This window comes from Moschus berezovskii, chromosome 14, assembly GCF_049115385.1.
Source record: "Moschus berezovskii isolate FMDL1 chromosome 14, NW_MosBer_1.0, whole genome shotgun sequence".
Classification (NCBI taxonomy): Eukaryota; Metazoa; Chordata; class Mammalia; order Artiodactyla; family Moschidae; genus Moschus; species Moschus berezovskii.
Genome location: NC_142473.1, coordinates 57,489,844 through 57,550,791, shown reverse-complemented (window position 1 = coordinate 57,550,791; position 60,948 = coordinate 57,489,844). Strand labels below are relative to the sequence as shown.

Here is a 60,948-nt window from a genome sequence, read left to right as displayed (position 1 = left end):
CTTCACTCTTGACAATCCATGGTAACTTGTCTGAGCTCTAGTTTGATAAAGAACCTGAGGTTTAGAAATCTGCCCATGGTTATACAGCCAGCAAACGGTGAGGCCAGACTAACACAACGTGCAGGATCAGGACAAGATTTTCTTCTGAAGGAACTAAAAAATGAGGTTTGCGGAAACTAAGATTTCCCACAGGGCTGAAAAGTGATGAAGACAGCAAATAACTTGTCCATCTCAGACTATGGGTATGCTATTTTAACAATATAAACTGAAAACCAGCCTTCTTCCTGTTAAGAGTTTGAATAATTGCATACACTGTTGCTGTCCTGTCAAACAACAGATTCATCAGACATTCAGTTTGAAGCACTGTTTTAAAACAACTTCTCAAATTTATTTAACTTATGTGAATAACAAGGTAGTTTTTTGTTGTTTTTTTTTACAAAAAGAAAAAAAACAGCCAGTACTTACTACTTACCAAGACTCAAAGATGGCTCAGAGGGTAGGCAGCGTACTGGGCACAGTGATCACAGGATTTGCATTATCCTTGCAAAGACAGAACTCCACCAGCACCAGAGTTTTCCAATTCGAAATGTGATTTTATTTGAGATCCCAATGTAATTTTTTAAAAAAACGACTGGATTGTTGCTTTTTTAATTTTCCATTTCTAGTTAGAAAAATGACTAGAGGCAATGACAAAAATAACCATTTAAAAGAGATTCCTCTCCAGAAATTTTTTTGTAAAGGTTTAAGTTCAGCCTTTCCAGCCTTCTCTCTGTCCTTTTACGTTTTAAAAAGAAAACGGTTTGGAATATGTCAACCTTTACTCAGCTTGCTCACTAAGCCTCTGTCTTCTCAAGTTGTAGACATATCGCCGGACTCATCTCCCAAACCTCTGGTTTTAATCAAGTCCACGGGGTGCCTGGCTGGAGGGGCCTGGGTGACAGTTGCTTAAAGAAGCTCCTGTTAATTCAAGGTCAGTCACAAACCTAATCTTAAACAGTAGATGGCTGACTGCATCACTTACGACACACACCAGGCGAAGCTGGAAGGAGCAAGAGGGCAAGTCAGACATCCCTCCTCTGTTAGTCATGAATCAGGCCAGCAGCTGAGCCTGTGTTCCTTTCCTTTCCTCGGAGCTCACTGTGGAAGGTCATTGCCACACCACCTCCATCCCCCAAGCTCACTGTCCAGCCATACAGGAAGTTGCTTCCAAGTTTTCACTGGAATAAATGATTTTCCACGAATAAAAAATGAAAATGTTTAGATGTACCAATGACTTGGCTCTCTCCATCTCTTCTTGGGGAACCTCTACTTTTAAGCACGTGGGGAGTTAAAATTACAGAGGAGCAACACTTGACAGATAAGGTGCTTTACCTCTTCCTCATTACCTTTCTGGAAAACTGCTGTTTCTAACATTCAGGTTCCTTGAAAAGGAGAAATTTTACTTAACTGTTGTACACCGTGTGTAAGAAAGGACTTCTCTTTTTAGCCTTCATTTTACTGTGTGGGTTTCCCTCTCTAGGTTTTGAGAGTGGGAAAGGGAGAGCAGAGAGGAGACAAAAATCACAAACAGCAATATACAGCACACCCTATGTCAGCAACATGACAAGTCCTCTAATATCATCAGTGCTGACTCTAAGTAATTTCTGGTGGGGTTGAATACATCATTACTTTCTATTTGTGCTCTGCCTCAGGCTTTTCCCTAACCACTAATTGCAAGTAAAGGTCTAGAGAGTAAGAGCTTTTGTGAAAGGGCTAGAACACAAGTAACATGCTGGTCTGTGGCCAGGTGTCAGTGTACTTTATAATGGAGGAAAAGAGGATGACAGGCAGACTTTTGCTTCAGCCTTAGTCCAAAATTTAAAAGACTTACAGAAAATACTTCACACAGAAGGGTGGTAGTGGGGAAGGGAGGGTGGGGGAATGACAGACACACCCAGTAAAATTCAGGGATAAAAAAATACCTGCACAAGTCCGTGGAATACAAAACAAGGAGGATCACTTCCTGAGCCATACACGGATGGGTAAGGGCAAAGATGGGGAGGACGCAGTGGATCAGCCACTAATGGCTTCAGTGATAATTCAGCAACCTGTTCCAATTTATTTTCAGAGTGAAATCTTCTCCTGGACAGGTCAAAATTGTGCTTCAAAAAATGTCATTAGAATGTAACAGCTTTTCAAATATTCTTTTGCCTCTTGCGTCCTGGTAATTTCCTTTTTGTTGAAAACCAGAAGCCGTATAAACCTTACAGGGTGGAAGAACAGTCTTTTGACACAGGTGAGGCGAGGCGCTGGATGAACTTACACAGTAAGTGACAGTCTGTACGTCCTGGGCTTGTCCCTTGACCGCAGCACATCTCTGACCTAACAGAGATGGCAGTTCACTTTCTCTGGAAGAAGCCAGTAATGGCCACTTGTCTATTGGCTTTGCCCATAGCAGCAGTTCCCTTCTTTGGGCCCTTTCGTTCCTCTTTGGGTTCCTTTTTCACAGCCATGGCAGGAGGCCTATGGACAGAGGAAGTCTTCATCTTAAGCTCTTCTTCACTATCTGTGCAGGATTCGCTCTCGTAGACTTTCTCAGTCACTGGTAGAACGAGGGGAAAAACAGGATATGAGTGGACTGAGTCATTTAGAGCACTGCTCTCACGAGAGAATAAGCTGTCTGGTTCACTCCAATCCCCTCAGTCCCACTGAGTGAGGGAGGTGTGCTCACCGATCACCGCAGCTTAATACTGCTGGGAGATCAGATCCCACCTCAGGTAGGAGGCAGTATCTTGAGCTCACAACCTCGAGCTGTGGCTCAAAATCAACATTACCCTTTATTCTGTCATTGCTGTGTCCCATGACTTTAAGTGGGCCCGTATCATTTGATTGCCCAAATCCTGCATTTGGGCCTTGGTCTGTGCTAGCTAACTGCCTGAACTCTGTATCAGAACTGTCTGCTTCTGATCTCAAACACCTGCTCCCACCTCCACGCTTTCACTGACTTCTTCAATCTCACCTCCCTGACCCACAGTGCTGCCGTTTCCATCTCTGATTTTCCTGCTCTTATCTCGGTTCGACCTGCTAGTCCCCGTCCTGTCTAGCTAGGCTCACTGCCATGGTACCTCCTGGCTAGCCCTGCCCTGATGTCACTGAGGGTCCGCATGTCCTAAGTACAGAGAACTGGAGATTAGTTAGTTCCTCCCTTGTTCAGTTCTTGGTTCTCAGTGACCCGAGATTTAGTAGTGGTCTACATCATGAAGATACTCTCTCAGGCAAACTCAATCAGATGACAAACTTGATAGTTTTAAGGAAAGACGATAATAAAATGAGAAAGTTACCAGTGCTTTTACTCCTAGTTGGCCAAGGGCATATTTTTCCTTTTCTCCTACCAAAAAATCCACTGAATTCTTCCCACAGAAAACTTTTAAAAAATTTACAGGAGTGAGGAGTCACTATAAGAAAGCCCTACAGGGCACAGGCACAGACAATGGCTTCCAACAATGATGTTCCAGAACCAACGAGGTTCTTCAGTACTACTGCAGTGTACACGGCAACCACAAGAAACAGTACAATGCCACCCTCCTGTGACTTTAGAGAGAGGCAGCAGCTGTACCCAACATCATCTAAACCCTTTCTCAGCAAATGAAGAACAACGGAGAGCACCTTTTCTTAGTGGAACAGAGTAATCTAATATGCATAATAAATATTCAAAAGAGCAAAGTGAAAGGTATTTTTTTCCCATTAAAGAACAGTAATAGTTTTAAGCTCTCAATTATTGATCATTTCTTTCAAATAAAATATGTCTGTCAAACTGTTCTAGAGGCAAAGACTTTGGAATCAAATACACCTGTGTTCTAATACCAAGTCTATCACTTACCTAACCTCAAATTTTAATGTGTATCAGAATTACTTGAAGCCTTGTTTAAGCATGGTTGACTGGGCTTTATTTCCGGAGTTTTTAGATTCAGTAGGTCTGGGGCAGATTTGAGAATTTGCTTTTCTAAACATGTTCCCAGGTGATGCTGATAGGCCGCTGGTCTGGGGACCACACCTTGAGAATCACTGTTTGTTGCTTCCCTGTAAAAGGTCATTTGCTGCCTCAGAGAAAGTACAAATACATCCAGTAATCTTTGGCAAGCTCTCTTTAATGCTATATTTTCCCCTCACAATTGGCCATACTGGAGATCAACTGGGTCTAGCAGTGGAGTATTCCTTCACCTTATCCATCTATTCTTATTAAGGCTGCATAATTAACAGTCATCCTCCCACCCCCACCCCGCAAGAGTTCCTAGGATTTATCATTATTTTCAAGAGCCTAGAATTCACTTTGGCTGACTCCTGCCAACTTGGAGGCTAAATACACACTAAAAAGTTTTAAATATATATTGAGCATTCTTGGTGGCCTTAAGGCTTCCCAGACCAGAGGCACTAGCATCTCCCATGAACTTATTAGAACACAGAATCTCAAGTCCTACCCCCAGGGCCTACTTGAATCAGAATTTGAAATGTGGCAAGATCTCCAAGTAATGTATATACTCGCAAAATGTAAGAAATGTTGCTCTCAGATTACTTAGAGAACTTCCATGGTAGGCCTATAGTGCAACAATTATGATTGTAGAACATCATCCCCATCCTGATGCCAAAGTACTACATAACTGTTGGAACAAAATTATGAGCTGTTATTTACTCAATATCTCAAATCAGGCAAGTCTGAAGAGCCATCTACACATACAGAAAAGACAGGACTTACTACAAAACTTGCTCCTCCATAAGCTATATTCTGTATTAAACTGGTGGCATGTCCATAATATTAAACTTCAGCATCAATCAGCTCATTATTTCATGACTAACCACTGGCTGTCTCATTGCCAATTCTGTGCAATCCATTGCTTAAAGGAGTTAAAAATCAGTCAGGGCAGCATCAACAGAATTTCTTAAGCAGAACACTTGGTATAGCCCTTAAGAGCTAAAAGGAGCATTTCTATATTCAAAGCTGTAGCTACTTCAAATTACAGAACAAAGGAGATTTCAACTTAAAAATACAGGACCTTTATTTTAGCTGAACAACATGCCACTTTTCTGGGCTGCCATAAAAAAAAAAGGCCCAGATTGTGGGGGTAACAGAATTCTTTTCCACTCAACTGTTTTGCTCTTATAAATCTACCCTGTCCAGAAGTCTACCCCACACATATCTCAGGGGCCCAACTCCCCAGTCCCTGCAATGAACTTACAGAGGGGAAAGATCAGCTTTTTAAATCTACAGAATAACTGCTATCCAGCACAGGACAGGACAAGCCCCCTGAGTTGACGTTTGGAACAGTCTGAGCACAGAGAGGAAAGCAGAACTCTTTTGTTGGTTACAGGAGCCAAGATTCATTAAGTTGAGCTTGGAATAAAAACTTTTCAAAAAAAATGTGCTATGTGAGCACAGTTTTCATTGTTGCATCCAAGGCTCTTAACAGTCCTGTCTGGAGACAGGAGTACAAAAAAGTTCACATCCCATACCTGGCCAAAACTGGAGAACTGTGTTTTGAACAAAGCAATATGTAATTAGCCACAAATTCCCAATGAACTCTTATAAAGGTATTTTGATGCTTTTCTTTTGGGGTAGCAGGAGGAAAAAACTAGCACTGATGCTTCTGCTCTCTTAAATTTAAAATGAATTTAAAAATTCAATAATAAATACATAAATTACCACTAACAGTCAAACCAAGAGACTTGAAATTCATGACTAGAAGACTGAAAGCAAAAACAAATAAAACAAGACCAAAGTCCAGAATTCATAGGCTCACAAGAAAGTTGGCACTGCAAAGACAAAAATTTCCTGTGTAAGCAATTTTACTCCCCAAGCATATGCGGCAATGAAAATGGCAGAGGCCTTTTCAGATGAGTGAGGTAGGGAACCCGGAGAGGCTCAAGATTGATGAGATGTCTTCACTAGTTTTAACAACTACACTGTTTGGAAAAGCTGATTCTTCATAGTCAATTAAATCTTTTTAAGACAAAAATGTGAACCAGAAAAGGAAAATCAAGAAAGGGAAAAAAATACTTCTCTACAAGAGCTGAGGTGTGGCAGGTGACACAGGAAAAAAGAAATGACACTTAAGGGCCATCTCACTAACAAGAGGTTAAAGAGCCTAAACCCACAACTCTTCACAAACACAAAAGATAGCACCAGGATTTGAACATTTCATCAGGACTCAAGTGATGACTCAAAGCCCAAATTCTATTTTCCCTCTAGATCTCTGTAAAAGGAACATGCTTTTATCTAACATGACTTACAAAACAGGAAACACACAGGAAGTGATATAGAAGTCATACCCCTTAAAGAACAAATGGGACAAAAGACAAAGAAGACTCCTGACACTCTCTTCAGAGTCTAATCATCTGCAGGAGCCTCTTTTCCACAGTTCAAATGTATAAAATAAATGTTCAAAACAACCCCACTTGTTTCTCAGTGTCTTTGATAATACTTAAAATTGGTATTGTGGTTTTCATCTTGAAAGTGTTTTTTTTTTAATCTATTACTTCATGTGAATCTTCACAACAATCTCACATGTAGGCAAAATGGCTATTTCCCCCTCCATGTCACAGATCAAGAAACTCCCCAACTAGAGTTGCTGCAACTTTTATCCGAGATCTCAAGTGTATGAACCAGACAGGAAGCAGGTACTCTAGCTGCAGCGTTCCCCGTATCAGCCACTCAGTGTGGGCCACGGCCGAGCAGCACGGCATCACCTGGGGACGAGGCACCCTGCTCTGCAAGGGATGCAGGTGCTCTCTACGGTCAGGACTTTGTCCCTGGAGCCAACATGTTTTCTTACCCATGCAGCCCTCCTCATCTGTAAAGGTTCTAGATTTTAGCACACGTTTTCGTTTTCTCTTGTTTTCTCCATCGGAGCCCTAAAAGGTCACAGGAAGATCAGAGGATACAATATTAAACTAACCAACCAAGCTGTAGAGAAGAATAACAAAAACTTTTTGATCTTTTAACAATCACCGCCCAATATTTTATGAGGATAAAAAGTTAAACAAGGTATCTGCAAATTTCCCTTTAGGGGACCAGCCCAACCACAGACAAGTTATGCTCATTGATACCTCATTGTGAGAAAAGCAGCAGCATGCTGAGCAAAGAATTGTGTTCATTCAGTCAACAAACTTTTGTTGGAAAGAGTAGGCACCATGGTTAAAAAGATCAATAGGACAATGGCCTTAGTTGGAGGAGAGAGACAAGGAAAACAGACCACTACGGTAAGGGCTTTAATGGAAGGCCACAGCAGATACTGGAAGTGCCCAGGAAAAGCCCCTAGACTGCAGGTCTCCAAGGCATCCACCCTTGCGGTGGATACCTGCTAGTTCAGCCTCAACACTGCAGCATCACAACTGTCTAATTTAGTATCAAAAAGGTTCTGCTTATACCAGCTTCTTTTTCTCTCCACTGGTCTTTCACTCCATTCTCTTTTAAGTGAATGAGGAATTTAGTGCAAAATTTAAATGACAGTCAATGAATTAAGGAAAACTAATAATCATAAAGAAAGAAAAAAAAACCCATCTTTCTCAATCCTCCATTATTTACACTCAAAGATGCAGACAAGACCAGCTGAAGATTACTGAAAACTGCATCTCCCCATTTGCAGCCCTTTTCCAGAAGAGCAACAAACACACATAAGTTGTTTGTTCTACTCTTTCACAAACTCTGCTACACTTAACTGTGCACAATGCCAGCAGAAGTTGGACACACAGCTGCTCTGAAACTGGAAGTCATGAAAAACTAAAGAGCCCCCAGGACTGACCTCGGCTGCATTCCTGAGATGATGCCCTATGGCTAAACTTGCCCTTCCTGTGAGAGAAGAAGGAATGCATATTCTGTACCACCTACAGGAGAGCAGGATGAGACAGGAGCCAGCTACTGCCACATGTGAAGTGCAGAGCAGAGAACTAAGGCAGCAGAGTGGCTTCATCCTTGGGCAATAAAGGACACAGCCCAGTAAAGTTTTACCTTGACAGGAGGAGGCTCCGGCTCAGTCTTCAGTACTGGTTCAGGAGAAGGAGAAGGAGGAGGTGGGGATGGTGACTCAGCTTCATAAGCTCCAGGAGAGTCGGGTATGACTGAAATAAGGGAACAAGCTTAGATAAGAGAACTACGGCAGTGTCTGGGACAATGCCCTCTCCACTGGTTCTCTACACTTCCATGTCCAGCAAAGGGCATTTTGCAAGCAGTAATTCATGACAACCAAGGACTCTGCAGTTATATATCTATCTATTAATATATAGATAAGTAGACAGATATCTTTAAAATACACATTTTATCAATTTTCATACAAAGAGAATCAAAGAATCAAAAATTTTTAGAGCTGACATCATAAAGCAATTATAGTCCAATTAAAAAAATTATTAGAGCTGGAATGTACCTTAGAGATCATCTTAGCTGGCTTCTAATTTTATAGATAAGTCAGGGTATGCAGTTGTTTTAAAAATATCCACTGCTATTATCTACCATGTGTAGTCTATTTCACTGACATTACTTCACTTTCTCCTCACAACAAACCTAAGAGACAAATGCTATCATTCATACATTAGAGTTGGGTAGACAGAGGTTCTGAGAGGTTGATTAGCTTGCCAGGGGCCCCGAGCTTGCAACTGAGGCAGCAGGTTTTAAACCCCAGTCAGTCTGATTCCACAGCCTGATTATTTCAACTATCCCATGCTGCTTACCACTCAGGGACAGACATTTTCTTAAGATCAAGTTAAGTGGAGAGAGTCTTCAGATTATACCAAGTGTGAGCACCTTTCAACTGAAGAGCTACAACTCCATTACAACTACATTCGAAACACACCAACACATCCATCATTCCTTATGCTTATGTCACTAAAAGCATACTGAAGGAGAACACTTGGGTTAATAATAAAGACTAAGGCAGACCAATATGGGTCCTAGAATATGAATGTGGGCAAGTTTTCAAAAAATCTCTTTGAACTTCTATTGTATGCAATAAATAATAGTAACAATGATTTTGTGACTGTTGATTTAAGGATTATTTGCAATCACCTGAGATGTCTGTTAGACTTAAATTTTCCAGCTGACATTGAACAGCATAAACCATGGGGTTGTGGAATCATCTTTGAAACAATGATCACAATTATAGCCCTAACAACTAAGACTTGCTCATTAATATGATCAGCAGGAAAAGAATATTTTAAGGAGAGAAATATCGCTATCGAAGTGGTACCACCTGAAAAGAGAGCACCACCAATGGGATCCCATCATTTTGAACAGTTCCAGAAATAGTGGTCTTAGTTTAAGGCCCATAAGAAGGGAAGTGAAAATCCTCAGCTGACCTATTGCTTAATCACCGCAAAGAAACTGCTGGTCAAGGGACTGGGGAGCTGCTTAGCCTCACCTGCTCCCTGAATCTCCTGGCTGTATTCAAATTCTTAGCACAAGTCTTGGATCTGAAATTCTCCCAATTCATTAGGTCAGTGTTAAAAATTATGACAGTGGAGAGTTCAAGGCCAAATGACCTAAAGAGGTGAAGTAGAACAACAGCCAGAAAGAAACAATAAATTACACACTTCAAGTATGAAAAGGGCCCCCAAACTTTATAAACTCTAGGAAATAGAAACATAAAAGCAAAGTGGTACAGCTATTAACCAGCACTGTGAGGCTGGAACATGACAGGAGCTTGAGCAAGAAAAAGTCCAGTCAAACCCCCAGAACCAAGCATCCATTTTCCTGAAGGTACAGCTATTAAGAAAGCTGTGAAGCAATGAGCTACAGGGGTAGGAGAGAAGTTTATGCAGTGAGGACGCCAAAGAAAAGGAATTTTGAGTACTCAGTCATAAATTTACGAGTTCTTATTCTGTTTCCAGTTCTGCAATCGCTTGACTTAACCAAGGAAAACACATAATCCCAGCGGCACCCTCTAAGACCCCTCTCACTGCATGTGTGGAGCTGTTTAGAGTCCCCCTTCAGACTCTAAGCTCCATACAGGCAGAGGCACCACCATTTCCCTGGCACTGAATACACAGTAACATTTTTAATAAAAGAATCATTTTCTGAACTGTAATTGGGATGAGGAGCTTCTAAGTCAAGGAAGATTCAGCATATGCCTCCCTCTCCCTTCCACACACCCTCACTGAAAAACATAACAATAATAAAGAAAAGAAATGTAACCCCCTCATAATAGGGAAGAGAATATCACAGGAGCCAAGAGCTCTTAAGAAATAAGAAATTTCAATAAACCCTTGGAAGATGGAAGGCGGATGAAAATGTTGACAAGAGAAGCATCAGTCAATTAGGTGAGTCTGATAGGAGAGGTTACTATTAATATATTACACTTGTACTTTATCTGATTTTTGAAATTGTATATATGTATTACTTAGTGTAAAATTTTTAAATTACAATATTTTAAGAAAGGATAGGGAAAACAACTAGAATTTTATGGGCTTACAAACATTAATCATTCATTTTTATAATAACCCCACAAAAATCACTATTACTATTTGTTTTATACAACCAAGGTTCAAAGAGATTTAAAAAAAAAACAACCTGCCCACATTCATATGCTAGAATCCATGTCTGTCTGCCTTAGTCTTACCAAGACGACCGTACTCCTTCAACATATTTTTTAGTCACATAAGCTATGGAATGATGGATGCATTGGTGTGTTTTATTATTATTTTTAATTTTAATTGGAGGCTAATTATCATTGGTGTGTTTTAAATATATTTGTAACTGATTTTGCAGCTCTTCAGATGAAAGGTACTCAAGTAGTGAAACATCACTTATCCCAGGAAAGCACCCTTCACTGGGGCAGAATGAGAAATGTGGTAAAGATAATTGCAGGGATCAAGCAATGTAAACACTGTTTACCAGCTTTCTGGAAGAGATGGGTAATTAGAATTCCTGGAAACCATTCATAGCTTCCTAGGAAATTTTTTAAACTACTTATCTTAACCTTCAAAAAGGGGGTGGGGGTGGGTCATTTGCTTACCATTCTCTATAAACAATTTGCAAGGACTGAAACGGTAGCAAAGACTGAAACATACCAGTTAAAACTACTTTTTCCTAGCAATGTAGATATTACTCTTCATGTTATTTCTTTCTGGGTCTGGCCTTTCTTTACTTTACAAAGAGAGCACACAGAACTGCCAACGGTGCTTATGATTCTGCCACGGAGAAAGAGAAAGGAATACTTTCTCGGGTATATAGTTAAGAATATGAAGTTGAAGGGAATTTTCCGAGAGAAGGTACTTTCAAGTATATTATTACCATTAAACACTTACTGAATTTCAACAGGAAAAGTGGGGTGAATATTAAGAAAACTGATTATATGTTAAGCATTGTCCTGGCACTTTTAAAATAGCATTTTATTTGATGTTCATAAAAGGCCTATTTTATGTGATAACATCCTATCTCCTATCTTAGAGAAGAGAAAACAAGGAACTGAAGAAGTTAAGTAACCTGCACAAAGTCAGTCAGTAGTGGAGGTAAGATTTTTAAACCCAGGTCTGTCTGACTTCAAAGTCTCTGCCATTTGCTAACTGCCAGCTGAAGACAGCATACTGAACTAACAGCACATATTCAGCAGAACAGAAATAAAGCAATAGTAGGTTAGAGACTGTATGAAGGTTTAAAGTAAAATCCCATTGGCTCTGAGACAAAGAAGAAATTTAGGAATAAATGGCAATAGTTTATAAATTTAGCCAGATGCCAAAAATTATCTTTCCCAGATAAAACAATCTGAGCGCCTCTGCTCTATATCATGTTATTATAGGCTGTCCACCTCTCTCACATTTCTTCTCCCTTCCAGACTAAATAACCCCACTCTTATTTCTAGTCACTGAAGAGTATCATTTTTGTGAGCTAAGGATCAGAACTACAGAGGATTTCAGAAGTATGTAAAGAGTGTTCAATCAATCACATTATTACAGCTGACTCCTTCACTAATACTAGAGTATCTAGTTTATTTTTTAATGTATATTAAGGCTGATGATTTCATCCAGAATCTTTCTCAAGTTCTTTTCCTGGCTGGAATTAGGGATGACTGCTCCAGTTAGCACACATTCCTAAGTTATTTTCCTGTGTGTCTGCAGAGTTGCCTCTATTTCCTCAACTCTTAACCAATCAGAATGTTCCTTGATGGTTGTTTCATCTACACACTTCGAAATCTTCCTTTCTGTGGTCTTGGTTAAAGCATTTTGATAAATGACATGGAATGAGGACTCAGCATCCCACCAGGACGCTCACAACACCATACCCCTATCTGTTTCACAGTCAACGAAAACCCTAAGTCCAGGGAGGAGTCAGAGGTGCAGCTCTGCCACAGACACAGTCAACCTGCTTGTACAGTTTCTTAGGTCTGTTCATTTCCTTTGTGTGACTGTAATCTATAATTTTTCAACTCACTCGAGTTAAAACCCCCCCAGTTTGGGTTGCCTCTGTTACCACTTTCAGTGCTTCGTATAGCAGTTTCTGGTAAGACTGGAGTTTAACAAGTTTTGCTTTGCCCTTCAACAGCATAGCAGGTTTCTTTTTTTGCATTCATTTTTCTTTAATCTCTTAAAGAATCTCTCAGTTTGTTTGCTTTCATCTACCTTTATATGATGCTGAATCCCTTCGGATGAGAGTTCTGGCCATTTCCTAAAATGCTTTATATGCCATGAATTCATGGAGAATCAATCATAGCAGCTCAAGCCTTTCACCACCAGTTCTCAGAGCAGGCTTTTCAGAGTTGAAGTCATATAGCATATCAGTCCAACCCAGGAATCTTTCTCTTGGTCTTTTTTTTTTTTTTTTTAATTTACTTGGCTGTACTGGGTCTTAGTTGTGGCACTAAGGGATCATCATTGCCATGTGCACGAAGAATCTTAGTTGCATGTAGGATCTAGTTCCCGGACCAGGGATTGAACCTGGGCCCCATGCACTGGGAATGCAGTCTTAACCACTGGACCATCAGAGAAATCCCTCCCTTTTCTATATATTCTCATTTACACCATTTGGGAAGAATACTTGAATTGGCTCTTAGACTACTTGATATTCTCTTAAAAGGCACATTAATTTTCCAGGCGAGATTCTTGCCCTTTTACAACAGTGTCTACAACTTAAAACTAGGAGGGTCCACAGTGTCATTCCTTTTCAACAACAATGCACATTCATCTTAGTGTGGTTTTACTTATGTGGTACAAAACAGCACCATTACCCCTGATGCCTACGATCTCACTTTTTATAAGACACACATGAAGGTACCCAAAGGAAGAGCTCCATTTTATTTTGTAAAAAAGAAAATGTCCTTGATAATAAACATAATAATAATAATCCTTATTCTCCTCCTCTTTGTGTCTGCTACTTTCACAAATTACCAGAAGATTATGGTTCGTATTAAAAGGTTAAATTTGGTTTTGAACAGAAAACACTGTGTCTCTCAGTGCTAGGATTAATATTGTCACTGCAACCCATAACAAGCAACTTTTTAGCTTCTTGAGCTAAAGTCATCACAAGAAGAACTGACCCTTCTGTGGACCGAATATTTGTATTCCCTCAAAATTTATATGTTGAAGCCTAAATCCTCAATAGTAGCAGGAAGGGGACCTTTGGGAGATAAAACGAGGACAGGATCGTAATTAATGAGATTAGAGACACAAAGAAGATGATTTCTTTCTCTACCATGGAGAACACAGCAAGGAGGTATTCTTCTACAAATGAGGAAGAGAGCCTCTCCCAGGAACTGAATCAGCTTGTGCCTTGATTTTGAACTTCTCAGCCTTCAGAACTGTAAGGAATAAAGTCCTGAGGTTTATGCCTCCCAGTCTATGGTATTATAATAGCAGCTCAATTTGACTGAGACAATCCCACTAGCCAAAAATTAAAATTTTAAATTAAAATTAAAAAAATGAGCAATGCCCACCTTCATCTTCACTGCTATCAGACTCAGGAAGTTTGATTCTTCTCCTCTTTTTCTTTATGTTTTCAGTTTCTTTTGTCTCATCATCAGATAACTCTGCTTGCTTCCTCCTGTTGCCGTTCGGGAATAATTTAAGCATGTTACACAAAATAAAAATATAAGTATTCATATGCTCCTATCAGCCTTGCTTCATAATTCATGAACTTAATTCCAGAGGATAGAAAATAAAAGTCATAAAAGACCCAAAGGATACTCCGCTAACTGACCACACACAACCAAGTCACTTCAGAATAAAAACTTCCTCTAGCTCTCTAAAGACCACTGTAAGCTACTTACCAGATTATTGAAAATTTCTCTAAATTCCTTACTTCCCCTACTTTTGATTCAGTCATTCAACAAGCATTAAATAAATAGCTAGTACTTACATAAAGACTTTTTGCTAAACACCCAGATGCAAAGATAAAAAAAGTACCACTGTCCTCAAGAAGCTCTGGCAGGAAAACAGATACAAATACCACTGACTATAAAATACAATATGATAAATTTTTCTGAACAAATAAATGTTAAGTGACATGAGTCTTACTTTAAAACTTCAAAATCTAAACAGTTTATCAGACAGAAAAGGGAGACATAATTTTAAAAAGAAAGAACAATATGAACAAAGGCACAGGCAGAACATTAAGGTGATTCTAACTCTAAAATCACTGTGGATAGTGACTGCAGCCATGAAATTAAAAGACATTTGCTCCTTGGAAGAAAAGCTATGACAAACCTACAAAGCATATTAAAAAGCAGAGACATCACTTTGCTGACAAATGTCCATATAGTCAAAGCTATGGTTTTTTCCAGTAGTCACATATGGATGTGAGAGTTGGACAATAAAGAAGGCTGAGTGCCAAAGAATTGATGCTTTTGAACTGTGGTGCTGGAGGACTCTTTAGAGTATCTTGGACTGCAAGGAGACCAAACCAGTCAATCCTAAAGGAAATCAACCCTGAATATTCATTGGAAGGACTGATGCAGAAGCTGAAGCTCCAATACTTTGGCCACCTGATGCAAAAAGCCAACTCGCTGGAAAAGACTGATACTGGGAAAGACTGAGGGCAGGAGGAGAAGGAGATGACAGAGGATGAGATGGTTGGATGGCATCACCGACTCAATGGACAAGAGTCTGAGCAAACTCCAGAAGACAGTGAAGGAATGGGAAGCCTGGTGTGCTGCAGTCCATGACGTTGCACAGTCAGACAGGACTTAGCAACTGAACAGCAACAATGACATAATAAAAAAACCTAAATCCATCTTGACATTATTTAGCTCTTCTATCTGGATACTCCACCACACTATTCATTCAATCAACAATAATTTATCAAGGGCCTACTGTGTGTTACAGACACAAATAAGGACGAGACATAGTTTTTACCTTCAACCATATTTCTTATATAACAAATATCAATACTTTTTTTTACCTTAAGCTAGAAAAAGAATAAACCCAAAGTAGAAGGAAATAATAAAGAGCAGAAATCAATGAAATAGAAAACTTTAAACGTTAAAAGTTATTTTTCAAGAAAACTAATAAAATCAGTAAGACTTTTATAAGATTGATAAAAAGTATATATTACCAGTATTAGGAATCAAAGAAGTCTGTAGCAATACGTACAGATTCTATAGATATTCAAAGAATAAAGTTATATATATTAAGAACTATTTTAACTTAGATGAAATAAATTCTTTTAAAAACACATTCAAAACTGACCACAAAAGAATAAAGATATACTTGAATAGTTCTATTTAAAGAAATCAAATTCATAATAAAAATTTTCCCACAAAGAAAACTCCAAGCCTGGATCCACTGGTGAATTTTATCAAATTTTTAAGGAAAAAACAATATACATATCTTACATAAACTCTTTTGGAAAACAGAGGAAGAAGAAACTCCTCTTAACCAATCACATGAAATGAGCATAACTTTGATACTGAAATCTGGTAAAGACATTACCAGCAAAGATTATACCCCCATAAACATAGATGCAAAAAATTCTTGACATTAACAAATCAAATCCAGCAATATATAAAAAGGATAATACATCATGACCAAGTGGGGTTTATCTCAAGAATGCAAGGTTGGTTTAAAATTCGAGAACCAGTTGGTGTAATTCACCACATTAACAGAAACACCATACATTTACCTCAATAAATGTAGGAAAAGTATCTGTCAAAATTCAACACTCATTTTATAAAACATCAAACTAGGAACAGAAAAGAACTTCCTGAATCTGGTAAAGTTCACGTATTAAAATGCCAACTCTTTGCGACCCCATGGACTGTATAGCCCATGAAATTCCCCAGGCCAGAATACTGGAGTGGGTAGCCTTTCCCTTCTCCAGGGGATCTTCCCAACCCAGGGATCGAACCCAGGTCTCCCGCGTTGCAGATGGGAGCTGAACCACAAGGGAAGACCATGTGTTAAAAACATACGGTTAACATCCCACTTGGTGGTGAAATACTGAATGTGATCCTGGCGATAACCATCAATAAGTGTCGTACTCATGGTAGGAGGAATTTTAATCCATCCATATCACACGTTCTGAGAAGGTGAGGCCCACTGGACAGAGCTCTGACCCTCTGCAACTTCAGCATTTTATGTTTTCTAATAGGGCAGCCGCAACCTTGCCACAAAAGTCAAGTATTTCTGGGCCTATCAGTGCTGACAGTGTCCTTTAGAATTTCTTTCAACAGACCAGTCCCTACCAACTATGAGGTAGTGTCTCAAATTCCTGGATTCATTTTTAACAGCTTGTGTGATTTTTATTTTCTTTTCTAATTACATTTTACCACTTGAAAAATAAACTCATTGATACAAAAAGAAAACAAAGAACTTTTTCTCTTAAATTTCACTGGAAACAGTAACCCCTCATTTGGCAATCTAAGGTGAAAAACAGACACAGAGACATATACTCAGGCACACTTATGCCACGTCCACAAATATAACATGAACTAAAGGAGAAAAGACAATCAATTTAGATCAATGGGGCCAAAAAAAACTGGCTTTGGGCTCTACATCATCCAAACTGGTTGACTCAAGTTCTGCTTCACTAGATAATCTATGGACCATCTCTCTTCATTTTGGTTATACAGCTGTATCCCTAAGGCATTAAGTAGGATTTAGTACTCAACTGAAAACTGCCTGCCTGTCAATAAGCCCAAACAGACCTTTTCACCCCCAGCAGAGACACTCTTCCCTCACAAGCAACAAGATTTTCCTACCTTTTTTTTTCTTTCTGTTGCATCTTAACAGGCTCTGCTTTTTTGCTAGATTTCTTCAGGCCCACAGGGGCTGCCAGCCTTGGTTCAGTGACAGACAGTGGAGGTTGCTCCACTTTTTTTTCTTCTTTCATTTCTTGTTCTGAATCCAAATTGACTTTAAGTTTATCTATAAATAAAGTATAGCAGATGATATATAACCCCGTTGTGCAATATTAATTTATCATTCCTTTGACAGTTTACTAAGTGCCAGGTAATATATTAGTAACATGGGCTAAAGGGATGAAAAACAGTCCCCATCCTAACAGAGCTCATGGTCTAGTCAAGAGAACATTTCTCTTTTCCACCTACCACTCTAGTTGAAACTGTTTTCATTTCTGCCTCCTGCTAATCCCTCATTATATCATAGCCCCCAGGCCAAATGATAGTAAAAGTAGGACTTAGAAAAAAATGAATACAAATTTATGAAGTACCAACATTCTCATTTGTTAGATGAGGAAATTAAGAGTCAGAGGGATTAAAGATGTTTCCCAAGAGTATGCAGCTTATGAATTATGACAGTAGAAAAGCATCTCCTTTTTATACTCAAAAAAATATGAAACACCTCTTTAAGCAAAGAAAGATAACAGATGACGACTTTCTAATTTGTCACCAATGCTGCAATTTTTAAAAATATATAAAACATTAAGGTGTTTGTTACTGAGACAGAATTCATATATCATAAAATTTACCCTTATAAACTGTACAATTCAGTGCTTAATTCCAACACCACTATCCAATTTTAGAACATTTCATCACCTCTAAAAGAAATCCTGTACTCCACAAACCATCCCTGAACAACCACTAATAGACTTTCTGTCTCTATAGGTTTGCCTCTTCTGAACCTTTTGTATAAATGGAATCATATAACATGTGGCCTTTTGTGTTCAGCTTCTTTTATTTTGCCATTTTCAAGGTTCTTCTATTTTGTAGCATGTATCAGTACTGCATTGCTTTTATAGATGAAAAATATTCCATCTGTCACATATTGTTTATCCATTCATAAGATGATAGATCTTAGCATGATATGTTTTCACAGAAGGAGGAAGCCCTCCTTATGCGCTGTGTGTACATGTGCTCAGTCATGTCCGACTCTGTGCAACCCCATGGACTATAGCCCGCCATGCTCCTCTGTCCATGGGATTTTCCAGGCAAGAATAATGGAATGGGCTTCCATTTCCTCCTCAAAGGAATCTTCCTGACCCAGGGATCAAACCCGCATCTCTCGTATCTCCTGCACTGGCCTTATGCATTGGGCCTGAAATAATACAATCATGCTTTCCCAGTAACCTGAAAGTAGCAAATTTTCATTATTTTTTTTCATAATATAAACATATTTTCTGACAGCTTTTATGGAAAATAAAAAAACTATCACCCCAATCCATCCCCTAACTACCATTTTGACCATCACAGAAAAGCAGATTTCTGACTAATTTTGCTTGCATAGGCATGTAACAAAAATGCTTCCCACAAAATCTTTGTAAAGCATTATGCTCCAAGAAGTGTGCCATAATTACCCTTCAACTCCTGCATTCTTCCTGGTATTCTGGCCACATACCCTCAGGGGATGTGTATTTGATATGAGAAGTACGGAAATATGTGATTATTGGTTCTTTTTATTTGAAAGAATTCTCACCCAAATATATATTTTTAAATAAAGGAGATTTGCTTTCTCAAAATGTAAATATTTATAAATGGCCATTACTACCTGGGCCCTCCTAATTCAAACCGAGGTCTAGTTCAATCTGCAAAAATAAGAAAGGCAATAATTTGTTTTTGTAGCCCCTTAGGAAAAAGAATGGTCATACCAGGCAAACTGACAAAGCATCCAAGATATTAACACTATACTGTTTAACCAAGCAACTTACCTTTTACTTTAATCACTCATTTTCAAGAACCCTATGAAACAAATATTTAATTCTCTTTCCAAGGCAGGAAGTAAAATCAGAAATAAGTAAACTATCCTTCAGGAGATCTCAACCAAACCCAGCTCACCCATAAAATCCACTGTTTCAGTTGGTTATGTTCATCAATACACAGGTTTGTGGACTGCAAATTTATGTCAGGATGTAGGAAAACCACATAGTAGTGTGTTAGATGGGTAAAAACTGTACAAGGTGGCCTTCACCTCAGATAAAAGGTTATTATATTAACATTCACATATTAGTCAAAGGAACGTAAGAACATGCTTACTCATAGCAGCTTTTCCAAAAAAATTGCTTATGACATTCCCCTTCCCTGGTGCCTTGGGGCCTACCGAAGATGCCTGAAAACAAAGCAAAAGAAAACACACATGAATTTTTTTCTGTGTTTAGGCTGTTCTTCAAGAAACAGTCAAAAATGTCAATAGTACAACACGCTGTCGTGATCATAGAGCCTCTATATTATCATGCCAAAATGTGTACAGATGCTAGGTATAAGAACAAAGCCAGACCACACAGCGTTTGGTATTCATCTCCAAAGCTCAGTTTCTCATAGTTTTTATAAAATTATTATCCATGAATGTGTCTAAACATCTTTTTATTCTATTTAAAGACTACTTGCTTTGACAGAATTAAAACAGATCAGAGGCAGTATGGTACAAAATGGGGAAAAACCTCCAGAACATTACATTTGTAATCATCATAAGTGGAACTGAATTCTGGTTCCACCACTTAACAGCAATATGACATCCAAATTACTTAAGATGATCTCTCCCTCACAGAACAGAAAATGAGGATTTAAACAAAGATCAAACTATCAGCCCAAGAATTAAATGATTTACACCAAAGTAGAAAAAACTAGAACTAAATATCAGAACCTTATATAATTAAACTACAACCACTGGAATTATTAAATGCTTTTCTAGTTACCCATTCTGAGTCGTAAGAGCACATTTTTATAGAAGACTTACATTCGTTACTTCTTTAGCCTCTGTTTTGGTTTCCTTATTGGCATCTTGGGCTTTAGAAGCAGCTTTAGAAGCAAACATGCCCATGATTCCTTTGGGCTGCTGGGAACTCTGTTTGGGGATAGGTGGGCCAAGACCATTGGTGGTCAACTCATTACTTGCTTGTGTCTCAGGTGCTACCGTAAGATCTGACTGCTCAAACTTTTCAGAAGATGAGGATTCAGCAGCTCTAGGGACTGCAGCTGCACACTGGATGGCACTGAACCTGAGGATAGAAATGTTACATTAAATTAACTGTCAATATCAAACCTTATTTTCAAACTCTTGCTTCTTCTACACAATACTTTCTAGCCCTAATACTATAAAATTAGGAAATTTAAAAACTAAAATGGATTTTAGAAATAAGTTTGTGCAACAAGTACCGAAGAGAAGTGAGTGAAGTCCTAGATTATACCTCTTGTTGGTACTAAAACTAAGACTGAAAACAGGTGTCTTCTACCAAACTGTATGGGCAATTTTGCTTTTTCGAAAAAAGCATCCTAATTCAAAATAGTAAGAGTATACCAAACAATAAGAAAATATTAGTAATTTCACCAACTTTGGTAAACCAAACGGTTATCTCTTATTTTTAAAGACGTCTACCTTATAGGGCTAGATATACCATAAATATTGACTGAATCAAAATTAAAGCTTTAAATATTAACAAATTTCCTGGCAACTCTCCTGACCAGAATGGATCATGCTTTAGAACACGGAATAAGCTGGGAACAGAGCCACTAGCTCCTGTAACCTGTGGTCCTTTATAGTCGTTTGTTAATAATTTATAATAATCTCAACTAACAGCACCAGAGAAGTATGCCCATAGCCAAGTGAAAAATTTGGCACAATTTGCATGCCATATTAAAGGGAACATTCATCTCTTTATTTGTAATCATTGTAGATGTGCCTGTTTCACAAAAATCCATAATATAGTGTTCTATGTTGTAAATGGGTAACTGATCCATCCTTCTCAAATGGTTGTACTTAAAGCAAAGTTTTCCAACATTTCCTGACAAAGAACAACATTTTATTTCCCTCAGTCTTTTGCTTATTGAGGATAGGTGAGAGCTCCTTGAGGGTGAGTGTATTATTCATCTTTTGTATTTCAGGTTCCTAGTACAAGACCTGGCACATACAAATACAGATTCAAAGAGAGATTATTTAAGACACTCAAAGTGAGTCTTCTGGCTTCTCTCCCTTCTTCAGTGTATCATCTCAACTTGGGATGGGCGAAGATGAAGGTTAAGAAACTACGTGATGATAGCAATTACCTTAGAGATCAACCAGGCAAAACTTTGAGATTAACCGGCCTAAGGAAAAAAACCTGGATAAAATCATTTAATTTTTGAAGTAACTTTAGGCTGAACAGCCCCAAGCTAGAGTTCACAGCTCCAAAAACCTTCCACTGATTTATTACAGTCTACACAGAAAAACCTCACATTAACACAAATATTTTGTGCATCAGAGTTAAGAACAGACGGAAATCATTTCCTTTCACCCACCATTCTTCCTCTCTGGCCCTGCAATGCTTCCATGTACAAGGAAAGAGAGCAATGTTTAATTTCATTGTCAGCATCTAAAATTGGCCCCAAGACAACTCTTTCTCCATTTGGTCTACATTTCCACACCTTAGGGTCAGGACCAGGAACTGGCAATGAGGAAGAGACCAAGTTAGACTGGGAACATGTCTGAAGAGAGAAGAATCTGCTCAATCTAAAATTTCAACTTTCTTCCTGTCATAGCACTTCTTAAAACACATGAAACAATGAGTCAGATCTCAGTTGACCTATAATTCTCAGGACCAAACACAAACTTCTTTATTGGAAATAAATTCTTCACATTTCTTTTTTATTTATTTTCTTCACATTTCTACTGAGGATATTTTAAGTATTTAAGTAAAGTTTTATTAAAGTGCTTCCTACTATCACATTTCTACTTGCCGTGTTTATTTTAGCAGTCTCTAGGCAAATTCAATTTTGGACTTTTGTGTCACTTTTATTCTGGTTTCTTTACTTGCTAGATACAATAGAATTGATTTTTAGAGCGTGACATGCCAAAACTAGGTTTTAATACAGATTATTTTTGAAATCTAATAAATTACATAAACATATCAGGGTGTTTACGTTTTCTTATAATCCTTCTCTAAAAGACACCAGATATAAATTACTCTTCAGCAGTATAATTATATTTATCTAATAAATATTTGTATGCCTGTTACATTCAAGGTTTTAGGCAGAAGAAAAAAAAAAGAGTCGATGTCTGCCATTAATTCACCCAACAATTATTTATTTAATAGTTACCAGGCACCGTTTTAGGGATACAGTGGTTAACAAAATAGATGATCCCTACTCTCATGGAGCTTAACAGAAATTATTTCTGGCAATACTATATCCACCTGGATATAGACCCAACTGTATCGGTTAATCCACCTCTTCCAGTATCTTCAACCATTTCTTCTTTTTATGGCTCTTTACTAATAATACAAGTTCAAGGCATTCTCAACTTTAAAAATGGATACATTCCCCCCACCCCTACTCAATTCCTCTGTAGCAGGTTACCTTTCTTTTTCCTGTTTTACCATCAAATTTCCTAGAAAGTTGTCCCTATTTGCTATCTCACTTCCTTATATCCCCATCTACCCAGGTGACCAGAAGCTGGCTGCTCCACTGAAACTGCTTTTACTAAGGCTATCACGTTTCAGTTCCTATTACATTCCACTTCTCAACAAGGTTTGATACTGTCAACTAGTCCCTCCTTCTTGAAACTCTCTTCTTAAGTTTTTAGAACTCCATACACTCGTGATTTTCCTCTTATCTCTGGCTGCTTCCACTGAGGTCCCTCTTTTTCTGTCCACCCCTTAAAAAATAGCTATTACTTCAATAGTGCTTACTGTGTGCTAAGCACTGTTCTAATTGCTTTACATGTATTTACTCACTTAATCCTCTACAACCCTGTTAGTCACTCAGTCGTGTCCGATTCTTTGTGATCCCAGGACTGTAGCCCACCAGGTTCCTTTGTCCATAAATTTCCAAGGCAAGAATACTGCAAAGGGTTGCCATTTCTTTATCCAGCGGATCTTCCCAACCCAGGGATCAAACCCGGGTCTCCTGCATTGCAGGTAGATTATTTCCTTCCTGTCTGAGCCATCAGGGAAGCCCCTACAACCCTGAGGTTGATACTATTATTAGTTTCATTTCAGGAAAATGAATCAGAAAGGTTAAATAATCTGCCCAAGGTTACATAGATAGTAACTGTGGCCAGAGTTTAACCTTCTATTCTTCTTTCACCCTATACATTCTCTCTGCATGAGTATCTACTGCTGTAGCCCAATTAATTACCTATTTTCTCTGATTCCAAAATGTCTATCTTTACCTCCTATTTCTCTCCTTAGCTCTAGATCCCCGTATCTATTGCACTGGACATCTCCACTTGGACTCCCCATCCGGTACTCAAACTCAACATCAGTTCAGTTCAGTTCAGTCGCTCAGTCGTGTCCGACTCTTTGTGACCCCGTGAATCACAGCACGCCAGGCCTCCCTGTCCATCACCAACTCCCAGAGTTCACTCAAACTCATGTCCATCGAGTTGGTGATGCCATCCAGCCATCTCATTCTCTGTCATCCCCTTCTCCTCCGCCCCCAATCCTTCCCAGCATCAAAGTCTTTTCATATCCAAACCCAATTCATCATTTTTCCCTTCTCCCAAAGCTTGCTCCTCCTCACATATTCCCATTCTTAGTGATGGTATCATCACCCATCCAGCAATTCAAACCAGAAACATGGCCATCATCCTTAAAGTCATGAAGCACCCCCCATCTCCACCATAACACACTCTTGGTCCCTAACCACTACCAAACCATCCGGGTTTTGATGGTATGACTCTTTAACCTATGTACCTCTCCACTCCCAATACCAACTCTATACTTCAGAGATTATCATCTCTACCCTGAATCATTGCAACATTTCTCCTTCATAATGGCCTTGTGTGCAGATTATTTCCTTCAGATCCACTTTCACCATCACAGCCAGAGTGATCTTTCTGTAATACAATTCTGATCATTTCAATCATCTGCCTCAAAATCTTCAGTGGCTCCCCTGTGCAATAAAGCCTAAACTTATCCTAGTAGTCAAAGCATAGAGTCTGACTCCTTGTATCATTATGTCCTGCCCCTCACTCTAGTTTTCAAGTATAGAAAACTACTGTGGTTCTGCATAAGCATCGTGTTTCCTCTCAACCCTGTCCTTCCTCTCCCACTTCCCTCTGCCTGGCTACTAGCCCTTTAAGCCTCAATTTAGATGCCATACCCTTCTACAAGCCATCTCTGTCTTGACTCCTCACTCCACCCCAACAAAAAAGGCGGGGACGAGTGACCCCTCAACATCCTCCTACACACTTATTCCTATTGTAGCACTGTCACACTATACCATAACCGCCTCCCATAAGACCGTCAGTTCCATAAGCAGGTACCAGGCTACAATCACTCTACAGTATGTGGCATATCACACGTACTCATCAGACCTTTGCTGAATTAATTCAAATTATCTTGCTTTAGTGTATGTCAAAGTAGTAGGTGTTCAATACATGTCTGAGAATCTGCTCCGAACCCTCCGTACCACCTTACAAAGTAGGCATTATTATATCCAACTTAAAAATGATGAAACGAAAGCCCAAAAGAGTTTAAGTAACTTGTCCAAAGCCACTGGGCCATTAGCAATGAAGTCAAAACTCCAGCCCATGACCATTAATTTCCAAAACCACGTACATTATAATCCACCTCCTCCCCATGCTGTGAAGGATACAAAAGATGAATAAGATCTGATACTGGCTGTAGATCAACTGATTTTGGATGGAAGGTAGAGGGATGTCAAATTAGGAATAGTTTTTTGAAGGACAACATGTCAACTGGTTCTTGAAGGGTGGGTAGGAATTAGACAAGCAGAGACTGGGGTAAAGGAGTAATGAGGGGGCACGACAAACAACATTTCTGGTGGCAGTGACAGGATAAATACATGAGAAGTAGATTTATGGGGAGTCTACTGGGGTTTTCAATATGGGTTGTGGCTATTTTTCACCTTATGATGTACTAATAAAACCAGGCATGTGTCTTACTGCAAGATAAATGAGGTTTTACTAGACTTGGCATTCACTCTTAAGAGGCAGCCACTGTGTAAACATCTTACAAAATCAATTCGTAAAGAAGCCCACAAGGAACATTAAGGAGCTCACTTGCTGCAGTTCTGCAAGTTGCTTTTAAGGATGTCATAGTCGGTATTGAACAGAGGCCCACTGTCCTTTAGCATGGCTTTCTGGATGCTGTACACATGTACGCTGGCAGTCACCGCTAGCTTGGACTTCACTGCTACAAGTCAACAGGAAAAGCAGTCTGTTAATACACAAACTTCATAGCATGTGGGGACTTTAACAAGAAACCCTTCTGCATTAACACCATTTGTAATCAGTGGTGGTCCAAAAAAGCTCTAAAAGGCCAAACAGTCATATATACAGTATAGTATCAACTCTTCTGTCTGTGACAAGGCCATTATGATAGGTAGGTGATGATGAGTCAGTTCGAAGGACAGTACTGTGAGAGTATCACTCATCCAGTGGACACTCAGTAAATATTAATGAATAATTGATGATACTATGATGTGTTTTTTTTTTTTTCAGTCAGGGTAGAATCTTATTCTCTAGCATATATACACAGCAACTGAGGAATAAGTAATTTCTACCTGAGAAGGCTTCAATTCTAGTTTATAAAAAGAAACTCTATATAACAATACTTCTACTAATCAGATAAGTCTTCAGAGGAAAATCACAAGAACAAATTTTAGGTTCTATGATGGAAGGGACCATTTGCCTCATTGTTCCAAATCTCTAGTGCTTGGCATAGAGCTTGACATAGTGAAGATACTTACTATGTATCTATTGAATGAATAAATCTACCACTGTGGGAATTCAGAAAGAAAATATTGGACATTTTCACTATCTTGAATAATTCAGTTCATTTATAAGAAAACACTCCGGTGGTAGGCATCTTTATATACAAAGTATGACAGTGGGTTTTGTCTTGAGACATCCAAGATCATGTGGCTGTTACAAAATTCCTTTGACTTGGGTATTAAAAAAATAGAACAGTAGCATTAACAGTCTTGAAATGGGTAGACAAATTTAACTTAGAAGTTATACTATGCCTTTCTGACTTTATAAAATCATTCTTTAATTTTCTTCCTAAAAAAATCACTATGGAATACAACACAATATTTAGAGATCATTGTCTTTTTATAGTTAATGAGGTGTTCCATATGGTATTCATAAGTGTTTTATATGTCTATCACGAGTTTTGAAATTCTTTGATAAAAGTGCTTTATAAATGTTAGCAGCTATTGGCCTTAAAAATGGGAAGTTAGTGGAGTATCATATTTTAACATGTTTCAGAAACTACTAATAAAAGAATATATGGCTCTCCAGTAAAACAGCTAAATATATATGCGATGTTAATGACACTGATGCCCTAAGAGGAAAAACTTGCTAAATCGCTAAAATACTTACCTTCCAATTTATCTTCTCTCACTACTGCAACCTTGTGGCACTGTAAGGAAATGACACTTCATTAGTATTTAAAGTGTTAACAGTGCAACTTGCAGTTTTAAAGATTTCTTACCAATAATTCAATTGCACTGGGATGTAAAATTATAAACATTAGGTTCCTCTGAAAATATATGTTTCAGACTCATTTTTAACTTGCTTTCTTTAAAACTTCTCAATCATGTTAAGAAAGTGAGAGAGTATACATATATATATATATCGATATATATATATCAATAACAAAAACAAAAAAAAACAAAAAACCCAAAATAAAAAAACACAGCATCTCAAACTTGCACTTTGCCCACTGCAAGGAAAAGAGGAATTTTCAGTAAGTAACATAATGAGAATTACTGTATAATCATATGGAACCAGTTAAAAATTGGATCTGTTTCATACCATACAAAAAAATAAATTCTAAATGGATCAGAGATCTAAAAGTAAAGAATTAAACCATATATGCACAAGAAGAAAATATGGGTGAATTCTTCTACAAACTAATATAACCTGAGAATAAAGAAAAGTTTCTTGACTGCAATTCAAAACCCAGAAGTAACTGAAATAATCCACAAAAACTAACAAATCATTTTTGGATAACAAAAAAACCCAACAATTTTAAGTAAAAACACAAATGGTCAAGCGGGAAAAATATCTACAACTTACATCACAAAGGGCTAACATATAATACAGAAAACAAAGACTAACAATCCTTTAGAAAATAGGCAAGAAGTATGAAGACACAGTTCACAAAAGAGAAATGCAGATGATCCTGAAACAGGACATGTGCTGTGTAGAAACAGGTGCTCTCATACACTGCTGGTAGGAATGGAAAATGGAGAGGTATTTGGCAATATTCCGCAAAGTTCATATATAGCCTACCTCTAGGAACATAACCCTAAAACACTGGCAAAAACATACAAAACACATACACATTGAGCTATTCACTGTGGCACTATATGTAATAATCAGATTGTAAATAACTCAAATAACTATCAATAAGGGACTGCTGAATAAACTAAGGTATATCCATCAATGTAGGATCATGTGGCTGTAATGAGGAATGAGAAATATTTCTATAACTGCCAGAGTAATGCTCGGGATCACTTATAAACCTTAAACTGCCTTTAGTCATCATATTGTTAGTAAAATGATTGGTTTTGCTTTTCTAAATCTCATGCATCTGGCTAAAGCAAATACATATTCATTTTAATATTAGGACAACCAAAGTTTACAACATAAGAAAAAAAGAGTAATATAAAATTAAGTTTTTAAAAAATGTAATTGTAAATTTGAACTGAGAATATTGGCATGTCTTCATAATGCATTTTCTCTTAAAAAAAAAAAAACAAGCATTCTTAAAAATGTCATGTTCTGCAAAATAGTACAATAAAAACTACAGAGCTTATGAGAAAAAGAGCATTAGGAACTAATCACTCAAACCTATGTAACAGGAGCCCTAAAAACAATAATTGGTACCCTCAGGAGAAAACTTGGCAGCTGAGACAGTTTAGTATCTCTAAATGCTGCCTTAGGGGATATTCCGTTCCGTTCCGTCGCTCAGTCGTGTCCGACTCTTTGCGACCCCGTGGACTGTAGCCTACCAGGCTTCTCCGTCCATGGGATTCTCCAGGCAAGAATATTGGAGTGGGTTACCATCTCCTTCTCCAGGGGACCTTCCCGACCCAGGGATATTAGAAATGCATAAAAACAACACAGTGGAAATGCCAGTGCTAAAACAATGTAAATAAGAATAGAGCTCTGATTCAGTGGGTTCCTACTAAGGGCAACACAGGCATAAGTTCAGCATCCATAAACTCAGAGCCTGGCTGGAGGCAGGCCCCTTGAGCTGTTTATCAGGGGGGAAAAAAAAGGGAAAACACCGCTAGTTGAGGAGAGAAAGTTTCTCTTTATAGAAACATTCCAGCCAGTAAATCCAGAAAGAATGACTGAATTAGAACATCACCATTTTGGAACTTCTAGAGAAATAATGATCAAGGTAATGATAAAAATCAATCTCAGCTAAAATCATCACATGAAAAGCTAATGGGGAACCTAATAAAAAATGGATCAGGCCAACCAACAACCTCTAACATCACAGGAAGAATCAACCAAACATTTCCTTGAAACATTCAAATAATCCTTCGGAAGACTCTGCAGGATGAGATTAGAAGGAGATTTCTACTTTCTATGTACTATTAAGCAATTTTTACAATAATAATAATCACTGGAAAAATAAAATTACTTACCTGTTTAAAAAGCCAAAGATAACCTACACATCTTTGAATCAGGTCTGCTTAATCTTGTTTCTGATATACAATGACATCTGATTTCATCTACACTTGCAAATATCTAATTAACATCTGCCTTGCCAAATAGTTTACCAACAAGGAAAGAATATGCTAGTCATAGAATATCTGATAGACCTTCAGTTCAGTCGCTCAGTTGTGTCCAACTCTTTGCAACCCTCATGCAGCACGTCAGGCCTCCCTATCCATCACCAACTCCCAGAGCCTACCCAAACTCATGTCCATTGAGTCGGTGATGCCATCCAACCATCTCATCCTCTGTCGTCCCCTTCTCCTCCTGCCCTCAATTTTTCCCAGCATCAGAGTCTTTGCAAATGAGTCAGCTCTTCGCATCAGGTGGCCAAAGTATTGGAGTTTCAGCTTCAGCATCAGTCCTTCCAATGAATATTCAGGACTGATCTCCTTTAGGATGGACTGACTGGATCTCCTTGCCATCCAAGGGACTGTCAAGAGTCTTCTCCAACACCACAGTTCAAAAGCATCAGTTCTTCGGCTCTCAGCTTTCTTCACAGTCCAACTCTCACATCCATACATGACTGCTGGAAAAACCATAGCCTTGACTAGACGGACCTTGGTTGGCAAAGTAATGTCTCTGCTTTTTAATATGTCTAGGTTGGTCATAACTTTCCTTCCAAGGAGCAAGCGTCTTTTAATTTCACGGCTGCAATCACTATCTGCAGTGATTTTGGAGCCCCCCAAAATAAAGTTTCTCATTGTTTCCCCATCTATTTGCCGTGAAGTGATGGTACCAGATGCCATGATCTTAGTTTTCTGAATGTTGAGCTTTACACCAACTTTTTCACTCTCCTCAGTAAAGCGTCTGCCTGCAGTGCAGACCTGGGTTCGAGCAGGTTGGGGAGATCCCCTGGAGAAGGAAATGGCAACCCACTCCAGTACTCTTGCCTGGAAAATTCCATGAACTGAGGCGCCTGATAGGGGTCCATGGGGTCGCAAAGAGTCGGACATGACTGAGCGACTTCACTTTCTTTCTTTCTTTCACTTTCATCAAGAGGCTCTCTAGTTCTTCACTTTCTGCCATAAAGGTGGTGTCATCTGCATATCTGAGGTTATTGATATTTCTCCCAGCAATCTTGATTCCAGCTTGTGCTTCACCCAGCCCAGCGTTTTTCATGATGTACTCTGCATATAAGTTAAATAAGCAGGGTGACAATATACAGCCTTGACGTACTCCTTTCCCGATTTGGAACCAGTCCGTTGTTCCATGTCCAGTTCTAACTGTTGCTTCCTGACCTGCATAAAGATTTCTCAAGAGGCAGGTCAGGTGTTCTGGTATGCCTATCTCTTTCAGAATTTTCCACAGTTTATTGTGATCCACACAGTCAAATGCTTTGGCATAGTCAATAAAGCAGAAATAGATGTTTTTGTGGAACTCTCTTGCTTTTCTGATAATCCAGCGGATGTTGGCAATTTGATCTCTGGTTCCTCTGCCTTTTCTAAAACCAGCTTGAACATCTGGAAGTTCATGGTTCATTCACGTATTGCTGAAGCCTGGCTTGGAGAATTTTGAGCATTACTTTACTAGCATGTGAGATGAGTACAATTGTGCAGTAGTTTGAGCATTCTTTGGCATTGCCTTTCTTTGAGACTGGAATGAAAACTGACCTTTTCCAGTCCTGTGCCCACTGCTGAGTTTTCCAAATTTGCTGGCATATTGAGTGCAGCACTTTCACAGCATCATCTTTTAGGATTTGAAATAGCTCAACTGGGATTACATCACCTCCACTCGCTTTGTCTGTAGTGATGCTTCCTAAGGCCCACTTGACTTTACATCCCAGGATGTCTGGCTCTAGTTGAGTGATCACACCATCGTGATTAACTGGGGCATGAAGATCTTTTTTGTACAGTTCTTCTGTGTATTCTTGCCACCTCTTCTTAATATCTTCTGCTTCTCTCAGGTCCATACCTTTTCTGTCCTTTATCGAGCCCATCTTTGAATGAAATGTTCCCTTGGTATCTCTAATTTTCTTGAAGAGATCTCAAGTCTTTCCCTTTCTATTGCTTTCCTCTATTTCTTTGCATTGATCATAGTTCTGTTTCTCCTTGTAAATTATTAAATTGCCATTCCAGTCTGGAATCTCACATTCTTAAGACTCTATCGATACAAGACAAATTCCAGTAAGTATTCTGATAAATCTGGCTTCTGAACTTATGAGTCACAGGGAAAGTCAAAAGAGAAGAGGAAAACATGCATCCGTGATTCTCTGAGGATCTTGATCCTTGGGCTAAATTCTCTAGGGCTGGTGGTATGCGAGCAAAAGAACCTTCAGGTGAGGTTTAGGAAGTGAGAACCAAAGAGGTGTTCCTCAGTTTGGGGAGGAAGCAAGAAAGAAGGAATTAAGTTCCCAAGAATCAGTCCGGTACAGGAGAAGGAATGGAGTTATTTCAGCAGAGCTTCTGGGATGAAAGCTCAAATTAAAATCAAGTTCACTTAAAAAAATATTGTACTTGCTGAACACCTGTGTGGCTTGACATCTGAACAGGCTGGAAATTAACCACCATTGTCCCCAGTTCAGTTCAGTCGCTCAGTCGTGTCCGACTCTCTGCGACCCCATGAATCACAGCACGCCAGGCCTCCCTGTCCATCACCAACTCCCAAAACTCATGTCCACAGAGTCGGTGATGCCATCCAGCCAACTCATCCTCTGTCGTCCCCTTCTCCTCCAGCCCCCAACCTTTCCCAGCATCAGTCTTTTCCAGTGAGTCAACTCGTCGCATGAGGTGGCCAAAGTATTGCAGTTTCAGCTTTAGCATCAGTCCTTCCAATGAACACCCAGGATTGATCTCCTTTAGAATGGACTGGTTGGATCTCCCAACATAGCTTCAAAAGGAAGAAAGAGGAATAGAAACAGTTTGGAATGTCTTGTTGCCTAGGGAAATTGTACAATGATGATAATAGTCTCTGTATTGATATTACCCAAACTTCTCGAGAGTTTTAGGTTTAGTCTAAAAATTCAAAATAATCACTGTCTTCAAGTACCTTTTTAAAATTTCCATAATACTGGATCTTGTTGTTTTTGCCCTGTGTTATGTTACATAACACTATTAATAGCTCAAACACATTTAAACTCATTATAAGATTCTGAGAACTTACAGAATGTCCATTCTGAATGAGACTGCCAGACACTAAATAGGTGACATGCAGTTGGGCTCCTGAATTTTCCTTTCGCTTCCTTTCAACGTAATCATAGAGCATCCTGTTACAAACAATATGCACAAGTAAGTAATTAGTAAAAGTTTACCTCACCGACTCTTAATTCATGACTTAAAAGTTAGGTATAGTAAATCTGACAGTCCATCAAATATTATACAGAATATTTTTACTCTGCTTATGGACAAAGAATTAAAAAAAGATGAATGAACAAAGGGGGTGGGGTCAACTTGTATACAGCCAGCACAGTGACCAAACAACTGAAATAAAAGAAACCTAATAATCGGTCAAGTGAGACTGAGCCTGCATTAAAAGAAGTAAAGACATAAAATGGCTAGAATAATCAATCAAGAATAAGTTCAGTGACTATTTAGCCATGTGACCCTGGATAAAATAGTTTTTCTAGGCCTCTTTATATCCTGAGGTATAATTACAGAGGGCTGTATGAGATTGGCAATTCTTTTACCCTGGGATCCATAATCCTTCACCCCTCAATACTGTAAGTAAAATGTGTTTTGCAAGGGGAAGGAGGTGGGGAGAGGGTAGAGATAGTTCAAGGTTTTCAACATATTTGCAGAAGGATTACTCCAAAACATTAAGAACCATCTTATAGATGATCACAAGGGTCCTGCTCTGAAATGCCAATTTTAGGATCATTCAGTATCAGTGTTGTTTCAAAACCACAAAGTAACAGTTTACTCACACTGCCCAGTATTCATTAACCTAAGACTGCCAGGTATTCACTATAGAAATAATGTTGCTTTTAGTAACATTCCCTAAATTTGTTTTTATCCTTGAGATCTGACTAGCATCAGAAGTTGACTCCCCTCAGTAACTTACAGTTTAACATCAAGGAAAGAGACATCATCTATGTTGTTTATTTCAAGAAACATTTACCAAGCCTCTGTAACATGTCATACTTCTGCCAAGGATGGCTGGAAACAAAAGCTCCAAGAGAAACTCAACCTACACCGTGGACTACTCTCTTAGCTTCCTTGATCCAATGCCTCACTCATCTCCTGCCACTCTTGAATTGGCTCTGCTCTACTTCCTGCACAGACTTGACTTCCTCCTCCTCTTCTGTACTGCTGGGGTTGTCTTCAGCTACCTTTTCAGTCTATACTAGAGTGACCAATCATCTGGGTTTGCCTGGATCTGAGGTATTTACTGACATGGACTTTTAGTGCTAAAACCAACAGTCTTGGGCACACCAAGGATGACTGGTCACCTCACGACATACTCTCCTTGACCCATTTCATTCATCCCCCGGCTTCATTTATTCCCAACAACAACATCATCTGCTCAAACCATCCAAGCCAGAAGTCTGGGAGTCATTATCCCTCGCATCTCCCAGTCTGGTGAGGTGCCAAATCTTGTCAGTTTTACCTCCCAAGTAATTCTTGACTCCCTGCCCTCCAAATCTCTTGACGGGACTATTTCAATTCCAAGTGTCAAGGCCTCCCTCATACCCCCTTCCCCTTCACTATCCACAAAGCTGCCAAGGTAAAGTTTTAGAAATGCAAATCAAGTCATCTGTCAACAAAACTTAACTGGATGGCTACTTCATACTCCATGCCTTGGGGATAGAACAGTGAACAAAGCAGTCAAAGTCCTTACCCATTTAGAGTTTGTACTGAAGAAAAGAGAGACAAATAATAAACAAAGAAGTCAGATGGTAGTAATCTATAGGGAGAAAAAAGACTATAAGAATAGTGTCTAAGAAGTTTTGCTATTTATTTAAGATTAGGAAAGGCCTCATGAACAGAGCCCTGTGGGAAGTTAAAGAGCCACCAATGTGGATATCTCAGCAAAGACTGTTCTAGGCAGAAAAAACAACAAATTCAAAGGTTCTGAGGCAAGAATGTAAGCAAGGTGCAAGGAACAGAAAAGGTGAGTGTGCTGAATAAGGAAGAAGGAAAGAAGAGAGCCAAGCGTGAGACATGTAGGGCTTTGTGGCCCATTAGGAAAGAAGTCATTAGAAGGTTTAGAGCACAAATAACATAATTTCTGACTGCTGTGTGGAGAATATACTATTAAGGAGCAAGGAAGGAAGCAGGAAGGCCAGTTACAAGGCTACTGCAGTAATTCAGGCTAGAGGTGACGGTGGCTCAGACTAGGGTGGTAGTAATTAGTGGATGAATTCTGGGTACATCTTAAAGGAAGAAACAACAGGATTTGCTGATGGACTGATTGTGAGATATGAGAGAAACAGAAATCAAGGATGACTGGATTAAGCAACTCAAAGAATGAAGTTGTCATTCACTGAGATGGAGAAAACCAGAAGGAGGTGATGGTGGTGGGTGGAGAATAATTAGGAATTAAGTTTTCAGTTCTGTTCAGTTCAGTCACTCATTCGTGTCCGACTCTTTGCGACCCCATGAACCACAGCATGTGAGGCCTCCCTGTCCATCACCAACTCCTGGAGTCCACCCAAACCCATGTCCATCGAGTCAGTGATGCCATCCAACCATCTCATCCTCTGTCGTCCCCTTCTCCTCCTGCCCTCAATCTTTCCCAGCATCAGGGTCTTTTTAAATGAGTCAGCTCTTTGCATCAGGTGGCCAAAGTATTGGAGTTTCAGCTTCAACATCAGTCCTTCCAATGTTTTGAGGCATGTTAAATCTGAGATGCCCATTAGCCATTAAGTGCTGTTGAAAAGGTAGCTGGTTATTCTTATCTGAAGTATTACACTTTGTTCAAAAGTTTTCAGTAGCGCCCTATCCCCTAAGGAGCCACAGGTCCATCAGTGACGTGTAAGACTTCTTCTTCTGGCCCCTGTATTTCTCACCATTCTCCCATACTCACACTATTTTCAGCCTTATGAAACATTCTGCAGTTCTCCTAGCTCTTTTGTATGCCCTTCCTTCTGCCTAGAATGTTCTTCTCAGACCTCATCTACCTAATTCCTCATCAAAACAGCAGCTCAGTTATTATCTCCTATGTGAAGCCTTCCCTAACACTGCTAAGTGAGCAGGGCAGCCTTGCCTTCTAAGTTCTAACATGAACTATCCCACATCTGTTTTTATAGCACTTACCACACTGTATTCTAATTGTTTATACATCTGCCATCCCCACTAGACTATAAACACCCTGAGGGGGAAAAAAAAATCAGCATTTTTGTTGATTTCTCTCTCCTGTTCTCTTTAGTATTTCCTTCCATGCAGCAATTATGTTAGAAAAGATGAGGAACACAGAGTCATGAACATCTTGATTTATTTATGCTAGTTAGGACCATACTAGCAGAAGAAATGGCAGGCAGGGACTATACCAAGATACTCCCAGCTTGCCGGTGAAATGCACTGTCTTTTATCAACAACTCACAGTCTCGCTTGATCATTACAGTCACTGTCCTCTGTGCACCCATCTCACCAGATCAACCCGTTCTGTTTTATAGTAACAAGATGGTCAACACTGCATAAGCTCTTTCAAATTTTCTGCATGTCTTTTGAATCTCTAAAACACGTTCATCTAATTTGTGTCAAACATCTCAGCAACAAAACATGCAAAATATTCTTAAATATGAATGACAATAAATATGACTTCCTACAAGATGCACTTCCTGCAAGATGATTAACTATACACCTTCTCATCCCTCCTGATCAGTTCCACCCATAATTTTCCCTAAGATATATAAGCTGTATAGTCTATATTATCTTCCCTAATCTAATTCCTTCACAGCATTTTTATAGCCTGAAATTATCTTAAGTCGATGAGAAAGACCTTGTCTGTCTAATTTGCTGTTTTATAACAGGGCCTAGAATAATGCTGAAAATGTAGTAAAACCTGAAAAAATATTTCTTTATTGAATCCAGGCAAACAGTAACAACCATGCCCAGTCACTGCCCTCAGTGCCAACAATGATAATTTAAATGCTCTCACTATAGATAAGGAAAAAAAAGGATGACAGGACACTCTTAAGTCTCTGTTTTCTCATGTATTAAAGGAGATTGATAACACCCATTATATTGGATTGTTATAAAGATTACATGAGATAAACATTTGTGAAAATATCTACCATAGTGCCCAGAACTCACTCAATATTCACTGGCACCTATTATGAGCTGGAAAAGATGGAAGGCAAAAGGAGAAGGGTGAGGCAGATGATGAGATGGTTAGATAGCATCACTGACCCAACAGACATGATCTGAGCAAATTCTGGGAGACGGTGGAGGACAGAAGAGCCTGGTATGCTGCAGTCCATGGGGATATAAAGAGCTGGACGTGACTGAGTGACTGAACAACAATATTATGAGCCAGGTGTGAAGATACAATGATTGTGGCAGACTGTATTTTCCAAAGATGGCTGCCACAACATCTCCCATTCTTCTTCACCTTCCCATAGACAGGTGGAGTCATCCTCTCCCCTTGAATCTGGGAAGGCTACAATGAATATTGTAACCAAAAGAATGAAGCAGACACAACACTGCTTGGCTTCTGAGGCCAATAAGAAAAGGCAATCAGCTTCTGCCTTGCACTGGAATGTGAGTTTTTAGAGCCATGAATTACTGGGTAAGAAGCCTCACCACCCGAAAATACGCTCTGAAGAAGCCCAGGCCATATAAATAGGTCACACACGATGACTGGTCAATAGCCCCTGCTGAAGTCCCAGCTGACAGCCAGCAACAACTGACAGACATGAGAATAAAGATGCCTACACATGATCAGGCCTCAGTCACTGACGCCTCTCAGCTGAGGCACCAGACATCATGGAACAGAGAGAACCATTCTCATTGCACCGCGCCCAAGATCCAAATCAGAAGAATCTATGAACATAATAAAAGGGCTGTTTCAAGTTGCTAAATCTGGGGGCAATTTGTTACAAAGCAACAGTAACTGGAACAGTGATGAACCAGATAAACAAGTTTCCTGCCTTCATGGAGTTTATATTCTAGTGGGAGGAGGGCATACAATAAGCGAGAAAATGTCAGCTGGAAATAAGAATTATGAAATGCTGGAACACTGGATATCCACATGCAAAAGAATGAAGTTGGGCCCTTTCCTTACACCATATGCAAAATGATGCCTGAGAAAATAGTTATTATTTATAGGCATACCTCAGAAATATTTTAGGTTCACTTCCAGACCACTGCAATAAAGAGAATATCAAAACAAAGCAAAGCAAATAAATTTTTGGTTTCCCAGTGAATATAATAGCTATGTTTACATTATACTGTAGTCTATTAAGGGTGTAACACCATTATGTCTACAAAACAATGTATACACCTTAATTAAAAAATAATTTATTGTGAACTTCCCTGGTGGTCCAGTGGTTAAGAATCTGCCTTGCAATGCAGGAGACACGTTCGATCCCTGGTAGGGTAAATAAGATTCCACATGCTGCAGGGAAACTAAGTCTGCGCATCATGACTGGGGAGTCCGAGTGCCACAACGAAACAGCACATTTGCCACAAGTTAAGACCCGATGAGGCCAAGTAACTAATTTTTTTTTTTAATTTATTGCTAAAAATGCTAGCCATCCTCTGAGCCTTTAGCAAGTCATAATCTTCTTGCTGATGGAGGGTTGGAAACATGATGAGAATTACCAAAATGTGACACAGAGACAAGAAATAGGCAAACGTTGTTGGAAAAATGTCACTCATAGACTTGCGCAACTCAGGGTTACCACAAACCTTCAATTTGTAAAAAAAAAAAAAAGGAAAGAAAGAAAGGTAGTATTTGCAAAATGCAATAAAGAGGAGTACAATAATATAAGGTATGCCTATAAACATTTTAGGGCTTCATTTACACGTTACCTTGAACCAACATCTAATTTGAAAACTACAGTGTACTCTTACTGTGAAGAAGTATAATAAGAACAAAATATGTAGAAATGTTAAAGTGATAATTACTGATTTAAGAGCTAAGACTATAGAACTCTCAGAAGAAAACACAGAATTAAATCTTCATGATTTACTTGGGTTAGATTATGCCTCCTTAGATACAATATAAAAAGCACAAACAAGAAAAAAAATGAGACTATCAATAATAAGAACTTGTGTGCTTCACAGGACACCATCAAGAAAGTGCAAAGACAACCCACAGAATGGGTGAAATCATTATGTGATCAGGACAGTGTATCTAGAATATGTAGAGGGCCTTCCCTGGTAGTCCAGTGCCTAAGACTCAGCACCCCCAATGCAGGAGGCCAGGGTTCAATCTCATATGCAGCAACTAAGAGTTTGCATACCACATAGGAGATTGCATGCTGCAACTAAAAACATCCCACATGACACAACCAAAAACGATCCCTCACGCTACAACTAAGACCCAGCACAGTCAAATAAACAAATCCGGACTTGAATCCATAAAGAACTCTTACAATTCAATAGTAAAGACAAAAAACCCACAAAAAACCCATGGAAAAAAATGGGCAAAGGATCTGAACATGTATTTCTCCAAAGAAGATACACGTATGGTCAATGAGCACAGGAAAACATGATCAATATCACTAGCCATTACAGAAATGCAAATCAAAAACATAATGATAAAACTTCATATTCACTAGGATGGCTAAAATTAAAAGACAGATGGTAGGAAGAGTTGACAAGAATGTTGAGAAAGTAGAACCTCATACCTTGTTGGTGGGATTGGAAAACAGTGTAGTCACTCTGAAAAAGTTAATCACCTCAGCTCCTCAAAATTTTACATATGACCCAGAAATTTCAATCTTAGGTGTATACTAAGAGAATTGAAAACATGTCTACACAAAAACTTGTACACAAATGTTCATGGTAGCATTATTAATTAAAGCCCCAAATGTGGAGACAACCCAAATGTCCATCTGTTGATGAATGGACAAATAAAATGTTGTATATCCATACGTTATGAGTTGATTTGTGTCCCCCACAAAAGGATATGTTGAATTCCTAACCACCGGTACCTCAGAGTATGACCCGATTTGGAAACAGGGCCTTTGCAGATGTAATTAGTTAAGACAGGTCATACTGGAGCAGGGTGGGCTCCTAATCTATGACTGTATCCTTATAATATGGCTATGTGAAGAGACAGACACACAGGGAAGAATGCCAAGTGACTATGAAGGCAGACAGTGGGGTTCAGTTCAGTTCAGTTCAGTCGCTCAGTCGTGTCCGACTCTCCGCAACCCCATGAATCACAGCACACCAGGACTCCCTGTCCATCACCAACTCCCGGAGTTCACTCAAACTCATGTCCACAGAGTCGGTGATGCCATCCAGCCATCTCATTCTCGGTCGTCCCCTTCTCCTCCCGCCCCCAACCTTTCCAACTCCCGGACTTCATTCAAACTCATGTCCACAGAGTCGGTGATGCCATCCAGCCATCTCATTCTCAGTCGTCCCCTTCTCCTCCCGCCCCCAACCTTTCCCAGCATCAGAGTCTTTTCCAGTGAGTCAACTCGTCACATGAGGTGGCCAAAGTACTGGAGTTTCAGCTTTAGCATCAGTCCTTCCAATGAACACCCAGGATTGATCTCCTCTAGAATGGACTGGTTGGATCTCCTTGCAGTCCAAGGGACTCTCAAGAGTCTTCTCCAGCACCACAGTTCAAAAGCATCAATTCTTCGGCGATCAGCTTTCTTCACAGTCCAACTCTCACATCCGTACATGACCACGGGAAAAACCATAACCTTGGCTAGATGGAACTTGGTTGGCAAAGTAATGTCTCTGCTTTTTAATATGCTATCTAGGTTGGTCATAACTTTCCTTCCAAGGAGTAAGTGTCTTTTGATTTCATGGCTGCAATCAGCATCTGCAGTGATTTTGGAGCCCAAAAAAATAAAATCTGACTCTGTTTCCACTGTTTTTCCATCTATTTCCCATGAAGTGATGGGACCAGATGCCGTGATCTTTGTTTTCTGAATGTTGAGCTTCAAGCCAACCTTTTCACTCTCCTCTTTTACTTTCATCAAGAGGTTTTTTAGTTCCTCTTCACTTTCTGCCATAAGGGTAGTGTCATCTGCACATCTGAGGTTATTGATATTTCTCCCAGCAATCTTGATTCCAGCTTGTGCTTCTTCCAGCCCAGCGTTCCTCATGATGTACTCTGCATATAAGTTAAATAAGCAAGGTGACAATATACAGCCTTGACGTACTCCTTTTCCTATTTGGAACCAGTCTGTTGTTCCACGTACAGTTCTGAATGTTGCTTCCTGACCTGCATACAGGTTTCTCAACAGGCAGGTCAGGTGGTCTGGGATTCCCATCTCTTCCAGAATGTTCCACAGTTTATTCTGATCCACAAACAGTCAAAGGCTTTGGCACAGTTAATGAAGCAGAAATAGATGGTTTTCTGGAACTCTCTTGCTTTCTCCATGATCCAGCGGATGTTGGCAATTTGATCTCTGGTGCCTCTGCCTTTTCTAATACCTGCTTGAACATCTGGGAGTTCACGGTTCACATATTGCTGAAGCCTGGCTTGGAGAATTTTGAGCATGACTTTACTAGCGTGTGAGATGAGTGCAATTGTGCAGTAGTTTGAGCGTTCTTTGGCATTGTCTTTCTTTGGGATTGGAATGAAGACTGACCTTTTCCAGTCCTGTGGACACTGCTGAGTTTTCCAAATTTGCTGGCATATTGAGTGCAACACTTTCATAGCATCATCTTTCAAGATTTGAAATAGCTCAACTGGAATTCCATCACCTCCACTAGCTTTGTTCGTAGTGATGCTTTCTAAGGCCCACTTGACTTCACATTCCAAGATGTCTGGCTCTAGGTCAGTGATCATGAATCAAGGCAAATTGGAAGTGGTCAAACAGGAGATGGCAAGAGTGAACATAGACATTCTAGGAATCAGTGAATTAAAATGGACTGGAATGGGTGACTTTAACTCAGATGGCCATTATATCTACTACTGTGGGCAGGAATCCCTTAGAAGAAATGGAGTAGCCATCATGGTCAACAAAAGAGTCCGAAATGCAGTACTTGGATGCAATCTTAAAAATGACAGAATGATTTCTGTTCGTTTCCAAGGCAAACCATTCAATATTACAGTAATCCAAGTATGCCCCAACCAGTAATGCTGAAGAAGCCGAAGTTGAACGGTTCTATGAAGACCTACAAGACCTTTTAGAACTAACACCCCAAAAAGATGTCCTTTTCATTATACGGGACTGGAATGCAAAAGTAGGAAGTCAAGAAACACCTGGAATAACAGGCAAATTTGGCCTTGGAGCACGGAATGAAGCAGGGCAAAGGCTAATAGAGTTTTGTCAAGAGAATGCACTGGTCATAGCAAACACCCTCTTCCAACAACACAAGAGAAGATTCTACACATGGACATCACTGGTCAACACCGAAATCAGACTGATTATATTCTTTGCAGCCAAAGATGGAGAAGCTGTATACAGTGAACAAAAATAAGACCAGGAGCTGACTGTGGTTCAGATCATGAACTCCTTATTGCCAAATTCAGACTGAAATTGAAGAAAGTAGGGAAAACCACTAGACCATTCAGATATGACCTCAATCAAATCCCTTATGATTATACAGTGGAAGTGAGAAATAGATTTAAGGGACTAGATCTGATAGATAGAATGTCTGATGAACTCTGGACGGAGGTTCGTGACATTGTACAGGAAACGGGGACCAAGACCATCCCCATGGAAAAGAAATGCAAAAAAGCAAAATGGCTGTCTGAGGAGGCCTTACAAATAGCTGTGAAAAGAAGAGAAGCGAAAAGCAAAGGAGAAAAGGAAAGATATAAGCATCTGAATGCAGAGTTCCAAAGAATAGCAAGGAGAGATAAGAAAGCCTTCTTCAGTGATCAGTGCAAAGAAATAGAGGAAAACAACAGAACAGGAAAAACAAGAGATCTCTTCAAGAAAATTAGCGATTTCAAGGGAACATTTCATGCAAAGATGGGCTCGATAAAGGACAGAAATGGTATGGACCTAACAGAAGCAGAAGATATTAAGAAGAGGTGGCAAGAATACACAGAAGAACTGTACAAAAAAGATCTTCACGACCAAGATAGTCACGATAACGTGATCACTGACAGTGGGGTTATACAGCTACAAACCAAGGAATGCCAAAGACTACTAGTAAACCACCAGAAGCTAGGAAGAAGCAAGGAAGGATTTTTCTGTAAAAGTTTCAGAAAGAACACGGCCTGGCCAACATCTTAATTTTGGACTTTAAGCCTCCACTAAGACAAATTTCTGTTGTTTCAAGCCACCCGTTTGTAGTATTCTGTTATGGCAGCTCTGAAGTGACTTAGCAGCAGCAGCAGCAGAGAACTTACACCATACAATGGAATATTATTCAACCACAAAAAGGAATGAAGTACTGACACATGCTTTAACATAGACAAACCTTGGAGATACGCTAAGGAGAGGGAATCAGACACACAAGATTGCTTATTATATGATCCCACTTATATGAAATGTCCAGGATAGGCAAATCTACAGAGAAGTGTATTAGTGGTTGCCTGATGCTGGGGGGTTGGGGGGCAGGAATGATGAAGGACTGCTAATGGATACAGGGTTTCTTTTCTGGGGTGATGAATATCTTCTCAAATTAACTATAGTGCTGACCGCACAACTCTGTAAATATATTAAAAATCAAAGAGTTGTACAGTCTAAATAGGTGAACTGTACGATATATGAAATATATCTAAAGAAAGCTTTTAAAAATAATTATGAAAAAAAATTAACAGAGACAGAGAGAGAGGAGTAGAGCATTAGGAAAGAGCTGTTACACGAAGTCATGTGTGAAATTTGAGCTGAACCGTGTACAGTGAGGAGAGCTGTGAGAAGAGCATTCCAGGCAGAGAGAATGGTACAAATTTCCTTGGGTAAGAATGGGCTTGGCATATCTAAGGAACAGAAAGGTAAACATGGCTAAAATATAAGTGAGATAGAAAGTGCTATGGGATAAAGTTGGTAGACAGGCAAGGGCTAAAATGTGTGTATTAATTCCATAAAAATTATAGGAAAAAAGGGTAGCTACAGTAAAATTCCAGGCAACTTTATTTCATCTCCAGTCCTCAGCATGCACCTTTAATCTCAATAGGCTTATATATTAGTAGTAATAGTTAACCTCATTTCATATTTAAACATTCATAACTATGGTGTTGGAGAAGACTCTTGAGAGTCCCTTGGACTGCAAGGAGATCCAACCAGTCCATTCTAAGGGAGATCGATCCCGGGTGTTCATTGGAAGGACTGATGCTAAAGCTGAGACTGCAATACTTTGGCCACCTCATGCAATGAGTTGACTCACTGGAAAAGACTCTGATGCTGGGAAGGGTTGGGAGCGGGAGGAGAAGGGGACGACTGAGGATGAGATGGCTGGATGGCATCACCGACTCGATGGACTTGAGTCTGAGTGAACTCCAGGAGTTGGTGATGGACAGGGAGGCCTGGCGTGCTGTGATTCATGGGGTCGCGGAGAGTCGGACACCACTGAGCGACTGAACTGAACTGAACTGTAACAAACAATTACTCTTATGGGTATCCAGTTCTAAAGTTATCTGAACCTGCTAAGTTTGGGCCTGGACTAGTCTTAGCAAGAGCAATCTCAAATAGTCAAAATCAGTATAAACCTAGCCCTGAGCCAAGAGTTTTAAGTCTTGAAGGCATAAACATCTCAGTCAAAACTAGGGGACTTCCTTGGTGGTCTAGTAATTAAGAATCCATCTGCCAATGCAGGGGACACAGGTTTGATCTCTGGTTTGGGAAGATCCCACATGCTATGGAGCAATTTAGCCTGTATGTCACAGTTACCGAAGCCCTCATGCTCTAGAGCCTTGGCTCCACAACAAGAGAAGCCACAGCAGACAGAAGCCTGTTCACTGCAACCAGAGAGTAGCTCCCACCTGAGAAAGCCCACGCGCCAGCAGTGAGGGCCCAACGCAGCCAAAAGTAAGTAAATAAAACTCCTAGAAGCTCTCTCTGTAAATACTTAACTGTTGTGCTGAGGAGCTGAGAAGGGAGGTGAACCTCAAATACCTGCTGGGACTGGAGTTGGGAAGTGGGGCACGGGTCTAGAAATCAAGTTTCTACCTATACCTTATGTAAGGTAGACCCTTCTCTCAGCTAGTTTACCTCAGTTTCACAGGCAGGAGAGCTGGCCCAGGAGCCCCCTGCAGTGGGTGTTCTGGTGTGGCCTAAGTGCAAGCACCTGAGAGCGGGTGGACACATGCATGTACACTAGACAGGGACACAAGGCTGGGGCCTTCCATTACAAATAAAGACTGAATTCCTAGTTTTAAGTTTTACTATGAATGTGAGATTTTTCTCCTTGCTTCTGTCATTAAGAATAAAAAATCTGTGATCTATCATAAACTCCTGAATCTGTCAAACAGCAAGCCAAATCAACCCATTCTAGAGATCAAGGATTTTTCTAAGACTCACACAATGTTCCTATGAGTCAAGGAATAGGGAAAAATCAGACCGCCATCAGGAATAATGCAAATGAAATGAGTATTTAACTCGATATATGTGCTCTCAGTCTATTCACCAATTCCTACCCACTGGACATTTGCAGGTGAAGAAATTCTGAAGTTAATCCAGAAGCCTGCCTTTTCCATTTTGGTTCCAAGTTGGACTACAAGTTTCAGCAAGGAAGGTGATAGGGCAAAATCAAGAAGGGTAATACCCTATGTCATTACTAAGGGTAAATACTCTTAGTTTCTCTTAAGTGTTCTCTCCCGCCTTATACTGTTATATAGCCTGCGTCAAACACCTGTTGACCTCATTATGGAAGTATGTCAATAACACCCAGAGACCTAAGCAGCACATTCGAAAATGCAAAAAAAGATGTTTGAGATAACAGACACAGAAATCTGAAATCTAAACAGAACTGGCGAGCCCACTGAATAAATGTTTTGAAATAACAAAGTGATTAACCAGAAGGCAAGGCTACAAATAAACCCAATAAACATATCACCACACATTTGTATACAAGTCCACCCATCTCTTAACTAATAGACAAAAGCAGTAAAAGGCAACAGAAAGGCAACAGAAACACTAAGCTTTCCCATTTCCCTGGGTGGGGGAAGACGGGGTGGGGAGCGGAGTTCTAATCAACAGACTCTGCAAAGCTAACAACAAAGTAAAAGAAAACAAAAAGTTTCAATCTGATTAAAGTTAGTAATAAATTGTACTTACTGTTTGGCCTGATTAACATGAACCCCTAGTGTATAGCTCAGCCATTTGTATGTCACCTGCAAGAAGGAGTTTTTAAAAAAATTTTATTAGATGACTGCAGAGTGCAGGTCAGCCCAAAGGGCTCCTAAAGATTCTGAGGCGATTACGCCTTATAAATTACATTAAATGCCACCCCAGTTTTGCCAAGAACCACCCATCTGGGCAGGTAGGACTCAGGCATTTATTTTACAAAGAAGTCTGTATCACAGATTAATGCAAGAATCTAAAACGGTTGAATATACACAGAAAAAGCGCTCAATTTCCTTACACTCCCTGTTTCACCCTGGTCCTTCTTTTCACATTTCTGTCCTTTTATGGGGTCACCACCAAAAACTTTCTTCAAACTCACTCAGGAACTTAAGTTACTTTGGAGTGTACAACTCAGAAACTTCTGAAGAAAGTTGCAGCCACATCAATATTAAAGGGCACAGGTGGTGCAGGGGTCAGAGAATGAATGAAGTGGATGAATATTCTATCAGAGGTTAGATTGAGAATTACTGGCATCAAGTTTTGCTCTTCCTTCCCTCCTTCCTTGAACTGTCATTTGCCACTTCCTTGTAACCTGTCACGCTCCCTTCAAAGTCTTCCAATTCTAAACGCTGAGTTTCCAGTAATTAGAAGACTCAGCACAGATCGGGCAAAGGCAGTGTGATGTAGAGGAAAGCATCAGCAGAACAGACAGACTGGAAAACTGACTATCCCTTGTGTGTGTGTTAGTCTCTCAGTCGTGTCCGACTCTTCGTGACTCCATGGACTGTAGCCCAGCAGGCTCCTCTGTCCATGGAATTCTCCAGGCAAACATACTGGAGTGGGGTGCCATTCCCTTCTCCCAGGAGATCTTCCCAACCCAAGGGTCAAACCTAGGTCTGTGGAGGCGGATTATCCCTTACTAACCACAAATTATTTAGGCCCTCTGCTTCAACTACCTTTTCTAAGGCTACTTCCACCGACCTCTATGCTGCTGCTGCTGCTGCTAAGTCACTTCAGTCGTGTCCGACTCTGTGTGACCCCATGGATGGAAGCCCACCAGGCTCCCCCGTCCCTGGGATTCTCCAGGCAAGAACAGTGGAGTGGGTTGCCATTTCCTTCTCCAATGTGTGAAAGTGAAAAGTGAAAGTAAAGTTGCTCAGTCGTGTCCGACTCTTAGCGACCCAACGGACTGCAGCCTACCAGGCTCCTCCATCCATGGGATTTTCTAGGCAAGAGTACTGGAGTGGCTTGCCATTGCCTTCTCCGACCGACCTCTATGGGTCACTGTAAAAAAGTAAACGCAGTAATGTTTATCAAAAGCTCACAGGAGGCACTCAATCATCACGATTTGCGAAACGCTCTCACATCCATCGTCTCACTTGATCTTTACTTCAACCCTGTGAGGCAGGTCAAGCCTGAATCAATAACAAACTTGGATGAAAACGAAATCAACTGACGGTCAGATTAAACAACTTGTTACTTAACCGGTCAAAACGCAATTTCCTCAACTGTAAACTTGAGACTTCAAACGCCAACCACCTTGCCAGAAACGTGTAGAGACGCCTTAGAAACAACATCAGTTAATGCTCCTCCCTTCCTGCCCGACCTCCGTGGCCCTTGGTCTACGCAGAGCCCAGCACGCCCACCCGAGGAACCTGGATCTGCCGGCGGGGAAGAAGTCCTCCCCGGCGAGTCCTCGCCCTGCCTGGGGCACCAGGAATAGGGACCGTCTCCACTTGACCAGTCCCATGCGGGAACACGCAGAGGGATCAAGGCCCCTGCCGCCCTCGCTGGGCCCAAAACCCCAGTCGCACGCCCGCATTCCCCAGTCCTAGCTCCTCACGATCTTGTTCTGGTCCGTGACGAACTCGTCTATATTTTCCAGATAAAACTGGTCCGCCATGGTGCCGCGGCGTTGCGTCCCGCTGCAGCTGAGCTCCCCTAGCCGCCACAACCGCAGCTCCCGCCGGCGGGAAACGTCTTTTCTCCCTCCCAGGTCCCGGGTCGTTTCCCACGGCAACGAAGACGACGCGCTACGGCGGCCGCTCGAGGGTCAAACTAGTCTCGGAAACGGCGCCCGCTGAAGTAGGTGGGGCTAATAGGAGCTGACGGAAGTGAGGAACGAGGAGCGCAGGCGTGGTCTGGAACGGCTGACTGTGGAACCCTACTGTCGAATCCAGGGTCTGCCGGTTCGTGGCTGACGCACTGCAAGATACCTCACCTTGCTAGGAGCCGCGGTCTTTCCACCCGTAAACTGAGAAAATAATCCTTGGCCTGTCACACATTTAGCCAATGAGTATTAATTAGGTACCTAGTCCGTTTCCAGCTACTTCCTAGGCACCAGGACACAGCAGTGAAAAATAAAGACAGAAATAAATATTTTAGTAAAGTCCTGCCAGCTGGGATAAAGTACTGCCTTTATAATCTCTCAGAACTGAGAAATTAGGGAAAAGTTTCCAGAATGAATGAGAGAGGGGGTGTTTGCTGGGAATAGTTTTCATTACAGTTGAAATGTTGGGAGAAAAGGACACGAGGAGAGATGAGACGAAGGAAGAAGCCAAACTATGCTGTGCCTGCAAGGTTGCGTGGAGGGGCACGTGAACTTTATTCTCAAGAATTGGGGAATTTCAAATAAAATTTCTTCTAACATGAACTAAAAAAATATCCTTCCGTTTAAGCCGTGTTTTTCAGTACGGCAGCACAGTGAATAATGGAGCTGGCACTAGAGTTAGATCCTGGATTTGAATCCTGGTTTTGATATTTGTTGTGTGAACTTAGGTAAATTGCTTAACCACTGCAAGCCTGTTTCCCCATCTATAATATGAATATAGTAATAGCACTCACTTCAAATGTTTGTTGCAACATGCATTCATTCAGGATATAGTTAACAACAACAACAACGAAAAAGTAGGGGCCTGGCATTGTTCTGCAGGTACAGCTGTGATCAATATCACAGGGAGCCTGTCCAAATGTAGCTTACATTTTCTTGGAGATTTTTGAGTGAAGGATAACAGCTTAATGAAAGTGAAAGAGGAGAGTGAAAAGGTTGGTTTGAAGCTCAACATTCAGAAAACAAAGATCATGGCATCTGGTCCCATCACTTCATGGGAAATAGATGGAAAAACAGTGGAAACAGTGTCAGACTTTGTTTTTTTGGGCTCCAAAATCACTGCAGATGCTGATTGCAGCCATGAAATTAAAAGACGCTTGCTCCTTGGAAGGAAAGTTATGACCAACCTTGATAGTATATTAAAAAGCAGAGACGTTACTTTGCCAACCAAGGTCCGTCTAGTCAAGGCAATGGTTTTTCCTGTGGTCATGTATGGATGTGAGAGTTGGACTGTGAAGAAGGCTGATCGCCGAAGAATCGATGCTTTTGAACTGTGGTGTTGGAGAAGACTCTTGAGAGTCCCTTATACTGCAAGGAGATCCAACCAGTCCATTCTAAAGGAGATCAATCCTGGATGTTCATTGGAGGGACTGATGCTAAAGCTGAAGCTGCAATACTTTGGCCACCTCATGCGGCGAGTTGACTCACTGGAAAAGACTCTGATGCTGGGAAAGGTTGGGGGCGGGAGGAGAAGGGGACGACAGAGAATGAGATGGCTGGGTGGCATCACCGACTCTGTGGACATGAGTTTGAGTGTACTCCAGGAGTTGGTGATGGACAGGGAGGCCTGGCGTGCTGTGATTCATGGGGTCGCAGAGAGTCGGACATGACTGAGCAACTGAACTGAACTGAACTGAAAATAGTATCATTTGTACTAGAAATTGAGAACTCAGTAACTTGGTTTCCTTTTGTTTTTGAGTCAGGAAAACCCCCTAATGAGTTAGATGAGTGGAGAATGAGAAAGACAGTAATAAAAATTGCCTAGACTTGGAACCTAAATCTGTATGTTAATAGCGATGTCTTTGACTGTGAGATATGAAGACTGAGAGAAAGTGCAGATGAGAAAATTAAAGAATTTTATTTGGCCAGAGTTATTAATCAGATAATATATACATAATCCTTGTGCCATGCCTGTACACAATGAAATCAACAGTTAGTATCTGTACTTGAGATTGGTGGGCTTCCCTGGTGGCTCAGATGGTAAAGAATCCACCTTCAATGTGGGAGACCTGGGTTCGATCCCTGGGTCAGGAATATCCCCTGGAGAATGGAATGGCTACCCACTCTATTACTCTTGACTGGAAAATTCCGTGGACAGAGGAGCCTGCTGGGCAGTCCATGGGGTCACAAAGAGTCAGACACAACTGAGCGACTAACACACACACTTACACTGGTGACATTGGCTTTGCTGGTGGCTCAGACGGTAAAGAATCTCCCTGCAGTGAGAGAGACCCAGGTTCAATCCCTGCGTCAGGAAGATCCCCTGGAGAAGGAAATAGCAATCCACTCCAGTATTCTTATCTGGGAAATCCCATGGACAGAGGAGCCTGGAGGACTATAGTCCATGGGGTCGCAAAGAGTTGGACACAACTGAGTGACTAACACACTCTCTGGTGACATTGGGCAGAGGAGTGAAAGAGGCACAAAAGCCAGATTTCAGTGATTCAAGAAGTGAGGAAGAATAAGAAAAGGAACTGAAGATAGAGTGTAGAGACAACTCTGGCTAATTAACTCTGTGAAACAGAGAGGAGAATGGGGTGAGGATCATGATTTCACAACAAGCCTGCCTAAGCAACAGTGGTGGTGGGTGTTTGTCTGGGAAGGAAGTATGACAGGCCTTCTGGAGTCTTTTCTATGTAGAAGATTGTCAGTCAGGATTGCCTCAGAAACTGCAGGCCTGAATCTGCAGAAGGAGAGCATGTGACACATCCTCAATTCCCAATGAATGGAAATTTTTCCAAAGGCCTTTTTCCCCCTGGATTCCCAGCACCCAGCATGGCCATCGCTGGCAGAGCGTAGGCCCTTAACAAATATTTGTTGACTGATAACTAAATGGAAGAATGAGTAGATGGATGGATGAATGGAATTGAATCAAACATTGTTCTGCTCTATAATCCCTTTTGTTGATTTTCACAACACTGTTTGTGGAAGGTGTTGTCTTTCCTTCCATACACGTCTGAAATGGTTACATAGTCTGTTATCAAGGGGAGAATTGTTGATAAGTTAACTGGGAAGATTCAGCTGCCTTCAAAGTCCTAGTGATCAGAAATATGGGACAAGGGGTGACCTTTTGTGGATAAAAGTCAGGACCAAGCCCAGATCCTAAACAGGCTTGAGACTTGGAAAGAACACTGCTACGGTAGACCCCAAAGGGAGGCGCCATGCATTTCTACTTGTACAATTTTTATAGACAGGATTTTATCTAGTAAACACTCCATATACTTTCGGCTGACTAATTTGAAGCATCTTACCTTTCAGTATTTCTTCCAAGACTCCTTAGAGTAAGAGACAAAATCAGATGGTAGACTCTCCCCAAACTGATTCTCATCTCTCTGTTCACTATCCCATGAGGAAATGCCTCCATCATCCTTCTGATCTCCCTGGACCTGCTCTATTTCAGACCTTCCTTATCATCAGTCTTCTGTTTCTAAGTTGTTTTTCATCGTATAAGGGAAATGCACGCTCATCCACATCTTCTCTAGCCTGATCTCTGTTCCAATCTTCCCCCAACTCCCATCTGGTCCCTCTTTAACACCAGTTCCAGGATGGTATTTCTAAAACACAGAACTGATGATGTTGTTCCCAGCTTAAAAAACCACAATACAATTTTAGAACAGTTCCATTGCCCCCCAGAAGTGCTCTTGTGCCCTCATTCCCTGCTTACACAAACAGTCCCTATTCTCACCCCCAATACCAAGCAACCAAGGGTCTGCTTTCTATCTCTATAATTTTGTCTCTTCTAAAAATTTCATATGAATGGAACCATAAATATGTAGTTTTCTAGGTAGGGTTTCTATTTTGGACTGAGGTGTGTCCCCCCCATAAATTCATATGTTAAAGTCCTAGCCCTCAGTAGCTCACATTATAACTGGCAACAGGGTCTTCAAAGAGATAATTAAGTTAAAATGAGGTCATTAGGGTGGGTCCTAATCCCTGGTGTCCATATAAGAAGAGGAAACTAAGACAGGCAATCCACTGCAGATAGAAGACCATGTGAAGAAACAAGAAGAAGATGACCATCTATAAGCCAAGAACAGAGCCCTCAGAAATCAACCCTGATAACACCTTAATCTCGGACTTCTAGCCTCCAGAATTGTCAACAAATAAATTTCTATTGTTTAAGCCTCCCAGTCTGGTACTTTTTTATGGCAGCCCTAGCAAACTAATATAGCTTCTTTCATGCAGCACAATGTGTTTGAGCTTCTTTTAAAATAGTGTAAATATTAGTAGTTCTTTACTTTTTGTGTTCAGCAGTATCCAATGAATGTACCATATTTTGTTTATGTATTCACCAGTTGATGGACATTTGAATTACTTCTAGTTGTGGTGCTAAAACCCCTGCTAAAAAATTTGTATATAGGTCTTTACATGAACATATGTTTTCATTTCTCTTGGGTAGATCCAAGAGCTTTCAAGATCAAGTTTAAGTTTATTACTTCTTCAACCTCACCTCTCATCCTTCATTGGTTCTTACCTTTACTTCAGCACCAGAGATTGCTCATAAGTCCTTGCATATACTGTTCTATTTCTCACTTATAAGTCTTTTCATTCTTGATACCCTCTCTGGACTTCTGTTTCCTTGTGGTAAAATGGAGATAATAATCAGACATTGAGTTTGAGATACTAGTGGAATAAAATCTGACTAACAGTACCTCTCATCTAGACAATGCTTTACACAAGTTTTCAAAGCATATTTACATCCTTTATCTCCTTTGATCAACTCTGTCCAGTAGTCAGGGATTATAGGTTAGTAGCTGTGACTGTAAAAGATAGTGAAAGTTGCTCAGTTCAGTTCAGTCACTCAGTCGTGTCCGACTTTTTGCAACCCCATGAATCACAGCACGTCAGGCCTCCCTGTCCATCACCAACTCCCGGAGTTCACTCAAACTCATGTCCACAGAGTCGGTGATGCCATCCAGCCATCTCATTCTCTGTTGTCCCCGTCTCCTCCCACCCCCAATCCCTCCCAGCATCAGACTCTTTTCCAGTGAGTCAACTCGTCGCATGAGGTGGCCAAAGTACTGGAGTTTCAGCTTTAGCATCAGTCCCTCCAATGAACATCCAGGATTGATCTCCTTTAGAATGGACTGGTTGGATCTCCTTGCAGTCCAAGGGACTCTCAAGAGTCTTCTCCAACACCACAGTTCAAAAGCATCGATTCTTCGGCGGTCAGCTTTCTTCACAGTCCAACTCTCACATCCATACATGACCACTGGAAAAACCATAGCCTTGACTAGACGGACCTTGGTTGGCAAAGTAATGTCTCTGCTTTTTAATATGCTATCTAGGTTGGCCATAACTTTCCTTCCAAGGAGTAAGCGTCTTTTAATTTCATGGCTGCAATCAGCATCTGCAGTGATTTTGGAGCCCAAAAAAATAAAGTCTGACACTGTTTCCACTGTTTCCCCATCTATTTCCCATGAAGTGATGGGACCAGATGCCATGATCTTCATTTTCTGAATGCTGAGCTTCAAGCCAAACTTTTCACTCTCCTCTTTCACTTTCATCAAGAGGCTTTTGAGTTCCTCTTCACTTTCTGCCATAAGGGTGGTGTCATCTGCATATCTGAGGTTATTGACATGTCTCCCAGCAATCTTGATTTCAGCTTGTGTTTCTTCCAGCCCAGCGTTCCTCATGATGTATTCTGCATATAAGTTAAATAAACAGGGTGACAATATACAACCTTGATGCACTCCTTTTCCTATTTGGAACCAGTCTGTTGTTCCATGTCCAGTTCTAACTGTTGCTTCCTGACCTGCATACAGGTTTCTCAAGAGGCAGGTCAGGTGGTCTGGGATTCCCATCTCTTTCAGAATGTTCCACCGTTTATTCTGATCGACACAGTCAAAGGCTTTGGCACAGTTAATGAAGCAGAAATAGATGGTTTTCTGGAACTCTCTTGCTTTCTCCATGATCCAGCGGATATTGGCAATTTGATCTCTGGTTCCTCTGCCTTTTCTAAAACCTGCTTGAACATCTGGGAGTTCACGGTTCACATATTGCTGAAGCCTGGCTTGGAGAATTTTGAGCATGACTTTACTAGCATGTGAGATGAGTGCAATTGTGCAGTAGTTTGAGCATTCTTTGGCATTGCCTTTCTTAGGGATTGGAATGAAGACTGACCTTTTCCAGTCCTGTGGACACTGCTGAGTTTTCCAAAATTGCTGGCATATTGAGTGCAACACTTTCACAGCATCATCTTTCAGGATTTGAAATAGCTCAACTGGAATTACATCACCTCCACTAGCTTTGTCCGTAGTGATGCTCTCTAAGGCCCATTTGACTTCACATTCCAAGATGTCTGGTTCCAGGTGAGTGATCACGCCATCGTGATTATCTTCATCGTGAAGATCTTTTTTGTACAGTTCTTCTGTGTATTCTTGCCACCTCTTCTTAATATCTTCTGCTTCTGTTAGGTCCATACCATTTCTGTCCTTTATCGAGCCCATCTTTGCATGAAATGTTCCCTTGATATCTCTAATTTTCTTGAAAAGATCTCTTGTTTTTCCTATTCTGTTGTTTTTCTCTATTTCTTTGCATTGATCGCTGAGGCAGGCTTTCTTATCTCTCCTTGCTATTCTTTGGAACTCTGCATTCAGATGCTTATATCTTTCCTTTCCTCCTTTGCTTTTTGCTTCTCTTCTTTTCACAGCTATTTGTAAGTCGCTCAGTTGTGTCCAAATCTGCGAGCCCATGGACTATACAGTCCATGGAATTCTCCAGGCCAGAATACTGGAGTGGGTAGCCTTTCCCTTCTCCAGGAGATCTTCCCAACCCAGGGATTGAACCCAGGTCTCCCTCATTGCAGGCAGATTCTTTACCAGCTGAGCCACAAGGGAAGCTCAAGAATACTGGAGTGGGTAGCCTATCCCTTCTTCAGCGGATCTTCCCAATCCAGGAATCGAACTGGGGTCTCCTGCATTGCAGGCAGATTCTTTACCAACTGAGCTATCAGGGAAGCCACAGCAGACTGTAAAAAGGGCCAGAAATTACTTCCTTCCCTCTATCTCTACTTTCGAAAGCATCCTCCCACCCTGACTCTGGTTTGGTTTTGTGATTCACTTTGACTAGAAACATGCTTGAGTACAGGGGCTTCCCTTCTCTTATTGCACGGGGAGTCCAGAGACCACCATGTGGATGAGCCTAGGTTAGGCTGCTAGAGGACAAGAGGCCACGCTGGAGGAGAATGAAGGTACCCTAAATATATGAGTGAGGCGACTACCCAATTTGTCAGTGGCCTATGGATCCAAGGAGGAGCCTAGCATAGATCCCTTGAGCTAACCAACACCAGGTGACCTGTAGCATCTGAGCTAAATAAAGTGATCATAGATTTAAGACACGATGTTTCAGGTTAAGTCATTTCATATCAATGCTAATTGATACAGGTATTCAGTACAATAAAGTGGAGGCCTGGCGTGCTGTGATTCATGGGGTTGCAAAGAGTCAGATATGACTGAGCGACTGAACTGAACTGAAGCAGTCAGGGTTTGAATTCTAGCTCTGCCATCTACTAGCAGTGTGGCCATGGGCAAGCTACTCCATCTTTCCAAGCTTCAGTGTCTTCATCTGAATAAAGAGGGCAATGGTAGTGCCCATCCTCTGGGGGTGCAAAGATTCATTAAGATGATAGATGTCAGGCATTCCCTCATGTTCTACTGGGCTCAGCATAACTCCCTGAGAAGGACCTATTGTTCAGATGAGTAACTAAAGAGTAGAAAACTAAACTCCCAGATGTTTAGTGACTTTCTCCAAGATCACATGGCCAGAAAATGACTGAACCTGGGGCTCACACTAGGACTTTCTGACCTCCACCAAGTCTAGGATTCATGATAGACAGTGGAGGAGATTGACTGGTGGTTGGGAGGATCATTCATTGTCCACCTGATGACAGATTTCATATTGTTCTCAGTATGAAAGCCAAAATAGCCCAAAGTTAATGAATGATCAAACTGAAGTTTTATGAAGATTAATTTGGTAACACAAAGTACAAGTCACTGGCAGGCATTGATGGTCCCATATCTTCATTCTCTGAATTCCATGTCTATCCAGGTCTGCTTTTGTTTGCACTGTTTCTCAAATCCACTCTTTTCTTTCCATTTTCTTACCTTAACCTGTGCCCCTTTCTGAAGCTTAACTTCCTATGGTGTGTCCTGTTCCAATTCTTTCTCTTTAGCCTGAAACTTCTACACTTGGGGCTGTGTGCTAGTACGTCACTGATGCTCACCACATGACAGATTCTGCATGTGGGTTTTACCCAGCAGCTGGCTAGATGGTTTCCAGATATGAAATGAAAGACCTAAAGACATCTCATTCAGAAAACAAAGGGCCTACAAGGATCCGACCAGTTCTGCAGGCAGTATCCAAAGCCTCACAAAGACTGGTAGGCAGGTACCATCACAGAGCAGCAGATGGCAGCGTCAGCTCTTCCTTTGTCATCTCCCATTAGGAGCCGCTGGTGCTCCTTTTCACAGGAAGAATGACAAGAAAGATAGGACCTTAACAATCAATTACAAAACACTCTGTGGTCAAACTTAAACTGATTTAATTGCCTGAATTGAAATAAAAAGGGATTTCATATAAAAATAAGGTTTCTGGCTTTATTTATTAACTCAAACATCCAGCTGCCATCTTTTGTCCAGCCTGAGCTCTCCCGTTCAGTTCAGTTTAGTCGCTCAGTCTTGTCCGACTCTTTGTGATTCCATGGACCGCAGCACGCCAGGCTTCCCTGTCCATCACCAACTCCAGAAGATTGCTCAAACTCATGTCCATTGAGTCGATGACGCCATCCAAACATCTCATCCTCTGTTGTCCCCTTCCCTCCTGCCTTTGATCTTTCCCAGCATCAGGGTCTTTCCCAGTGAGTCAGTTCTTCACATCAGGTGGTCAAAGTATTGGAGCTTCAGTCCTTCCAATGAATATTCAGGACTGATTTCCTTTAAGAGTGACTGGTTTGATCTCCTTGCAGTCCAAGGGACTCTCGAGTCTTCTCCAACACCACAATTAAAAAGCATCAATTCTTTGGTGCTCAGCCATCTTTATGGTCCAACTCTCACATCCATACATAACTACTGGAAAAACCATAGTTTTGACTAGATGGACCTTTGTTGTTAAAGTAATGTCTCTGCTTTTTAATATGCTATCTAGTTTGGTCATAGCTTTTCTTCCAAGGAGCAAGTGGCTTTTAATTTCATAGGTGCAGTCACCATCTGCAGTGATTTTGGAGCCCACGAAAATAAAGTCTGTCACTGTTTCCATTGTTTCCCCATCTATTTGCCATGAAGTGATGAGACCGGATGCCATGATCTTTGTTTTCTGAATATTGAGTTTTAAGCCAGCTTTTTCACTCTCCTCTTTCACTTTCATCAAGAGGCCCTTTAGTTCTTCTTTGTTTTCTGCCATAAGGGTGGTGTCATCTGCATATCTGAGGTTATTGATATTTCTCGTAACATTGTACAGGAGGCAGTGATCAAGACCATCCCTAAGAAAAAGAAACACAAAAAGGCAAAATGGTTGTCTGAGGAGGCCTTACAAATAGCTGAGAAAAGAAGAGAAGTGAAAGACAAAGGAGAAAAGGAAAGATATACCCATCTAAATGCAGAGTTCCAAATAGCAAGGAGAGATACAAAAGCCTTCCTCAGTGATGAGTACAAAGAAATAGAGGAAAATAACAGAATAGGAAAAACTAAAGTTTTCTTCAAGAAAATCAGAGATACTAAGGGGATATTTCATGCAAGTTCAGTTCAGTCGCTCAGTCCTGTCCGACTCTTTGCAACCCCATGAACCGCAGCACGCCAGGCCTCCCTGTCCATCAACTCCCAGAGTCCACCCAAACCCATGTCCATTGAGTCAGTGATGCCATCCAACCATCTCATCCTCTGTCATCCCCTTCTCCTCCTGCCCTCAATATTTCCTCACATCAGGGTCTTTTCAAATCAGTCAGCTCTTCGCATCAGGTGGCCAAAGTATTGGAGTTTCAGCTTCAACATCAGTCCTTCCAATGAATATTCAAGACTGATTTCCTTTAGGATGGACTGGTTGGATCTCCATGCAGTCCAAGGGCCTCCTTGAGCCTTCTCCAACACCACACTTCAAAAGCATCAATTTTTCAACACTTAGCTTTCTTTACAGTCCAACTCTCACATCCATACATGACCACTGGAAAAACCATAGCAAAGATGGGCACAATAAAGGACAGAAATGGTGTGGACCTAACAGAAGCAGAAGGTATTAAGAAGAGGCAGCAAGAATACACAGAAGAACTGTACGAAAAAGATCTTCATGACCCAGATAACCACGATGGTGTGATCACTCACCTAGAGCCAGCCTTCCTGCAATGTGAAGTCAAGTGGGCCTTAGGAAGCTATGGCCACTATGAGCAAAGCTAGTGGAGGCGATGGAATTCCAGTTGAGCTATTTTAAATCCTAAAAGATGAGGTTGTGAAAGTGTTGCGCTCAATATGCCAGCAAATTTGGAAAACTCACCAGTGGCCACAGGACTGGAAAAGGTCAGTTTTCATTCCAATCCCAAAGAAAGGCAATACCAAAGAATGCTCAAACTACCGCACAATTGCACTCATTTCATATGCTAGCAAAGTAATGCTCAATGTTCTCCAAGTGAGGCTTCAACAGTACATGAACTGAGAATTTCCAGATGTTCAAGCTGGATTTAGAAAAGGCAGACGAAACAGAGATCAAATTGCCAACATCTGTTGGATCATAGAAAAAGCAAATGCCTATAGCAGCATTATTCATAATGGCAAAAATACAGAAAAGACCTTTAAAAAAACAAAACTCAACAGAGTAAACTTGAAGATCTAATTGGCTTTATTAGATTATTGTCCTGCCAATGCAGGAGACATAAGAGAGAGGGGTTTGATACCTCGATTGGGAAGATCCCCTGGAGGAGGGCATGGCAACCCACTTCAATATTCTTCCCTGGAGAATCCCATGGACAGAGAAGCCACAGTTCATGGGGTCAGAGTCAGACACAACTGAGCGATTGAGCATGCATGCAAAGATTCATGAATCCAGCGGCAAATAGCGTGATAGGATGCACTCCAAGGAGTTGTACAAAATGGAAGGTCTTTTTAGGTAGAAAAAAAAAAGAGTCAGGACAAGGAAGTTATTTGCCAAAGAAAAGAAAGAATTGTTTCAGGCTAGGTCACCTTTCCCAGGTGAGCACAGGGGGAGTCTTATCACACTGATTACCTCACTAGCGTTGACGGGAAATTCCAGACTGACAGGTTTACAGTTCCACTCCTGGGAGTGGCTGAAACTGCATTCAGGTTAGGTATTAACACTTGGTGAGGTTTAGCAGAAGTGACTCCATTTTGAGCTTATTTATTTTTAACAGACCCAAATGTCCATTAACAAATAAATGGATAACAAAAGCTGGTGTGCAATGGAATATTCAGCTGTAAAATGGAATGAAGGACTGATTCATGCTACAGCACAGATGAACCTTGAAAACATGCTACATGAAGTAAGCCAGTTACAAATGACCACATACCATATGATTTGTATGAAAGTCCAGAGTAGGGAAATCTGGAGACAGAAAGTTGATTAGAGATTGCTGTGCCCTGGGAAGGGACAAGGGGCTGGGGAATGATATTTAAATGGTATAGGGTTTTTCTTTTTGAGAAGATAGAAATATTCTAAAGTTGACTGTGGCAATGACTGCACATACCTATGTGTATACTAGGGCTTCCCACTTGGCTCAGTGGTAAAGAATCCACCTGAAGTGCAAGAGTTGCAGGAGACAATGGTTGGGTCCCTGGGTCAGGAAGCTCCCCTGGAAAGGGGGATGGCAGTCCACTCCAGTATTCTTGCCTGGAAAATTCTATGGACAGAGGAGCCTGGTGGCTACAGTCCCTGTGGTCACAAAGAGTCTGACACAACTAAAGTGACCAAGCACACACACATGCATATACTAAAATGTGAACTGTATAATGTAAGTGAGTGAATTATATTTCAATAAAACAGTTAAATTGGAAAAGACTCTGATGCTGGCAAAGATTGAAGGCAGAAGGAGAGGAGGGCAACAGAGGATGAAATTGCTGGGTGGCATCACTGATGCAATGGACATGAACGTGGGCAAATTCTGGGAGATGATGAGGGACAGAGAGGTCTGGCATGCTGAAGTCGCTGGTGTGGTGAAGAGTCAGACACAACTGGGCAATTGAACAACAAAGCTGTTGAAACACTGGCAGAAACAAAAGGAGCCAAGGCAGGTACAGCCTCAGCCCAGATCATGCTACAGATGCAATTCAATAAGAACATCTCTGCCACCCATACCCTTGCTCTGAATATTGGACCCAGAGGCCACTATTGACTGTTTATCTTGCTGCCCCCAAACCTAGATGTTACAACTACTGCCCCATCACTACCGAAATGAATTCTCCATTGTCCCTGTTTACTTGGAATAAAAATGTCTTATTCTAAGTTCTGGGAGAATGTACCTGATTGATTGAGTCTGGATCATATGTGCATACCCTAGCTGTAAGAAGGGACTGGGAAAGCAAATATCTGGCCTTCATCACTTCTATAATAGGAGATAAGGTCTGCCCCGTCCAAAATTCATATGGTAGACAATTCTCCAAATACAAGAAAGAGGTTTCAATGTTGGACAAATGAGCAAACCAACCAAACAACAAACAAAAATGAACATCCTGGCCTCTGTACATATGTATGCTCGCTAAGTCGCTTAAGCTGTGTCAGACTCTTTGCGACGCTATGGACCACAGCCCTCCAGGTACCTCTGTCCATGGGATTCTCCAGGCAAGAATACTGGAGTGGGTTGCCATGCCCTTCTCCAGGGGATCTTCCCAACCCAGGGATCGAACCTGCGTCTCTTACATCTCCTGCATCGGCAAGAGGGTTCTTTGCTACTAATGCCACCTGGGAGATAGATGTGAAAGTGAAAGTCACTCGGTTGTGTCCAACTCTTTATGACCCCATGGACTATGCAGACCGTGGAATTCTCCAGGCCAGAATGCTGGAGTGGGTAACTGTTCCCTTGACGCCGCCCCAGTTAAAATGCAAATATTCCAAGGGACTTCCCTGGCAGTTCAGCAGCTGAGAGTCCTTGCTTCGACTGCAGGGCACTTGGGTTCGATCTTTGGCAGGGGAACTGAGATTCCGCATGCTGCGGGGCGCAGCCAAATAAACAATTCTAATATTCCAGAATAACTAATATTCCAGAATGCTCATTCACTGTGAGAATTTATTAAGAATCTAAAAACTCTTTGTTAGCTCCATGCTAAGCCTCATGGAATCAGAAACAAATAAAACACTGACCTGGACCTCAAGGTGATCACTGTGAGCAGGAGAAAAAGATGGAGTGTTATGGGTCACAGACTAAAAGCACAAGGAGTGAAACAGGAGTGCACAGGAGAGACTGGTCAGCTCTCCTTGAGGAGAAGGTTAGAGAGCCTTCACAGAGATGACCTCGAGAAAAATCTTAAGAGGTGGGTTGATGCCTTGCTAGGTGGAAGGGAGGATATAGGGGCCTTGTGCACCTAAGCACAGGGGGAACCAGGAACAATGCTGGACTGGAAGTGTGGGATGA

At 40.8% G+C, this 60,948-nt stretch overlaps 1 protein-coding gene across 3 annotated transcripts; it reads right to left on the bottom strand.

The window, feature by feature from the left end:
- Window positions 1-359: 359 nt before the first annotated feature.
- POLD3 (DNA polymerase delta 3, accessory subunit) lies at window positions 360-47,316 on the bottom strand. 3 transcript variants are annotated; one of them, XM_055423669.2, is made up of 12 exons: window positions 47,115-47,316; window positions 45,263-45,318; window positions 32,119-32,221; window positions 26,665-26,704; window positions 25,342-25,474; window positions 20,080-20,341; window positions 19,380-19,452; window positions 17,151-17,316; window positions 13,890-13,996; window positions 7,982-8,091; window positions 6,807-6,885; window positions 360-2,581 (listed from the first exon to the last, which is right to left on the bottom strand). In XM_055423669.2, exons 1-12 carry the CDS (start codon window positions 47,172-47,174, stop codon window positions 2,379-2,381), a joined length of 1,392 nt encoding a protein of 463 aa, XP_055279644.2. In that variant the 5' UTR covers window positions 47,175-47,316; the 3' UTR covers window positions 360-2,378. The 3 variants fall into 3 exon arrangements, with proteins under 3 accessions (XP_055279644.2, XP_088699314.1, XP_055279648.2); XM_088843188.1 differs by lacking the exon at window positions 47,115-47,316 and adding an exon at window positions 46,757-46,810; XM_055423673.2 differs by lacking the exon at window positions 45,263-45,318 and having other exon boundaries at window positions 47,115-47,267.
- Window positions 47,317-60,948: the final 13,632 nt, after the last annotated feature.

Bases quoted from the DNA above. Each gene is read 5' to 3' on its own strand.
- POLD3 (XM_055423669.2), bottom strand. From the start codon at position 47,174: ATGGCGGACCAGTTTTATCTGGAAAATATAGACGAGTTCGTCACGGAC. The intron at 25,475-26,664 runs GTAAGTATTTTA...GTTGACTTGTAG, and splicing joins GAGAGAAGATAAATTGGAAG to CAGTGAAGTCCAAGCTAGCG. The intron at 19,453-20,079 runs GTAAGTCTTCTA...CTTTGTTTTCAG, and splicing joins AGGCTAAAGAAGTAACGAAT to GCATCTTCGGTAGGCCCCAA.